Source organism: Crocuta crocuta, unplaced genomic scaffold, assembly GCF_008692635.1.
Source record: "Crocuta crocuta isolate KB4526 unplaced genomic scaffold, BGI_CrCroc_1.0 scaffold646, whole genome shotgun sequence".
Lineage (NCBI taxonomy): Eukaryota > Metazoa > Chordata > Mammalia > Carnivora > Hyaenidae > Crocuta > Crocuta crocuta.
The window spans coordinates 243981-316069 of record NW_027530851.1 but is presented as its reverse complement, the minus strand read 5'-3'; positions in this window follow the sequence as shown (position 1 = coordinate 316069).

Here is a 72089-nt window from a genome sequence, read left to right as displayed (position 1 = left end):
TCTGGAGGCATGAAGACGTTTGAAGAATAAGGGATTGATCAATGGATATCTACTAGAAAATTTCTGAGCAGGGAAGTAAGACTAACAGGAGTTAAGAGAATGTAATACAATGGGGAAGGAGATCTTTCTCCCACTTCCCCAGTGGATATCTTAGTTATTCTATATATTTTTCCTTTATGACACTTAGTTTAGAATTATATATATTTAAGCGAGTAATGCCTATTTTCCAAGTATACTATAAAATCCACAGGGCAGGAGCATTACTTGTTTTCCTCATCTAGAACCCTCGATGTATTGTGCATGATGCACTGGGCCTGTGCAAAGTGAGTGCTCAACACATTTCTGTGAAAGAACAAATGAATGAGTGGAAGAGTAAATGAGTCTCATACACAGGTAGAGGTTTAGACAAGGAAGGAAGTTAAGTCTGAAGATACCACAGTCAGAAGAATTGACCTTGAATAATAGACTGAAGGTTCCGTGCTCTGATGTATAGCCTGTTGGGTAACAGTGGCTTGAATGCCCAGGTGTTGACCATGGCCAGGGAGCATTGTGACACCTGGAAGTGACTCTCTCTTCTCCCTCTGATTGTGATGGTGGCAGCAAAGCTGTTATCTCACCCTGGATTCTGATTACACAATGTGTATACAGTAATTGTTCAATAAGCTAGGTGAGCAGTAAACAAAAGCTGTTTTCACTTCTTAAACTCCCTGTGCAATTCTTTAGTGTAAGAGACGATAAACAATTTTGGCAGACAGTCAAATATTTTAAACATGTGTTCAAGGTGGTCACGAATACATTATTATTGTAATTCCTCAAATTTTGTAGAATTTAATTGTATGTTCAATAGGAACAAATCCATGCTGACCTAACTGGTTGGTTGTATAATAATTAATACACATAATAAAGACATTAAAGGACCATCTTAGCTAATAATAGCAAGTTTATCTTCCTTAAATGGGCTATTTTTTTAAAAACAATTTGCAATATAATTTATTTGGGCTAGTTTGCATTCACCGAATTTCTTTATGTACTGCCTATTGGAAGCAATTTGTCATCTTTTGCTAATAGGCTTATAAATTTGAATTTTAAAGCCAATTAAAGAGAAAATCACCAAATGAACTAAGCCTAATTTACTTAGCTAACTGACTAGCTTTTCGCTGTAAATTTTTTTGAAAAAATATGAATTTTAGGTCTCATTTTGTTTTTAATGACTTTTATCATACTTTAGACGTCAGTACCTCGGATACATAATCTGTAGAATGGGGTTCGTCATTTAAAGGTTATCTCTGATTATGGAGAGGTTATATTATAAGCTAAAGAATATCAGGCATGAAATGTTCAAAATAAAGGTGTGTTAAGAAATTTGTTTACTACCTATTATTTACTAAAACATTTAAAAAAATGTCTACATGGTTTCAGAAAACATTTATGCAAATCCAGGCCAGATATTGGGGATATAGAGATGAAAAATGTAATCTTTGTTCCGAAGAAGCTGTCTAGTAGGGAATATAGATAAGGAAACCAAGCATTTCATTCCAGTGTGATGAGTAATATAATAGAGGAATTCACATGATTTTAAGGATGAGAGCAGAGTTAGAGGCATGTTTTTTTTTTTTACCCTGGAAATAATTTATTTTGTTGTCAAAGAAGATTTTCAAAAGGTGGTTATACTTGATGAGTTTCTTAAAGGAAAAGGAGATAACAGCCAGGAGGAAATGTTGTGTGTCTGTGCATGTGTGTGTGTGTGCGCGTGCACACACACGTGCCTGTACTTTGGCAAATAGAGAAAATAGCATATGCAAAGGCAGTATGGCATCAAATAGCTCTTTATCACTTCTGGCTTTATATAGTGTTTATGTTTAGAAATCATTGATGAGAGATGGGGGGCGGGGAGGAGTAGATAAATAGGAGCCAGATCGTTGAGAACCTTATAAAACATGCTAAACAAAGGACTCTATTCTAGGTTAACATGGACACACTGAAGACTTTTATACAGTATAGTTTCCTTTTACTTTCTTAAAAAAAACATAGACCTCTTTCATTATACATAAACACATGGGCTTCTTTAAAATATTTTTAAGTTCAAAATAAAAATGATTACATCAAACCAAGAAATTATAATCTCCAATATGATTTTCCAAATTATCATAAATATGATTTGTTTAATTAGAGAAGTCTCTGTTTTTTCACCCTTCTTCCCCAACATTTGCATGGGATTATCTGCTTTCCTTCTAGTCACTCCATTAAGAACAACTGCTTTTGATCTGTGTGGAATGTGGATAGAGATGTTTCAGAACAAACTGAGGAGATCTGCTAGGAGACTCCTGGGTATTACAGGTAAGAGGTGATTAAGTGCTTAGTTGAAGGAGCAGTGGTAGGAACTGAGAGGATTGGGTTGATTTTTTTTTTTGAAAGAATTGATTTTTTTAAATGTTTTATTTATTCCTGAGAGAGAGAGAGAGAAGAGAGAGAGACAGAGAGAGCAAGGGAGGGTCAGAAAGAGAGGGAGACACAGAATCCAGAACAGGCTCCAGGATCTGAGCTGGCTGTCAGCACAGAGCCCGACGTGGGGCTCACACCCACAAACCATGAGATCATGACCTGAGCCGAAGTCAGATGCTTAACCAACTGAGCCACACAGGTGCCCCAGGAATGGGTTGATTTAAGAGACCCTAAGAAGGTTAGATCAACAAGACTGGCTGAGAGAGGGAGTGCAGAGTGGAAAGGATAAAATGGTTAAAGTTGATTGCTCGGTTACTGGCTTACCCTAATAGATACTGACCCTTCTCAAAGTGTTTTGAAGGAGTGGGTATGGAAAACAAGAAGGAAAAATGGTGAGTTCAGGTGGGGATCTATTGATTTAAAGATGGACGATGTTTAACAGGCGTATGGATATTTGGGTTGGAGCTCAGAGGAGATATCTGAGGGGCAAATATAGATTTGAGACTCACCGCTGAACAAATGGAAGTTGAAATTACAGGTTTGGCTAAGATGTTTCAGATGTTAACTGGAATCAGAAGAGTCCAAGTAAAGGAACTTTGGGAAAACACACATTTACATGGAAGAGAGGAAGAGGAAACGTAAAAGAGACTGAGAAAGAGTAGCATTGAAGTAGGAATTAAACCAAGACATGCAGAATCTGGAACATGATGGAGGAAAGAATTTCACAGTAGAAGAAATAATCACAGTGTCAAAATTGAGAGGCCAAGTAAGATGAAAACCTATAAGTGTTTCTTCAGTTTGTGAATTAAAAAGTCATTGTTGAAGGGGCACATGGGAGACTCAGTCGGTTAAGCATCTGACTCTTCGTTTTGACTCAGGTCATGATCTCATGAATTCGAACCCTGCTTTGGGTTCTGTACTGGTGGCATGAAGCCTGCTTGGGATTCTCTCTCTCTTCTACTTTCCCTGCCTCTCCCCTGCTTGTGTTTCTTTCTCTCTTTCTTTCTCTCCCACTCTCTCTCAAAATAAACAAACTTAAAAAAAGTGATTGTTGGAAAAGCAGAATCAGACTTTTAAATACAGAGAACAAACTGATGGTTGACAGGGATGGGCCGAGGTGGCAGTGGGAACTGAGGGGGATGGGAAAAGCGGGCCAAGGAAAGTGGTAGATACAGGCTTCCAGTTATGAAATGAGTAAACCGGGAGAATAAAAGGCATAGTGTAAGAAATATGGTCAGTGATATTATAATAGTATTTTATGGTGATAGATGGTAGCTACACTTACGGTGAGCATAGCATAATGTATAGAATTGTTAAATTGCTATGCTGTACACCTGAAATGAATGTAACATTGTGTGTCAACTATGCTAAAAAAAATTAAAGTCATTGTTGGCTAGATTGCCTCATTTGTGAAAATTCAGGTGACATTTTAAGGATATTTAAGGAAAAGGATTGCTCTTGAAAGGATAAAATGAACCAAACCAAACTAAAAACACTCTGATACCATAAAATTATTTCCTTGTACTTATTTTTCTAAATGTTACAAGACACTTCGGTCATTTGGTTAAAGAAAAAAGGGGGAGAAAAATTCTCTTTGCTGCATTGACATCCTTAATCAGTTGTTAATTTTAGTAAATACATATANATCATGACCTAAGTGAAAGTCGGACGCTTAACCGACTAAGCCACCCAGGCGCCCCGCTGCATTGACATCCTTAATCAGTTGTTAATTTTAGTAAATACGTATCATCAAAATATAAAACTGACCTCTATGATTCTATTTCTTTTCATGATATTATTTGTATTTCTTTTCTTAAAAATTTTTTTAATGTTTATTCATTTTTAAGAGAGAAAGAGTGTGAGCAGGTGACAGGCAGAGAAAGAGGGAGACATAGAATCTGAAGTAGGCTCTAGGATCCATGCTGTCAGCACAGAGCCCAATGGGGGGCTCAAACTCACAAACCATAAGATCATGGCCTGAGCTGAAGTCATCGCTTAACTGACTGAGCCACCCAGATGCCCCTTGTATTTCTTTTCTTAATTTAAATAAATCTGAATGTCATTTTCTAGAATAGCATTAATGGTTCTAAATTTATAATGTAGGTATTATGTGATTTTTCCCAGCTTTTTTGAGATATAATTCACATATAGCACTATGTAGGCTTAAGGTGTACAATGTGATAATTTAGTATATAAATATATTGTGAAATAATTACCACAATAAAATTAGTTAGTACATCTATCACCTCATGTAGTTGCATTGTGTGTGTGTGTGTGGTGAGAAATTTTTTTTAGTTTGTTTACTTATTTAATTTGAGAGAGAGCATGACCATGTGTGTGAGTGGGGGAGGGGCAGAGAGAAAGGGAGAGAGAGAAACCCCAGCAGGCTCCTCACTGGCAGTGCAGGGCCCCATGGAGTGTTGGGGTTCTGGGTGCTCTCGAACTCATGAATCATGAGATCATGACTTCAGCGGAAATCAAAAGTCTGATGCTTAACTAACTGACCCACCTAGGTGACCCTGTAGTGAGANCACTTAACCGACTGAGCCACCCAGGCGCCCCGAGACTTTTAAGATATACTCTCTGAGCAACTTTTAAATATATTATACAGTATTCTTCACTATAACCACCATGCTGTATGTTAGATCCCCAGAATTACTCATGTTATAACTAAAAGTTTGTACCCTTTGACAACCTTCACACATTTTCCCTATGCACTCTTCCCTTGCAACCACCAATCTGTTCTTTGTTTCTATGAATTCATTTTTGTTTTTGTTTTTTAGATTCCACATATAAGTGAGATTACACAATATTTTTCTCTGACTCATTTTACTTAACACAATGCTAAGGTCCACTCATATTGTGACAAATGGTAGGATTTCCTTCCTTCTTATGGTTGAATACTATTCCATTGTATATATACAACACTTTCTCTAGCCATTCATTTATTGATAAACACTTTGGTTGTTTCTATATCTTAGCTATTGTAAATAATGCTGCAGTGAACACAAGGAGCAGATATCTTTTTGAAATCGCGATTTCATTTATCAGAGGTGAGATTGCTGGATCACGTGGTAGTTCTATTTTTAACTTTTTGAGGAACCTTCCCACTGTTTTCTATAGTGGTTGTACCAATTTGCATTTCCACCAAAGGTGTAGAAGGGTTCACTTTTCTCCACATCCTTGTCAGCATTTGTTATCTTTTATCTTTTCGATACTAGCCATTCTAACAGATGTGAGATGATATATATAGTGTGAAATTTAACACTAACTTTGGATGAAATTAAGAGAATTTAATTTTTTTAAACCCACAGAAACTCTCAGAAAGAGGGACTTCCCTAAGTTAATCAATAAATGAAACGCATCAATGAAAATTTATGCCCCGAGCTGGATTTTCCTCCAGCTGATGTAAGTTTTTTCAGTTTAACTCTTTAATGTGAAAAACACTGTATATCAAGTTTGAATCTGGTGACAGTGAATACAGGAAAGGGGAAGAAAATATAAAGACTTACCTGTGTTACTTAACCGTATTGTTGTAAACAGCAGGCTAATTTCTATTTCAAGGTAAAATGATTACAAAAGGTCAAAATAGCCATGGGAGGTACAGGAGAGCAGAGAAAGCACTGACCTGGATGCCAAACATGAAATCTCATGAGGAGAACAGGTGAAAACGTGGCAGCAGGAGTAATATTTTGGGCCTAGGAATGGCTAGAATGTCTCCAACAGGCTACTCCCTTCCTGAACCAGGATTGTGTGATTTGCGTTTCCTAGATATATAGCACTTGTAATGTAGATTTTTTTTTGGAGAAGTTAAGTTGATGACTTATTTCCTTCCAGGCCAATGCAAGTATTTCTCAATAAATAGAAGAACAATTCTACAATTGACAGAGGAAAGTTCTAGAAAATGTAGCACTTCCTAAACCAAGGTCTTTTAGGTACATGAGTAGATGTATTCTTACTTCTGTGATCTCTTGTTCACCCAATGGGCAGAGACCAGACTAATGAGGACAGTTTCTATTCTCTCAATAAATCCAGCAGAGATTGTTGAAACTCTTGGCCTTTAGAACATCTTCAGGGCTCTGATGTCCTCTAATCCAACTTGTGAAGGATGGAAGAACTCTTGTCTCTCCAAGATCAGAGAGGCATTCTATGCTTTAGTGATGATTAAATGCACAAATACTTTCCAGAAATTCATTCTCCTACCATATTTGGAAGTACTCATTTCCTTTTTAATTCTAATTGATTTATAAAATGTTCCATGTAGAAACCAATTAGAAGTTTTACCTAAATATTGTAATAATCTAGCACTGTGCATCAGACTTAAGATACCCCTGAAAATCACTATTGATGTCTATATAAGCACATGGATCACATACACATGAACATAAGATTTTCAGGGTGTGACTCAAGGAAATATACAATTATACTCTGTGATAGAACATTTTGGTTCCTGATATTTAAATTTATAGCATAATTTCCTTCTTGCTAGATTTGAGTAGAAAAATTTTACAAGAATTATGTAAAGTTACTTTAGAGAAAACACTTCCTTAGAATGATCATCAACCAAATAACCAAGCATTGGTTATCAACAAGGAACAGATAATTGTTCAACGTTTATTCCATAACATTTCTTACCAGTTTTTTTGTAATTTTTAAAAATACTTATTTATTTTTTGAAAGAGAGGAAGAGACAAAGGGTGAGCAGGCAAGGGGCAGAGAAAGAGGGAGATACAGATTCTGAAGCAGGCTCCAAGCTCTGAGCTGTCAGCACAGGGCCCAACTTGGGGCTCAAACTCATGGACCATGAAATCATGACCTGTGCTGAAGGTGGACACTTAACTGACTGAGTCACCAATTTATTATCAGCTTTCAATATGTGAGGTTTGCTGGAATTAAACAGTCTTAGAGTATAAAAATCTCCACTTGGAAAGAATAAAATTGTGACTGAAACTGTTGAGTCAATTCCTTAGCTCTTATTTGTCAAACCCTGGTTACAGAGGGTGACATCTTTCTGATGTCCAGTACTTACTATTCTTTTTCAGAAATATTCAGTGATTGCATATTTGCTAGCAAATAACCCTTGTGTCAGTTTTACTTGACAAAAATCTTAGTCATTTTAAAGTTCTTTCTGAAATGTCACTTCCTAACGAAGCCTTTTCTGAATCTTTTCAATTGAGTGCAATCTCTCTTTCCTCTGACCTGACTTTGCCAGTTACCTTACTCTTCACTTTGTTACATTTATTTGTTTAATCTGCTCATTTGCCACACTATTTTTGCCAAATTTCCTTCAAGGCATAGAGTTTCTTCTTCAGCTTTGTATTCTTTATCTCCTTAGCTCAATTTCAGATAGATAGATAGATAGATAGATAGATAGATAGATGATAGACGATAGATAGATAGATGATGTTTGAATATTTTATTTTCAATTGAAATCATATAGAGGAGAAGCAGACATAATTTTTAAAAGAGAGAGAAAACACAGTTTATCCAAAAAGATTATCATCAGCATACAAATGGTCTATGAATGGAAGTATTATGCCAATCTATGTGGGAAGTAGGTCATTTTGGTTAACACGTGCTTTTTACTCTTGTCGTAATAGCTTGTTTAATATATTTTGATTCACTTGCCTCATACTCTTGGGCCCTAGAATGGTTATGTCTCAGGCTGGCCAGAGCAGGAAATGTTTAGGAGTTTACTTATGGAGTCCAACTTGTTTTGATTTCAAGATCATCTTATCCCTGAACTTTTAATCAACTATTTAGTTCATTCCAATCTTTGGCCTTTGTATACTTCCAACTCCTGAAAGTAATGTTGCTTCTTGCTTTGGATCCCATTTTAGGACCTTCAGTTCTGTGAGTTTTGGGTCCTAAATCCCTCTTGGCTCTCTCAGTAGCTCATAACCCTGGCATGATCTTTGTAAGGTCCTTCTTAGGTATTTTTATTAAAGAGAAAGGTAGGTAGGAGAATAGTATAAAAGAAAATAAATTTGACTGCCTTTACGTGTTACCTAAATTTACGTGCCTAATTGGGGCACCTGCCTGGCTCAGTAGGTGGAACATGTGACTCTTGATCTTGGGGCTGTGAGTTTGAGCCCCACATTGGGTATAGAGATTACTTAAAAATAAAATCTTAAAAAAATAAATTTATGTGATTATTATGTAACTCTTGCTGCTGTCTTTGCCCTTAATTTTGCGTGATAGCCATTGTTGTGCCAGGTGGTTCTGAAATCTTCTTAGGGCCTCTTCTGCATCTGTAATGATCTCCATCGATTACATGCAATCCAAAGCATTCAAGCCTGGGCTTCTATCTTCTTGATTATTAATTGACTATACCTTGTAATATTCATAAGTAAAAATTTGCAGTCAAGTTATAAGCAATCAATTCAATTTTGAGGACATAAGAATTTCTTTCCATGGAATTTCAAAATTAAAGGAGATAAAATTTCAGAAAGGAGCATTTTGACCCTCAAATCCTCTGATTTTTATATGCTCTTAATGGTATTAGAAAAGGGATATTCTGTGATAATAGCCCTTAGGAAATAAAGACCTGAGTAAAAATAAATTAGTAAGAAGGCAAATTGGATATTTAAAAAGTTAAATATGGATGATAAAAATGATGTCCTTAACATTAATTTATTTGAATAAACAATATAAATTAATTATGAAATAATTCTACTTTTATAACTTCTAAAGCAAATTATAAAATTGTACCCTATGAAGTTAATTTCTTTTTAAGAAATATTTATTTATTTATTTTGCACGCACAAGAAAGATAGACAGACAGGCAGGGGGTTGGGGAAGAGTTGCAGGGAGAGAGAGAATCCCAAGTAGGCTCTGCACTGCTAACACAGAGCCTGATGCAGGGCTCACGCTTACAATCCATGAGATCCTGATCTGAGCCGAAACCAAGAGTCAAACTCTTAATCTACTGAGCTGCCCAGACACCCCAAGTAAATTCTTTACAATAAATCTTTTATTTAAAAGTGGTACTCTTATATCACACAATTGTAAATATTGGAGCTCAGATTTGAAATATAAGTTTATATTCTTTCTACCATCATCAAAGATGGACTACCTAAGTCTAAGGAATAACACTCAAACACTTGTTGATGTGTACTTGTATGTGTCTGTATATGTGTGTGTGAGAGAGAGGGAGGGGTGGGAGAAGGGTGGAGGGAGGAGGAGAGAAACACCAAGAAGCTTGAGCTTATGTTTGGCTGTCCATGTTCTATTATCTTCACACAAATTATTCTTTGTGGAGATCTAAAAGTCCTTCCCAAATTGCACATAAGGAACTTTTTGAGTTCTGTTGGCTGCTACTGCAATGTCTTAAAGATATTTATAATTACTTTCAGAGCATTTAAAAATTTAGAGTTCTAGACAAATTTAGATATAGATTCTCTTGGAAGAGCTGGACCAGCCAGAATTTTTGTGACATTAATATTCAGCTCAAGGGAATTTTACCAAGGTCCAGGTTAGAAAATTCCAAACCAAACAAATGGTACTCAGAGAAGATCCTGGAATAAAGAAAGAAATCCATTTGAGCACAGACTAGGGGTAGTAATTGGGCCTGGAAATCACAGCCTAACAAACAACTAGTAAGGTTGTGTCACAAAGACAAAATCAGCAATAAAAGAAATCAAAGCCAGATGACTAAATCAAGGTCAAGTATGACAGTGCTCATGAGTCAGCATAAATAATTGTACACCAAAGGTGGTTAAGAAACCTGTGAGTGGGAGACTCAAGTAAATTGTTGCATTTTGTGTTTTACTTCAGTCTCCTCTTTCCTTCCTTTTTCTCTTCCTTCTTCCCTTGCTGACTTCCTTTTTCTCTCCCTTTCCCCCTTCCCTCCCTTTTTCTTTAACTTCCTGCCCTCTTTCCCTTCCTTTTAGAAAAATAACCTCTATTATGTGCACCATGCTAAACACTTATAAAGACAAATACAATGTGTTTTCTGCTTAAACAAAGCTCTTAGTTCTTGATTCTAATACTGAACATGTGGTTTGTGCTGTGAAGAATTACATGCTTATGGGCAGAAACCCCACCCCTGACCTTTAAACTGAAATGACTGTTCCAACTGAGGTAATGTGCATAGCTCATTATGTTATACAGTAGGATTCACTTGTAATAGTGGAGCTAAGAGACTTGGATAATGGCCACATGTACACTTAGTGATCAAATGAGAGAAATTCATGATTCTCTTACAGTGTAGCTGAATCCTTGCTACTATAAGAAACATTAGGGTGACGTCTCATAGAATTACACAAAACATGTTGAACTGCCATATAATAGCATGAAGTATGATAATATATCCATACTTGGATAGAATACATGCTTAGGCTTAAAATGCATTGTATTTCAAGTTGAACTTCATGACAGCTGAATAAGGGATATGAGATTGCCTTTTAATGAGCTAATTTCTTCTCAATTTTAAGACTGATGAAAGGTCGGCCCTTTCAGATTACACAGCACATACTTATAAGAAACCCTTATAAATCATCCCCATGTTCAAGAGCAAGGCAACTATAACACAACTCCATGTATTAATCCAAAAGCACCTTTCAAAATAGGGGAGAGAGGAGCAAATGTTCATAGTGACAATATGTTAAGTGCATTATGAAATAGAAATATTTCCTTGGTAGATTCTCAGTGGACAAGGCTTGGATAAAATAGAAAGTTATTCCTTAGGGGATATCAAACCACAGAGAACACTTCCCATTTGGTGTAGATGTCTGTGCCATCTATTGAGTTCTAGGTGTTTAGTCCTTTCCTTTAAACCTAGAGTTCAGAAAATGTATACTATATACAGCATGGCTACAGTGGATCAGGTTTAGAGAGGGGTTGCCTGAACATTTCTGAAACTTGTTTAGAGAGGTTGAAATATACCAAGTGTCACACCTGAAACCAATACAGAATCTGGGAATTGGTGGGTGGCCAGAACTTGGAAGCCACCTCCAAATTTCAAAGGAGATTCAGAGATGCTTTTCTAACAAAACTGTAGTTAGAAGGGGAATGGCAACAAGAATATAAATTGCTACAATATTTTTGAATGAAGAGTTATTATTAAACATCCGCTAGCATTAATTAGTACTTTCTATATGCCAGAAACTATACAAAGTTATTTACATATTTTATTACTATGTGTCAGGAGTCTTAAAGTGTTAATTTTCTTGACCTAGTATTTTTACATCTAGGAATGTTGCTATAGTAATAATCAATGATCCATATAAAGGATTATGCACTAAGATGTTTGCTACAACATTATGTAGCACAGAATCTGAAACAAATATTCAACAATAAAGAATGTTAGGTAAAGTTACATGATGGGATAATTATGTACTCATTGAAATCACGTTTACAAAGAATTCCTGATGAAACTGGAAACTGGTCTCCATGTAGCATTGAGCAAAAATCAAGTTGTATGCAAAATAATATGTATATGTATATATATATATATATAAAGTATCTTCTATGTTATAATAAACATGCATTTTATAAAAAGACTTAATGAGGAATACAGTGTAACATTAGTTATGGTTTTATCTGGGTGATTGGGATTATGAATGACTTTAGTAAGTCTTTTAAAACACATTACTGCAGTTTCCAAAATTACCACAAGTATACCATAAATTTATAATTAGAAAAATAAGCTCAGAAAAGTTTTTGACAATATACTGGCCTCTCTATAGTAAGATTCCCTTCACCTGTTTCCCACCCAACTACCTTGTCAGTGGGACCTCCTGATCATCTCGTAATTCCTTTGAGCTAAATTTTGGATCAGTTAGACCGATTTTATTCTGGACTTTGAGTACCTAGTTTCCTTCCTCTTAAGAAACCACTCCCCATGGTAGATTGTTGATTGTGGCCCCTCCCTTTGATGAAGAGATCCTTCAGGTAAAATATCACATTCTACCTTTAGTTACTCACTGACACCCTGGATAGCTTCAAGCTTTACTGATGATACCTCTGGGGGATGTAGTGAGTGTCTCAATAAGGTACTTGAAATTTGGAGGTATAAACAGGGGAATTCTGGTAGTCCTTCACTCTCAGAGGCTTGATTATACCTCTACACACCTAGAGTCTATTCTGAAGACTTGACTGGCAAAACAGTCTACAGTAATCTTTTCATACAAGTCCCTAGGATTCCTAAGTAAATTAAGGATAAGAGACTTTGAGTAAAAGTCAGTGTCTGTTACAGATCTCGGAGCATTACGGGGACTAAAGAAATAAATGATGAAGGAAGGAACATGGGGAGATAAAGTTACCCTTTACTACAATGAATGTCTTTATTAATGAAAAGCAGATAGGATGTGCAGAAGACATATGAAGGAGGTAGAGAAATCAGTCTAAGGTAGGGAAAGTTTAGGGACAGTGCCCTGTCTTAAGACAAATACTTAGAATTGATAAGGGACAATGTAGGCTGATATATAAATGGATGTAGAGATATTTGATGTCAATTCTTCATTAAGAGAAATTATAAACTGTTTCTTCTAAAGATTCAAAGAAATAATATTATTTATGACCCAGACCTTCTATGGCTGAGTGTAGTCACTGGAAGATATCAAGTCCTAATCCCTGGAATTTGTAAACATTACTTTATTTGAAAAAAAAAGGGGGGGGCCTTTGTAGATGTGACTAAACTAAGGATCTTGAGATGAAGAGATTTCCCTGGATTGTCCAGTGGGCCCTGAATATCATCACAAAAGTCCTTATTACTGTATAAGGTAGAGTCAGGAGGAGAGTTCACACAGACACACTGAAAAGATATACAGAAGGGGAGGTATTACGATCATGGAGGCAGAGATTGGAGTGGTGCCTTCATAATCCAAGAAAATGCTTAGAGCCACCAGATGGTGGAAGAGGCAAGGGAGGATACTCCCCTGAGGGCTTTGGAGGGAAGCTATCCTGGTGACACCATGATTTCAGTCTTGTGGCCTTCAGAACTGTAAGAGAAGATATTCCTGTTGTTTTAGTCCACTAAGTGTATGGTAATTTGTTACTACAGTCTCAGGAACTGAATACATAAAATAACTCTTACTTTGGAGAACAACCTCATTATAATTGGTTGATGAGAAATGTGATTCTAAATGTTGTGCTTGTGATCCTGGGCAAAGTAAAATCAATGTTGAAGAGCAGGTAGGCCATGGTCATCGGTACCTAGGAGCCAAACAGTAACATAAGCTCTTGGAAGAGAAGGTGAGAGTGAAAGGAGGGAAAATAAGAGGGAAAGGGTCTCCTTCTTGAGTGCCTTAGTATCTCTTTTATTTGAAACCTTAAATCTAACCACCTAAGTGAGATGAAATTGTTCTACTCACAATACTGGTAGGAAACTGGAGCCTGATACTCTGTGGGTTATTGACCCAAAGCCTGAATTATTCTTCAAAATTTCATAGCTGGGTAAACAGAATCTATGCTGTCATTTATCAACATGGAAACCAATGNAATTTTTTTTTTTTTTTTTTTTTTTTAAGGAAATGGTTTAAATTACTTGTTTAAAGACAAAAGAAAACAAAAAGAACCGGCTTCAAAACTCGAACATGATCCACTCCAAAGCATTCTTTCCTCAAAACTACCTGGTGGATGCCAGACCTAGTAAATTTACATTTGACAGAGAAATAGACAAGTTCTCCCCACAACACAAAGGCAACATTATAATCTAGCTGTCGGGCCTTCGCTCCACTGATGCAGGGAGATGTGGGGCCGATGCAGATAACTCAGGGAACCCACCTGCAGCGACAGTCTCAGGGAGCCTCCCTCTGTGAGTTGAAATCCCAAACGCTTATCACAAAAGTGAGAGAAATTTGATAACTACCTGGCAGTGGGGACCAGACCTATTCTTGCTAGAACAAGAGAGTGATATTCAGAGATTGACATACCCTTAAACCGATCAAAAGGGAAATGCAAAGGCTTTCTTTTCAGAGGGCCCAGTCACCCTGAGTTTGGTCAGATAGTGTGAGGGGCCCAGTGAAGTCACTTGTTGGAGTATGTAAAATAAGTTGGGAAAGAAGGGAAAAGGTGGAAAAGAATGGGGTATTTATTTCCTGAAAGGACCAATGAAATCAATCCCCTCTGAGTGTAAAAGGAGGACAGGAGGACGCTCTGTTAGGTTCAAATGTGTGGACTCAGGATTATTTCTAGAGGACGCTTAGTGGACGTTTGCCATGGTATGCCCTGGCAATGGAATGGTTATGTCGGTCATCACAAAATAAGAGATTAAAAAAATCAATATTGATGTTAATGAAAGTGATACATATCATTATTTAGAAATAAGACAACAAGAACTGTAATAAAGGCATATAACACAGAAAGTGATAGTCCCACGGAGTTCTCCTTGGAGTCAGCCACAGTTAACAGCTTCATATACAAAATTATAGAAGTTAGAGCTGATAGGTTTGAAAATGTCATCCAGCCTCTCCCCTTGTTTTACAGTGGAGGGAAATGAGGCACAAAGCACCGAGTTGTTGAAGTTTGCACAGCTTATTAGAAAAAGATCTTGGTTGGCTCATATGTCACCTAAAGATACAAACGCTTCTGTTTACTTGGCTTTTCTCTTGAGCTACCAGACACACACACCCTAGATATTCTAAACTTCCTTCTAGGTTGACTCAAGGAAAGCAAAGAAGGAAATAATACCAAAGCATAATGGAGGACAGCTGAAGAGAACCTCAGAAGGTAACCAAATGAAAAGATATTTTGTGATTGAATCATGAGTCTCAATAAATAAGTTCCACTATTTTCTAAGTAGAGGAAAACCATAATAGAGTAAATGCCAATCTCCAGAACTTTCTTTGTTTGATTCATAAGTATATTTTTAGCTTTTTCTCTAGGAAATCGGCCTCCAGTGTCTGCATCATTTTGGCTAGTTTTTACATCCAGCTAATCTATCTTCTGCAGCATCCCCAAAGTTGCTTATTTTATAGCAAATAATATGAGAGAATTCTTGAATTTTCTCTGAGATATCCAAAATTCCACTGAGTGCTGATGCTTTCTTCTCAAAAACAATCCTCATGATATATTTCTATCTTATAAAAAACATATTTAATACTTAACCTTCCCTAGGAAGATTGTTTTCGGTATTGTGAAAATCAATTCCAGAAAATTAAATAAAATCATTTACACATTGACCAACCCTTTCTCTCATAAATGTATATCCATTGTTTACATGATTCTATGATTTTTCACTCTTTCACAAAAGTGAGTAGGATAAGCAGAAATATGGTCAATATAGCTTTTCTCCCTTATAGTGCATATTACAGCTTTCAAAATGCCCGAGAAATTGTATATTAATGATATTCTAAAAATATTTGTATTCATAGTCCGTATACATGTTTATTTCTATATGTATGTAAGCAATGACAAATATGGAACTCATACATTTTTTAGTAGGAAAGAAGCTTGGACTTTGAGACACATAAATTTGGGATCAAATGTTGCCTCTTCCTCTTGCTAGCTGTGTGATCTTGGGCAAGTCACTTAGCTCCTGAAACTCATTTTCCTCATTTAAAACATGAAGATAATAATGACTATCTTGAGGTGTTGTCACCAGAATGAAATATGTTAAAGAAATGCTATGATACAAGGTCAGGCATCTGATAGGTGTTAGCAAATGGAGATTAGCATTATTTTCTCATAAGTCACATTACATTTTCAAGAAATGAAACAATTGCCTGAAAACGTCCAGGGAAAATTTCTGTACCAATGTCTTTCCTTTAGAAAATGCTGCTCCTTTAGAGATCATTTACAGATTATAGCTTATTCAGTCATTCTCAAACTCACCTTTTCTCCTCTACTCCATCTCGAACAAAAATAGCCGCTCTGTTATTATCACTCTCTGGCTCTCCTACTTGTTGATGCATTTTTTCATATGGCTTGTAATATGTTCTAGAGCCATTTGAGGTATTCTGCCCTTTGCCCTTGACTTAGAATCAACTTCTACAACTGGTTGTCACTTGTTACATTTTTATCAGTTGACCAAAATGCTCACTGGAACATAGATTAGATTGTCATGCTCCTGGTGTGTCTGAAGTTCAGAACTTTTTACTGGACACATTCTCTTGTCACTTGATGCTAAGAGGAACATGTCAATAGTGAAACTTATCTGGAAGCTGAATGTGATGTTACGGATAGAATTAGGTGTCACATTATAGAGTAGGCAGTAGCGTTGCCTGATAGAACATTGTTTGACTCTGTGCCAAAATCACATTGGGTTCACTATAACTGTCTAGCTCTTCACATAGCAGTCTGTCATTTGCTAGCACGTTAAAAATGTAGCAAGAGGCCAGGATTATTTGTAGTTGGAAAAGCTTCATTTGCTTCTTATAGGCTAAATAGATCTTTAATGAATAACTTCTGTAATTTAACCTTGTTTTTAACACATGAAAGGGGAATAAATATTCAGTGATTTGAATGATGGGTTCTCTATAACAATGAAATATTTAAATGTTCTTACGAGGAGCATTAATGGACCATAACGTTTCTTTTGACAACAACAAGTATTTTCTATCCAGTGAGAGTAACCTTTTTAAAGCTGAACATAAAATCACAAACATAGCTTCATTTTGAACTTTTTCATACTTAGAAGTGAGCTTTTATTCAGATTGCTCACGGAGGTGTTTTCCTTAACTGTTGCATGCATAAAGATCTCTAAATCAGCATAAGTTTTGTGATTAAATTGGAAACAAAACCCTAAATTTTAGTCACTGGCATGAAATGTTTCTTGTAGCAGAAAACTGGAATTTGTTTTCCTCTAGCAGTAATTCATTCATTATTTAATACTCACTAATATCTGATGTCATATTTTCTTTTTAAAGTTTATTTATTTATTTTGAGAGAGAGAGAGAGAGAGAACGAGAGCGAGCAAGAGCGAGAGTACAAGCAGGCTCTGCACTGCCAGCACAGAGCCCAGAGCAGGGTTTGAACCCATGAACTGCAAGATCATGACCTGAACAAAACCAAGAGTTGAACACTTAACTGACTGAGCCATCCAGGTGCTCCAATGTCATATTTTTAGTAATCTAAAATGACACGTAATTTTAAAAATATTTCAATTCTATTGTTATTAAGTGTAGTAGGCTCCATGTAGTGACATGAACCCACTGGTAATGAATATGCTGAGACAAACTGAAACCTGAGTGAGAGATCTGCCTGTGGAGAGTGTCCTGCTTTGAGAGTAAGAACCAAAATGATGATTTATCCATTTGACTAAAGCGTTGAGTTCAAGCTCATGTAGTGAAATACTTTTTCTCCAATTCCTATATAAATGTATGACCAGAAGACTGTGTTTTTGAATAATTTATTATGGTAACTTGAGATAAGAATAGTCCTTTTTGCCCATATAAGTAGCCCTTTTAGTAGATCATTACTATTACAAAACACTGATCTATGGCTACATCAGAGGGCAGTTTCTGTTGTTTCTTTGTGTTTTAATTTTCTAAAGGTTTATTTCTCAGCCATTTTTTTGGTACATCTCAAATTTGTGGTATTTTCCTGTATTGGTAGGTTTCAGACAGAATATCAGAATTCTCTCTAGATTTTCAAACCGGTAGAAGTTTGATCCAGGAATTATAGGCATAACTGTCATTACAGCTGAAGAGAGAAGGAAAAGGAAGCCAACCTGTTGGTCACTGGGGCCAGTAGACGTATGTACAGAGGATTCTGAAGAGTTTATTTGGATGTTAATAAACATTATTAAGATGTTAATAAACATCTTAAGATTCAGACTTAAGACTCCAAAACATGGCTACTAATGTCTCTGTTGCCTCGGATGCCCAAAGTGGATGATGTGGAAGTCATTACCCACAGAATCTCATGTCTACCTGCTCATGTTTCTTTTATTTTTTAAAATATTTTATTTATTTATTTATTTTTACAAATAGTTTATTGTCAAGTTCCTGCTCATGCTTCTTTAATTGCTACCAGAAAGGAATGTTACCTTCTTCTCTGCTACTTTAATGCTTGCTTGCCATTTGCAGACTCACCTGGAGCCATCCAGTTAAAGGGGGTCTGGGAAATGGAGTTTTAGGTTCTGCTTTAAAGCAGACTGGAATATAAAATATTGTCTTAGTCAGGACTGCTATAACACAAATACCATAGACGTGGTAATTCAAACAACAAACACTGAGTTTTCACAGTTTTTGAGGTTGGGAAGTCCAAGAATAAGGTGTTGGCAGATCCAGTGTTTGGTGAGTGAGATTTTCCTGGTTTACAGATGGCCATTTCCATGCTCTATCCTTATGTGAAAGGGAGGCAGATCTTATGTCTCTGAACCTTTTTATAAGAGCCCCATTTCTATAACCTAATAGAATCCAAAATCTTTACCAAAGGTCCTATCTTTAAATACTATCATATTGCACATTAAGATTTCAACGTGTAAGTTTTGGGTGAAAATAAATGTTCAGTCCATAGCAAATGGGAGCAGGAGTGATTCCAAGTTGAACACAAACCTGGCTTAGTTCACCTTTGCATCCATTTACACCCTTCTACCTATATTTTACCTTCAAAAATAACAACCACTCAACCCCCAGAACATCTCACCCTTACCTCAAAAGAGTAAACAGAAAATTCCATGAATCACTGTATCCTTGGGTGAGGTCTGTTCTTTTTCAAACTTTGTTTGAATTCTCCTTTGACCTCTTACAATTTATAGTCTGAACTATAAGGTTAATCTCTACTACTGCACCTTATATTAGAAGAAGAGGAAGGTTGGAAAACAAATTGGTTGATACATACAAATATATTATGTCATAAAGCAGAAAAGGAAATAGGCTTAGTTTCTACATGCCTTATTTCTGCAAGTGAATAAGAAGCCATAACTGGTGTTTATAATTTCTGTCTTTCACTACCCATTCCATTTGCCCTCAGTAAGCATCTTGGCTGGTCCTGGTTCTTTACCTGATGGGTGGATGCAAAACTTCATTTTCAAAGGGCTGGAGTTATTAGTGGCCCTGTTTATATGGGTTGCTCCATTCTTTTATTAACCTTTTTTACTGGACCCATGAATATTACGATGCAACGCAAAGGATTACTTGAATCCTCTGCCTTCATTTAGAGGAGCAACTCTGTTTAGCCTTGATAATCAGGACAAATCACTCCAGTTAGTACAGCAAACCCTTCTTTGCCTATTGGCTTAGTGGAGTGAAGAGATCAAAGTAACAGAGGATAGTTTAAACTTAAAGTTCAGTGGAATCTGTGTTAGGTTCACTAGAGCTAATAATAGGAAAAGGGAAGAAAAGATTTTGTGATTGGGTCCCTAAAGATAAGAGTGAGAAGAATCACTCCAATGCTCACTTCTTAGTTCTTTGATTTATGTCTTCTAGTTATGAGAAAAATAGAATAATATTGGCTGGTGGTTCAAAACACACAAAATCTTATAGGACAGTGCTTAGCTTGTCAGGGTGTTAGTAGCATGCACCCTAACTGGGTCTTTAACATTGCTCTTATCACTTTAAGTTTCTTTGCTGCTTCAACAGTGGAATACCCTAAGTTCCATGGGTATAAACTTTTTCCCCATTCTTTACTGGTAAATGTGTTCTTTGGTCAGAAGTAAAGTTTTGTAGGTATCATTATAGAGAATCAGAGGTTCCATTAACCTTTGGGTAGTGGTACTGACAAAGCAGCACAAACAGCCAGGGCATGTCCACATCTATCATGTTATTCTTGTGAGACATGTTGCTTCCTCTTCCGTGAAGGACTGGGGTGGTCATCCTAGTTAGCTGATCCCCTTGAGTATGAGGTCACAGAAGGAAGTCACATAAGACTCAACTTATGGCATGCTACGTAGCTAGCAACAATGGTAGCCAAATAGTCTTGTTGAAGGTAAGGACCATGTTTTTAAACCCATGTATAGCCTTCTATCCCTGATGCTTGACTACTTTGTTCCTGAGCCCATTGAGCAGGCTGGAGTGGCAGGGAAGAAGGTGGCTAATACCCACAGAAAGTGTTACCATCTTCACTATTAGTTAAATGAAGAAGAATTGTTGAGAAAACTCTTCACAGTTGTTGCCTTTTTTTGAACACTTACTTGGGATACAAATAATGTCACTCTTACCTATTCCTGGAAGTTTACCACTTTTTATTCTGACCTTGATATCCATTATTATTTTTTTTCTTTTGAAATCTTAAGCAATGGGAAAACTGTTATCCATATCCTATGATATAGATCTGTCACCTCTTTCAAGAAAAAGTAAAAAATTGAATGAATTAATTTATATACACAAATGTACCCATTTTGGGATAATTTGGGATATAATATGATGAATTTTTGCAAATGTGTACATTGTAACCTCCACAAAACCCAAACTATACAATATTTTCTTGATCCAAAAAAACCTAATTTGCTTTCCATTGTATAAATTAGTTTTAACTATTCTAGAATTTCATATCAGTGGAATCTTTAGCATCTGTAGTTTCACTTTGTAGCATTTCTGAAATGCATGCAAGTGGTGCATGTATCTGTAGTTGGTTCTGTTTTACTGCTGAGTAATAATCCATGAATATGCCATAATTTGTTTACCCTTCACCATGACAGGTTTTAGAAACATTTGTTATTCGTTCATTTGGTACTTACAACTGAATTAATGATTCAAATGTCAAGTGCATATTTCTCCTTTTAAGAAACTTGTGGAGACGCCTGGGTGGCTCAGTCGGTTAAGTGGCTGACTTCGGCTCAGGTCATGATCTCGTGGTTTGTTGATTCAAATCCCGTGTCGGGCTCTGTGCTGACAGCCAGCTCAGAGCCTGGAGTCTGTTTCAGATTCTGTGTCTCCCTCGCTCTCTGACCCTTCCTGCTCATTCTCTTTCTCTCTCTCTCTCTCCCTCAGAAATAAATAAAACATTAAAAAAGTTTAAAAAAAGAAACTTGCAAAATATTTTGAAAATGGTTGTAGAATTTTCCATTCCTGCTGGTTTTAAATTGCATTTCCTCTTAATTTATAATTTTTCAAATGCATTGAATATATTGGCATGTGAATATGTAAATATATATATTTATAATATAGTATATATAAATAATTATATATAAATATACATATATTTGTAAAGCACCGATTCAAATATTTTGCCCCTTTATAATTTTGTTATTTTTCTTCTTATTATTGAGTTGTAAGATACCTTTATGTATTCCAGAAGCAAATCCTTTGTCAGATGTGTATTCTGAATGTTTTCTCTTAGTCCATGACTTACCTTTTTATTTTTGTAAAGGTCTCCCAAAGGACAGTCATTTTTAATCTTGATAAAGTACAAATGTCAATTTTTCTATGTTCTAGTTTTTTATGTACTACCTAAAAATAGTACACAGAGTGGTAAAAGTAGTACTGCACATTCACAAAGACTTTCTTTCATTTTATCCTAGAAGTCTTATAGTCTTAACTTTTACACTTTGGCTATTTTATTTCAAGTTAATTTTTATGTATCATTTGAGGTAAAGGTTGAGGATTATTTGTATATTGTAGTCTTTATCTCCAGTTTGGTTTAGTTATTCATATTATTCCTGTCTCTATTTAAAATGCTCAATCTTCCCTGTAATTTCTTGAACATGTGCAACATATTACAACACACAGTTGTAATAACTGTTGTAATGTCCTTGCTTATAAATTCTGTCATCTTCATAATTTGGGGTCGGTTTTGATTGATTGGTTTTTCTCCTCATTATGAGTCTGTTTTTCTGTTCTTTTTATTTTTGGAGAACAGATTTTGTGAATTTTACTGTGTTGAGTGCTGGACATTTTTGTATTACCATAAGTGTTTCTGAGCTTTGTTACTTGGAAACAAGTTATATCTTTTAGGTCTTGAGTTAAATCTTTGGTAGGTGGGATCAGAGAAGCTAATTTTGTCACATGAGAAAGGAAAACCCAGTTTGTGTATTCTACCCAAAGCCCTATTTTCCACCTGGCTTGGGAGAGAAGAACGATTCCCAGCCCTGTGAGAACTTAGCAACTTTTCCTCTCAAATCCATTCTGGTTGTACCATTTCCTCACAGATAAGTACTCACCAATATTCTGTGCAACACTTGAGGGAAGGGAGATCCTCTGAAGATTATTAAATATCTTGCTGGGTGTGACTTTCTCCACTCTGAAACTCTGACCAGCAAAATGTAGCCTTCTCCAAAGAGATCTAAGCAGTTTGTCAAGGATTAGAGTATGCATGTTCCAAAATGATGTACCGCTGGGAAGATGAAATGCTGTTGTGAATATCCAGTCAATCTTAGGGCATCAGTTCTTATGCAAGTGAGAAAGTTCGTGTCAGCTGACTAGGCATCCTCTCCCCCTGGTCACTGCTGGGGACTCCCTGTGACTCTGATCCTCACTCTCCTTTTCCTTTGCTGTGTGCTGACCTACTTTGCTTGATGAATCCTTTTTCTTTAGTAATAATTGCATAGCTCCCTTGTCTTAGTCACATTGCAATCTTGCGGAGTAGTCATCTGACTTGGGGGGTCCAAAACTTTACTTACAAGTACTGATAGTACCATGAGTCATCCCCATGAATGAGCAAATTCAGTAAATATGTGTTGATTTTTACCAGTTTTACTTTAAGAGATCAATTCCATTATAAAAATTATGACTATAATAACTGTGAATTAAGAATCTTGGAATATATTGCCAATTTAAAAAAGTCTTTGCTAGGACCTTTTATTTTATTTATTTATTTTTTACGTAGACTTCACACCCAACATTGGGCCCAAACTCACAACCCCAAGATCAAGACTCACATGCTCTACCAACTGAGCCAGCCAGGTTGCGGTCCTTCTATCTAATTTGTATGAGTTCCTTTATAATCTAGCTTTTTGGGGGGGGGGAGGGGAGAGTACCATTTATTTGTTAATACTTTCTAGTTTGCTCTTGCCCTTTTTGTTCTACTCATATTTCATTGTTTATAAAAGTTGTAGTCTTATATAGTAAAAGTTATTCATCTTTACATATATTGTTTCTTCTCTTACTTCAATGTACATGAATGAATTAATCTCTAATCCAGAAACCGGATAATTATTAAATTCTATTTTCTGCTAGATTGGTGAATATTTATTTCATATTTGCAGATAGTTGTTTAAAAAGTTTATTTATTTTGAGAGAGACAGAGCATGAGCAGAGGAGGGGCAGAGAGAGAGAGAGGGAAAACCCCAAGTGGGCTCCACCCAGTCGGTGTGCAGAGCCCATATATTTGCAGATATTTTAGAGTGCTGTTTCATCTCACATATTTACCTCCTTATAATGAAGCCTGTTCCTTCCTTCCTGACTCTCTCCACCAATTGGTCCATGACAGCCATGTTGGCACAATATGATTCTTTCTTTTTGATGATGGTTTACTGTAACACAGTGGCCATCTGAATCAAGAGGATCAAATTGGCCTTATCTTCCTAGGATTTTAAATCTGGACTCTATACTTCAAGTTGGAAACAAAGAGAAGCACTTGAAGGGATATAATGGATCCTTAGGATGCTGTAGAATGGACATCTTTGTTCACTGTATCTCTGAGACCTTCAGTGGAAAATGAATAGATGAAGTTAATGCTTACTAAGAAACAGAGGGGAGAAGAGAAGAGGGAATTTTCTGATTTTTTGATGTCTTCCACTTTTCTAAATCCAACCTACATTTCTGTCCTTAGGCATTAATGAAATGTAGCTATATCTTTATCAGAAATTATCTCCTTTTCTCTCCCTTGCTTACTCTAGCTAAATTTAGTTTATAGTGCTAACAACACAGGAGTTCCAACTAATAAAGGTATTCAAACTTTTTTCAGTAATAATTTTGGTATAAGCTGTCAGATGTGTTATCCAACATCCACCCTTAGAGTAGAAGCTACATAAATGATATGCCATTTGCTGGGCAGCATATATGGTAGTTTGCAGAAGAAGAAAGCTAAGGTCCAGTCCGAACCTGATTATGAAGAAATCTATCAGAGTCTATTCTTTTTAATTGTTTTTATGTCTTTATTTTATTTTGAGAGACAGAGACAGAGAGCAACTGGAGGAGGGGCAGAAAGAGAGGGAGACACAGGATCTGAAGTAGGTTCCAAGCTCTGAGCTGTCAGCACAGAGTCCATGGGGCTCCAACCCATGGACTGTGAGATCATGACCTGAGCTGAAGTCAGACGCTTAACCGACTGAGCCATCCAGGCGCCCCAGAAACCTAACAGATTCTATAATTTCTTTTTTAAAGTTTATTTATTTATTTTGAGAGACAGACTGAGAGCAAGTATGAATGGAAGAGGGGCAGAGAGAGAGGGAGAGAGAGAATCCTGAGCAGGATCTGTGCTGTCAGTATGGAGCAAAAAATGAGAGAAGACTGTAAGTAGCTTTTAGTAAAATGAGGTAATTCACACAGTATCAATCTAGAATGAATCTCAAGGACAGAGAGTTTAGTTAATTACTTATTGTTTTCACTGAGCAGCTATGAATGCATAAGGCATTGACTGTATAGCAGATACAAGGGCAGATGTTGTCTTTTCCTTCTGGAGCTCATATTCCTGTGGGGATGGAAAAGGAAGATCTTAATAATTAATGAGTCAATATTTACTTCATTGTTATTGGGATGAGTGCTATTCAGGAGGAACATTAAGAGAAGGAACTTGACAAGGTCTGCATGACACACAATGATTTTTTGAGGAACTAAAATGAAATGTTCTTGTACGTATTTTCTGAGCCAGATGCTAAAGTGCCAGACATGTTTCAATGGGCCTGTGGATTAAAAAAAATCACTTTATAATTACTTATAACATAAAAGTGGCAGAAATGTAAATGTGTATGGGCATAAATCTCTGAATTTTTTATGCCTTTGACATTAATTTTCTTCTTGAAATAAGTGTTAGTCTTGTGACTTAAAATGCAGAGAAGAATACACATTATCTAGCTTTGTCAGAAGCAAGTAGTGAATGCAAAGACTTATTCTGCCTTAGAAATCTACCATTTTAAGTGGAAAGGGTTTGACTATCAAATAAATGCAATGCTGGTTATATCTATTTCCTTACACTGTTATAGTTAAGACTGGTTTCTTTCTGCTGCACAACTGACGTTGCTCAGACTTCTCTCCTAAACATCATGCGTTGGAAAGAGAAAAAAAAAAGGTAGGAGAACTAACCAGATTTTAAGCATGAATTATGTGCCATATTGTAGGAGGAGGTGCTTGGCCATTTTTTGGCTGTTTCCTTATCCGTAGAAATCCACTCTTGGGGAGCCTGGGTGGCTCAGTCGGTTAAGCATCCGACTTCGCAGAGCCTGGAGCCTACTTCAGATTCTGTGTCTCCCTCTGTCTCTGACCTTTCCCTGCTCACGCTCTCTCTCTCTCTCTCTCTCAGAAAAAAAAAAAAAAAACATTAAAAAAGAAATCCATTCTTGTTTTCACCAATCTAGTTCTCTTAAATCATATCTAGTCCTATCTACTTCTCCAGCAGAGTAGAACTTTCTTTTGCCAACGCCATGGACATTTAGAGATTGTGTACAGGGTTCAAGGAGTCCTGAGAACTTAGAAATTGTATACATAATTGCAAGTGTATTTTGGGGGTGGGGATTGGGTAAGAAAATTGAGTCCATAATATTTACCAGTTTTAAGAGAAAACAGTGAGTCGATGTTGGTAGGAAACCCTGCCCAAAAATCCTACCCTATCTCTGAAAACTCTATTGCACATTGATCTCATTCTGGAAGCAGTTCTGAAAGACTTCATGAACGTAAACAGGAACTGATGTACATACTATTTACTGGTTTGAGAAATGAATGTCTTCTTTGACAAATCAGAGAGTTCCCAGAGGTGTAGTTCTTTTATTCCTTTTGCATCTCATTTAGCTTCTAGCAGAGGGGTCTAATCTTAAAGGGCGATTAAAAATTCTTATAAGCAAATAACATAAAACCTTGTTCCTTAAAATTATTTTAAAAATAATTATTTTTTAAAAATAATTTTAGGGCGCCTGGGTGGCTTAGTCGGTTAAGCGTCCGACTTTCGCTTGGGTCATGATCTCGCGGTTCGTGGGTTCGGGCCCCGCGTCGGGCTCTGTGCTGACTGCCAGCTCAGACCGTGGAGCTTGTTTCAGTCTGTGACTCCCTCTCTCTCTGACCCTCCCCTGTTCACGCTGTCTCTCTCTCTCTCCTAGAGATGAATAAAACATTTAAAAAAAATAATTTTAAATGAAAATTTATCTATCATCATAAATTTCTACATTTCTATAATTTACAATTGGATTCGGTTATTGTTTACAGGAATTTTTTATTTATAAAAATAGTGATAAAATATGTTTGGTTTAATGAAAAATACACATACAGACAGTTGACTTTGTATTGCCTAAGATCATTGGGTTATTTTGAAAAGGGATCTTAAAAATGTCAATCTTTCTTATTATGACTAACTTTTAAAAAATGGTAGAGTTAGTAGATTAAATAATATTGTTTCTCAGTACATGGTAAGCAGAAAAATACCCCCTTCCCCAGTGAGATTCATTTGCTAATCTTCAAATCAGTGAGTAAATTATGTTGGCACAATTTCATGGCAAAAGGGAAAGAGGTTGCAGACAGAATTAAGCCTACTAATCAACTAACTTTAGAATACAGAAATTATTTGAAATTTTTGAGGTGGGTGCTGTGTAATCACAAAGGTCCTTAAAATGTGGAGGAAGAAGGTAGGAGGTTCAGAGTCAGAGTGATTTGACGTGAGAAATTTGCTAGTTTATCACTGGCTATGAAGATGGAGAGGGGCCACGAGCCAAGGACTCCAGGTGGTCTCTGAAAGTTGGCAAAGGACTTTTGAGAATGGACTCTCCTCTGGAACCTCCAGATGGAATGCAGCCCTACTGACACCTTGATTTTAGCCCAGTGAGACCCATTTCCAACTTCTTACCTCCAGAACTGTAAGATAATAAATGTGTACAGTTTTAAGCATTAAAATTGGTGAAAATTTGTTACAGCAACAACAGCAAACTTAATATACACTATCTGGTAGGAATAACAACACTGGATTCAGTTGTTGTCTTTATATTATAGAGAGGATAATTGGTAAAATACTTTACATATTTTTTTAAGTTCTCACACCACCTTATATATTAGACTTTTATAGCAGAGGGCAAATGTAAGTTCTGAATCAAGCTCTGTGATTGATTCCAGAACTTAAGCACTGTGCTACACAATCTTTTTTTCAATTTTTTTATTATTTTTAAAAAATTTTAAAAATGTTTTATTTATTTTTGAGAGAGAGAGAGAGACAGCGTGAGTAGGAGAGGGTCAGAGTGAGAGGGAGACACAGAATCTGAAGCAGGCTCCAGGCTCTGAGCTAGCTGTCAGCACAGAGCCCGATGCGGGGCTCAAACCCAAGAACCATGAGATCATGACCTGAGCCACCCAGATGCCCCAATCTTTTTTTATTTTATTATAAGTCATTGAATGAATGACTGAGATATTTAACGCCAAGTCATGTGTATATGAAGTGTATATTTGACATGCTCAGAAAATAGTTGAGAATAATTCATATTATAAGTATAAATGAATTTTTCTATTAGAATCCAATTCTTAATCTTTTAAAGAGAAGTACTTTGGTCACTAGAACATTCTGGAGGCTGGAATTACTCTACCTCCCTGGATGGAGGTGTCAGTGGCTGGACCAACTTTGAGCTTGGTGCTTTCTACTTTAGCTGTTCATTCCATCTATCATTTGAGAGATACTCAAAGTTTTGAGAGTTCGTTTCTTATAATTTTGAGAATAAGAACATATATAAATCTCCTAAGCACACCGTGGTGAATCCTCTTAATCTGGGTGTTTCCCTCAAGGTGTTCCAAACAGAGATTTTTTATAGTATGAGAAAGTGAAAGCATATTGAACTTCATGCCAAGTTATAGATTCCCTAAAGGTAAGCCTCATATAAAACAACTGATCCATTTTTTTTCCTACAACTTGTCAAACTTGTTTTTATCCATTTGCTTGAAATGTTTTCTCTCTTGCTCTATAAGTACATTATGTGTAGTGCCTGATTCTCCCTATGGTATTTGCTTTCCATTAACTTCCTATTGATTTCCGGTTATGTGTACACAGCACTGCACGAACATAAACTGTACACACCAGACTTAAAGAAGTTCTGCACTGTAACTGTTTTATCTTGGTGACAGAGCACTACCACATGAATATTGTGTGCGGCCTCTTTTGAAAAATGTATTTAAAGGCAGTTGTGACAAGCAGGGTCAAATCTAACCAAGTGATGGTGTCTATAAATTGTAGTGGAAGAAGTTTGGCACATGGGATGAAGGATGTTCATGTAAAAAGGACAGATCAGATTAGATAAAGATGAGATATTGAAAATATAGCATTACAGAAGGTGAAGGAAAGTATAAATCATGATGAAAAGAAAGGTACAAAAAGATGAGAAAAGTGAGGGGGAGTGGTAAGGAAGAAATATACAGAAAGTGGATATGACACTTAAAGGGAAACATCATTTTTGAGACAAGTGAAATTTTAACAGTATTTTAACTTAAAATGATTCATAATGCTTTTCGCATTTTAAAAGCATTCAAATGTTTGTCGTTTTGCTTGAGAATCTCAAACACATTAGCAATACTTTGAAATCAAGGATATGGAGCTATATGTTGGGCAAAATATTTATTAGTTTCAGTCATATCATCTGTAATATGGCAATAAATATTAACTCAGAGTTATTGAATGGCTTTTCTACTAGTAAAGTGTGAAACTTTCATATTTTTAAAAAAGTAATAGAAATAACCAAGATTCATACTGCTATTGAAGCAGATTGAAGTAAACAATAAATGTAACAGAAAAGACTAGTCATAAATACAATGGACTGAAATAATCAAGCAGAAAAGCCCATGTTTTAATTTAGTTATTTTAAATATTTTTTTAGTATTTATTTATTTTGAGAGACAGAGATTTTAAAGGTGTTTTTTTATGTTTGTTTATTTTGAGAAAGCACACGTGCCTGTGCACTGGGGAGGGGCAGAGAGAGCGAGAGTGAGCGAGAGAGTGAGAGAGAGAAAGAGAGAGAGAGAGAGAGAGAGAGAGAATCCCAGGCAGGCTCCGTGTAAGCGTGTCATGGTACACAATATCACCAAACATAAGATCATGATCTAAGCCAGAATTAAGACTGTAATGCTTCACTAACTGAGCCACCCAGGCACTGGAATTATTTTAAAGGTTTTGACTCAAGTTCATAATTCTGATTAAAGTACATCTCCATTAGTAGACATTAATAGGACAGAAGAAATAAGCTAAGGAGATTGATGGCAGAGATGGGATTTTTAAGCTTCTATGTTGTGGGAACAGTATTCTACATTAAAAGATTATAGTGAGGGGCACCTGGGTGGCTCAGTTGGTTAAGTGTCTGACTTTGGCTCAGGTCATGATCTCATGGTTCCTGGGTCTGAGCCCAGCATCAGGCTCTGTGATGATAGCTAGCTCTCAGATTCTGTGCCTCCCTCTCTCTCTGACCCTCTCGTGCTCATGCTGTCTCTATCTCTCTCTCAAAAATAAATAAAACATTTTAAAATTAAAAAAAATATTATAGTGAGATTCCTATATATTATAATCTCATGTTTCAAGAGTTTGTGAATGTATAATTGCATTAAAATTGAAGATTTTTTTTTCTCTATCAAGCTGATAACAGGCAATTTTCTAGAATTCCAAGATTATCTTCCACTTTTAGGTAGTATTTTTAGAAACAGAGCTTAAGTTATAAAAATAAGAAAAATTTTACCACATTTCTGAAATGTTTACATGAGACCTATATTGCATGAAGAACACTTAAAAATATTCATCTCCATGAACAGGTGAACATGGTATCTCTGAAGCTTCTTTCCCATTAAGCAAGGGAATAAAAATATGTTGTTTTTTGGAGGAAAGATAAGCTGTTTTATCTTTGCTTTTATGCCTTCTTTCTTGCATGGCATTTGTACAAATAAGAATTTCTATTTATCTTTTGTTAATTATTTGAAACACTGTTTTGTGTTTTATCATATTTAGTTTGAAGAGTTTAAGATTCTGAAGCAAAAAGCTTAGTTACTGAATATTTTATATTGAGCTTGGTTTTTTTTTCTTTCCATCAAAAGTTCTTACAAATACTTCAAGTGTAGGAAATAACACTTTGATGTTCTTTTCCTTTGGACTGGTTGAGTTGGACCTGAGTGGGTTACCGGAGTTTAATTGGCAGATGACGTTTTCTTGCAGAATGACTTCTTGGACTGCTAACTAATTTGTAAACACTTAATCAAATGTTCCCTGGCCTGATTGCAAGCTTCAACTCAATTAAACTTTCCTTATACTAATTATTTAAAAAGGAATAAAAGTGCCTACTGAATGCCTACCTATTCATTCTTACTCTTTCTCAGGAATACCGTCCTAGTTGAGACAAACCTTTCCTCTTGATAGGTTATTTTGGTATCTAAAGCTCCTTCTGGATGATGGTTCAGTCTTGCAAGTCACAATATTTCTTGACTGAGTAAGAAGAAGGCTAGCTTTCAACTACTAGTCCAGTTTCAAATAGTAGTCCAGTTATATAATAAGGGCTCAGAACTTTTAAAAGGAATTTCCTCTAATAAGACTTGTCAATGTGGCTGCTCCTGATGACTGATTACCCTTCCCCAGGACTGCTACATCAAAGAAGAGCATAGAGGAATTTAGGTGAGTTTTGTGTGCATTCAAATGGGGGGCATGATTCTTTTTGGCTTATTTCCTCATAATTCAGTCAAAGTGTGTATATGGTGGTATTGTTTTAACTGTTTACCTACTTCTTCTTTGGGAAAAAAGACTAAGAAATCAGAATATTCTGCTGAATTCTATTTACCAAATTTATCTTTGAATCATCCTAATTTAGAAGCAAAACATAGTTACTCTTTGCATAGCAATTTAGTGTATTTTTAGCTTCTCTTTTCTAAGATGAGAAGAACCAAGGAGGAAAATTCCCACTCGTAGCCTAACTCATTTATCAATTGGTACTTCAAATCTCTATCACCTAACCAAAGTTTAAGAAACATTCTCTACACTGACAGAAAATACTTCTGATCTAGATTTTATTTCACATCAGGGCTTTCCTAGGGCATCAGTTCCAGATTAGGAAAGCATATAGGTATAGTCATTGAATTTATTTTTTTTCTAACAAATTCTTGCCTTTCTTGTGACATAAACCTTGGGTCTCTCACGTATTCATAATGTCAGCCCTTTGGTTCAAAATTTAACGTGGGAGTGGGGACATTATAATCCACCCAATTTTTTTTCCAGTGTTTTCTATGGGGTAGCATAGTGACATGTGCAACTAGCACTGAACAGAAGTTTTAATGGGAGGAGAAACTAGTGCAGAAATAGGAACAGAGCAATAAGACACATAGCCAATAGTTCCTTAAGATGTGTCTATATTTGCTTCAGTCAACACTTTCTCTGTTTTAGGCAGACCCCTGATAATTTTAAGGTGTGGGAGAGAAGTAGAGATGATGCAAAAAGGAACGTTGAGAAGCTTGATTGCAGAGTCAATGTGAAATACATATTTGGTATGTTAACAATGCAACCTTCATTACCAGCTTCAAAAATAAGACTACATTTTTAAGGTAAAAGAAAGAAGATGGCCCTGAGACTGGAGCTTGGAGATAGCTGTGCAACAAGCTATTGACCCAGAGGGCAGATTTTCCTTTTGTGCATTCATCACCATTATCACGTCTGTTCTGCAGCCTTTCAGGCATAATTCTAGATCCATCACATATCAGGAGATCAGTCTCAAGGAGTGAACTCACTTGGACCTAACACAGGAAATGCGTATAAAATTAGATTCCTTAAGGCCACATTTTACAGAGTATTCGTTATTCATTATTGAGGACTCTGGAAAGCATGGAATGGATACCCCCTAAATTGCTTTCCCTTCCATCTGAAACTCCAGACATCTGTTGGAAAGTTCCACAATTCTCCAGCTAAAGATGTTCTCTTAGATACCCTGCTCTCAGCTGTCTACCTGAATTCCTCTTCGAACCTGTTTTCTCTCATCTGGTTCTACACTTTCCATCCTATGCCTCTTTCTAATTCCCCCTTTCTTGTGAATCACTTTTTATTGACGCTTGGGTCAGATGTCTGGACATTCTTATCGACTTTTCCCTTGGATGTTGCCTCTCAAGTGACTAATTTTGTTTTCAAACACTGCAGTTCAATTCCTGTACCCAGCTTGGGCTCTCTGGATATCATATCCTAGTGTACAACCAGAGACTCAGGAACCTACTTGACTGACTGGAGAGTTAGTTATGTAATGTGATGTTTAATGGCATCTGGCAAAAAGACCCTGATATACCCATCTGCACAATATGGATATACCTGTTACTAGAATTGGATAGGTCACATCTTTGGACCATAAATCCCATCCTAAACAATACCTAGATAAGCACTTCTAGGATTTATCTCTGAGGCATTTATTTTTCTAGGATTAGAGTCCTAACAATCCTCATATCTGATGGACTTTTTTTTTTTTTTTTGGTATACGTAGTAATACCTTCAATAAAGTGACTGTCAAAACTGGTCAACTTTGGAGTTATTGTCTTCGGTTAACTTTCATCACTTTGCTTAAATCAATTATGTGTTGGTTTATAGTTATTCTCAGGTGGTAATCTTTTCCTTTTATTTCTAACATTCTTGATGTGGTACATCATTCCTATTCCTATATGTTATCCACAAAATATTATATACTAGTAACTGAATGTGGGTTCCATATATAGAAAACACCATTCTATATCCATTTGCTAAACAAATTATTGAGGTTCTATTTTATGCCAAGCACTAAAACCATTTGTCAGTGCACTAATTTATTCCTTTAAAGCATACTGCATTTATTGAGCATGTACTACTATATATTGGGAATTATGTTAAAAGTTTAGTATTCTACAGTGTAGAAGTTGGACACACTGTTCACCTTCAAAGTATTTACAGAAGAGTTGGGAAATCAAGTGAGGAAAAATCACAACACTGCTGGCAAAAGATAAAACAGAGGAAGTAATAGGGTGGCATGGGAGCAATGATGCATAAATATCATAGTTTTTTCACTGTGAAACTTAGGGACAATGTAATTTGAACAAAACTTACAAAGTGACCTAAATCGATGAAGTAGGAAATTAAAATATTAGCTAATAGTAAAAGAATTAAATACTTTAAATCCTCTAATGACATTTTCTGGACTGGAAAATTTGCCACATCTTTTTGAATGTAAGAGGAAAAATACCCTTAATTTAGATTTTGTTCTCTAAGAAAAAGGAAACCAAATCTAACAACAATCTGAGAAACAGAAAATCAGTCAAGAATAAGGCTACAAATTACCTTATAATATTGACAAGTAAAAGTGGAAATGTGGAAATCAACAGAAGTTTGGCAGAAAGACAAAAATAAAAACTAACCTTTAAGAGAAAAATGAAAAACCTAAATCTTCATGAAACTAAGCCTTAAAGGGGAAAAGTTAATGTTAGAAAACCACACAAAAGCCCAAAAGCTTAAAATGTTCCAATCTCTAAAGAAATAAGGACACCATCATACAGATTTTATGGGACATTTTATTTTCACAATAGTTAGTACTGAGTGTTATTTTTTTCCCCCAAAAGAGTCTACCATATAACACTAGTAAAACAGCAAGAACAACAGGTAAAATTGGATAAAAGACTCTATCTTCCAGCAGTCCAGGACTTTACCCTGTAATTTGTCTTTAAGTTTCTTCCTTAGTCTGTTCCTGAGTGTCTCACGTAACAATTGGTTTGTAGATTATCCCATCATTGAGTAGTTTGACTGTTTCTGAATCATAGGCTGGAAGGCTTATACAGTCTATTTTCCTGATTCCAGGCCCAGTAGCATTCTAACCTAAAAACATTACTCTTGGTTTTTAAAAATGTTTTATGAAAGGGAGACCAGAGTCTTCCCTTTATAGGCTCTGTGGAAAGCGTCTCATTGGTAGGCTATTTTTAGATACACTTTCAAAGATTATGCTTTTTCCAAGGCTCTTTATAATATGGTACTAGAGCAGGATGCCAATAGCCCATGCTAGTGTCATGTCATTCTAGCCCTTTAAGGAATAGACCCTTGGGGGGAGAAAAATGAATTTATCCCTTTGAAATGATATATAGATTTCCTTTCTTAGTTTTATCTAGAATGTAAACTATATACCTAGATAGTGTCTTTTGTATTCTACACAGCACTCTTTTTGGCTTTAGACAAAGTTTTGAATGAAAAAAGTAATGAGTAAGGTATTTAAAATTATAGTAGAATGAAAGTTGAATAAGAGATTTGGGGGTGAGTTGAGGGTCTCGAATAGGTAGTTGCTCAAATAAGAAGGAAGGATGGGACTTTGTCTTCAGAAGAAGCCCCTTAGAGGGGCAGACTAGTGTCTTTGTCACAGAATATTCTGGACCAGGATGATATTGGTCCAGATATTCCAATATTGATGAACCAGGAACATCAGTTTCAACTGGTACAGGACTTTAAGCATAGGTGTGATTACCTAATTTGTAAATTGGCATACCTGTGGTTTTTCCACTGTCCTAGGAAGTTGACACTGTATTTTAAAATACTTGTCTGAATATATTTGCTACTGGATATCTGCTACTTTTGCTTACCTAGAACCCATTACCATTTTTCTCTTGCATTTTTTTTTACCCCTTCCTCCCTTTTAAAAAAGTATCCTTTTCCCCCTTTTAGGGCTTATATATTGAAAGGGATGACCACTAACCTAGATCCAGACAGGGCTGTGATCCAAGCATAGACAGTGAGTTTATTCAGTTCTCGTGCCTACAGAACATGGATGGTAGGGACAGAATAGGGAAGGGGGGGATTCACACTTTTTGGAATTATTCAACTATCCAAAGAAGGAGCTCTTTCCACTGCAGTGGTTGAAGGTAGAAAACGGGCTCGAACTGCTAGCATCCACCTTGCTACTCCCTAAGACTGTTTTGACTGCATAAAGCCATAGAGAGAAAAGCAAACCTGACATAAGAAAAGATATCATTTTTATTGATATAATTTGAGCCACTGGCTTTCTGTTACTCATTAACTACAACAGTCCTAGGTCATAAAATCTGTTTTGTTTTTACTCCCATAAAGCAGCTTGAGTGTGTCTATATTTCAAATGCTGAGAATACTATACAGAATCTGCTTTCCTTCTGTCTTGCTTTACCATTTGGAAAGAGGACAGTGAAGGCAGTATGAGTCGTCAGCCAGCCAGGCACTATTCCACAAATGGCTGCCATGGGTCATTTCTCTTATGCTCATGGCATGATAATAAATATTTCCCTCCCTTGTTGTGAATAAGCTAGATTTATCTTCAACTAGAATTTTTTTCTGTAGAAAATAGTAGTGAAAGCTGATAATTTTAAAGAGAGATTACTATCAACACACTTTGGTAGAGCTCAGGAAGCTGCAAGGAGATATGAATGACACTTCTATTCTCTAGGCTGCTCAGTTAGAATCCTACTGTTGAGATTGGTGCCTTATAACCTTCTTCCAACCCAGCAAGGCTAGTGTTTCAGGGGATCATGGACGCTAATCACTTGTTCTTGCTAACTTTCAAGGAGGTGGATGAGTGAATGAAATAGTCCCACTAAAATGGTCTATAATATCTGCAGCTGAATCCTTACTTTGAAGAAGAGTGTTAGATGCTGAAATATTATAATTCTATTCTGGTAGTTTAAAAAGATAGATTCACAACACTATATATTTATTATATTAGGTGATATACTTCATTTATAATATGAGAATAGAGAAATGCCTTATTTTCCTTATTTTTTAAAATGTTAATTCTTGAGAGAGAAGGAGACAGAGCACAAGTGGGAGAGGGTCAGAGAGAGGGAGACACAGAATCTGAAGCGGGCTCTAGGCTCCAAGCTGTCAGCACAGAGCCCAACATGGGGCTCGAACTCACAAACTGTGAGATCTCGACCTGAGCTGAAGTCCAACCCTCAACTGGCTGAGCCACCAAGGCACCCTGCCTTATTTTCTTTATTAATTTTCACATTGTTGAATCATTTTTTTCTTTTCTTCTCAGGACTAAAGGCCATATCTATATTGCAGATAAAATGACAAGTTAAGAAGGCTCTAAGTCATGTGACAAGAGGGAAAACGTTGACTTTTTAACTTAGCACCAGATTTTATCTTATTTTTAGAAAAAATATGTAAAATTGTAGAAATGATAAGTGGAAAGCCTGATGAATTTGAACAAAGTGAATATGCCAGTGTAACAAACAAGCACCAAGAAATGTAGCACCCTCCAACTTTCTATTCACTTATTGTCTACCCGCTTCTCTACTAAGACTAAGTGTCATCCTGACTTCTAACACTGTAGACTAGTTTTCGGCAGAGATCTGAAAAGGCAGAAAGTCCTACTGAAATGTGAAAAGAGTTCCATTGATGGTTTAAACCTAAAACTGTACGAACCCTTTTCACAATGGAACCTATTTTCCTCAAACCCACTCCACAGCGCCTCTAGAGCATATTTTATATCAGGTTTTAAATCTTTCAGTTGGATGATGTAAGAGGCTTTGTCATAAAGAGCCATATAACATTGAATAAGGTTGCCATGGGACTGTCTGCATTAAGTAAGCACCTGTAATAGTTGTTGGGAGAAAGCGCCAAGAAGAAGGCAGCCCTGTCCTTTCTTCCTTCCTCTTGCCCTGTTCCATAACTATCATGAGTTACACTTTAAATAAAAGAAAAAGGAAAAGAAATTCAAGTGTCATTTAAAGAGTTTCAGTTTAAATATTTTGCTTCCTTCCTACATCTCTCCAGATTTCTACTTTAAAAAACACAGATCTCTTGGCTTACTCTACTTTCCTTCTAAGGCACCAGAATTGAACACAAGCTAACAGGTTGAGAAATAGTCCAAGCTGCTGGCCAGTGTGTGCCCTCTAAGGCTGGGGTTAAGTGAAGTGAGAAGGTGACTTGCTTTGGAAGAATAGTGGTCATCCCAAAATCCTGCTGGCTGTTCTGGGTTTCAAAGTGTGGCATTCTGTATCGAGCTAAACTAATCCCTTGACCATTTGAAACTGAGAAGAGCGAATGTTGCATAGAAACATGATTTGGTTTAAAACTAGAGACACTGGATTACACAGTTACTCATAGCATTAAGCAAATTCAGAATTTAAAAAATGCTCCTTAAATGATATTTTATTCTTTCCATTGAACAATAATCTCAGTAACACAGACAGTGAGAATCTATGGATTTAGCAATTTTCAGAGCAGTTATTTTAATTAGATTTAAAAGGGATATTATACAGTATAAAACCCTCAAATATTTTTATGGGCTAATGCCATAGTTTATTACATAGAGCTCATTAAAAGACACACATGCAACATATTACATTAACTTCCTATAATCCTGTGTATTATTCATTTTCTTGCAACGAGTAGTTATTGAGAAATAATGAGAACCGTTGAGAGGATGATTTTAAGAGTTTAACAAAGACAGTCTCTACTCTTAGAAGTGTGTACACTCCTTGAAAATGAGGATTCTGAATCTGTGCTTTGGCTCAGCGTCATTCCTGCCTGAAATAGTATGTGGAAGACAATAACAATAGGAATGAATAGAGTGTATTGAAGGAGGAGTCGACAAGTCAGCCCATTTGAATGTGTGTGTGTGTTTATGAACCAAGTATAAAATAAAGTTGGAGTCACAAAATTGGACATGTTTATATCCTTGCATAGTGGCAGACACAATTGTACTTAGTAAGTGTTGAATGGATGGATGAAGAAGGGTCTTCAATACCTAATAGAGGATTTGAGTCTTCATCCTGTAGATATCAGGGAGATATCATGACTATAAAGTGTTTCCCTCTTTGTGACCAGAAACGTTAGAATTCTTTTGATAGACCAAGCCAAGTTACAAGGAAGATGGATGGGAACTAAAACAATTTTTCAGCTATAACGAGAAAATCCTTCCCAACATTGTACATATTTAAATTTATGTGAAGTTATGCCCACAGGCATTGGAAGGAGTTAGTCACATAAATGATAAAGAAACTTCAAAACATCTTATACTCGGATATAAATTTGGTAGCTCAGTATCCTATGAACTATAACCAATCCTTCTTTCTCAGGCCTAGTAGCACCTTTTTTTCCTGTGATATTAAAAGCCTTTAAATTATACCAGCAAGTGTTGTGACAATATCAAGTGCTGCTAGAATGATAAAACCAATACACTAACATATATATACACTGCCACATATGTACTAACATATATAAAATTGACATGTTAATGTTATATATACTTCATAAACCTGTTAATCAGGTTTTTAAAAATTCCAGGAGACAAAATTTTGAAAGTTTTCAAAAATATTAATTCATTAGGGTTTCTGATCGAAATACAAATTTTCTAAGTATTTCCTTGAAGTTAAATCTATGACTTTTAAAATATAAACTGACTTAGGAGCACCTGGGTATCTCAGTCGGTTAAGCATACAATGTCAGCTCAGGTCATATTCTCGGGGTTCACCCATTTGAGTCCGACATCATGTTCTGTGCTGACAGCTGAGATCCTGGAGCCTGTTTCAGATTCTGTGTCTCCCTCTCTCTCTGCCCCTCCCCACTCTCAAAAATGAACAAACATTAAAAAATGTTTAAATAGAAATGGATTGATTTTATTTTGCTTGCTTTGATTTTATTATGATTTTATTTTTTAGTAATAAGTTCTAAGAAAGTGATCCACTTGGTGTGGTCATACAAAGGTGATGTCAGCATATTATTAGCCAGATATAGGTGACATATCTCTGTCTCCAGTTCGATCTCCATCAACATTGTTACTAAACATGAGATGGGCAACATGAGCCACTTATTTTCTGGCCATTATTGTCTACAATAATACAATCTTTTTAAGTAGCGTTGGGTTCTGAAAACTAGTGTGGCAAATGGCATATGGGGAAACATTCTCCCGTCTTAGGCAAGAATATGACAGATACTAGTATGAGAAGACTTGGAAGTTTCTGAGATCAGCACGAGATTTTGCTCACAAGTTTCCAACATAACAGTGCTGAAAATAGGAACGCAAAATAAAACTTCTTTCAGAGTGTTTTTAGCCTTTGCGAGGGGAAGGGAGACAAATGAAAGAGTCTGGTCATCATTGCATTTGGCATCTTTGGATTATTTTAATGGATTGAGTCCCAGATGGGTATTAGCATATTGGTAGGGCATGGTCAAAATTTTTAAAAAAGCAACTGATATTGGATTGGCTTGAATGGCTTCCTTAAAATGGCAGATTAGTTTTACTAGTCGTGTTTTTAATACAGCTTCACAGCAAAGCAGATTTGTGTAATTTGGCCACCTGCTATAAACATCAATTTTAATCAATCATATATATCTTTGCCAATATAGTTTATCAGTGGTAAAATGTCTGAAGATTTTGAAATAAATTTCATGGTAAAATTAAGCAGCCATCTGGAATTATAATGCAGTTTTTTTTTTCCAAAATGATTTGCAAGGCATATATTTGAAATGTTGCATATAGAGAATGTACACATAGAAGGGTACTTCTGTTTTGTCCCTGTTTATAATGCTGCCTATGAGATTTTATTGAGAATAATATAGGAAATTTACCTACTTAACAGGAGCCTGTTAACAGCCACCGGCAGAAAGATACTTAGGTTCTGCTGGTCTAGCTTGTGTGCTTAAGTAACCAATCCATCTGCTCCATGAGGGTCTCAGTGATTATGACCCAATATCTGTAGCTCTTCAGTCCGTGTAAAATTATTGCAAAACACAAAATCTGCTTTGTGGTATTTATTTTGAGTGATGTTGCTTTATTAATGTGGCCCCAATCCAAATATAATTTATAGGAAAAATACTGTATTTGTCCTGCACATGCAAGTTAGATTTGCACTCCCAACTCCCTCTCTCTATACTAGAAACTTCCGAAATTGTTCAGGAAAGACACATTCAAAGAATTTGCATAAAGATTATTTCACAATCTGGATCTGTGAAACCAAAGATATCGAATATTTAAATTAGTAGTAATGTCTGCATGTAACCCCTCAATCCACTTATTTCAAGGACATGGTTTATTTTAGATAGTCTTATCTTAGGGTTATTTTGGGTTTAGTGATTTATTCATCACTAGGTGGAGGAGAAGGTGGGGATTGGTTTTCATATCCTCTGTTTCATCCCTCTTTTTATACTCTTTTTATTACTCATTTAAACATGCCACCTGTGGGGGGTTCTCCTTAAAATAACTAGGATTCCTTCAGCTATAAACATATTTTATTAGCTTTATAGCTTATCCTGCCTTTTATTCAAAATCATAGGCCTTGAAAAAGATGAGAGAGAAAATTAAAAATGTAAAATCTGAACAAAAGTATGTTTAAAAAAGTCTCGGGATTGCCAATGAAAACTCATGATTAGCACTGAAATAATAAACGATTTTAAACTTATTAGGGATGACATGGTTTACTTTTAATTCGTGGCATTATAGTCAATATATGGGACATAGAGTCTCTACCTTGAAGAGATTAACTTTCATCATGTAAATAAACCAAGCCTCATGTGACCACCTGTGAGCATTCTTTATTTCCACTCTATGTAAAATAATTTTTAAAAATATTTGAAGTATCTTGTTAGATTATCACCTCAAACATAGAAGTGAAAGTTTTTTAATCATTTACACATTTAACAAAACACATATAATGGGTTGGGTACTTAACCTACATCATCTGGTGTGAAAATCCTGGGGACTAACTGAGGCTGACTGTACATGGTTGGCTGTTGTCAATGTCCCATAGGACCTCGCGTGTAAACAATCATTCATGACCCAACTTACATTGTATAATACTTAGGAATAAATGTCTGTTTTGAAAACAGAGGAAGCAAATCACTCTTCTTTGAACAGTAGGTAATGATTTCACAAAGGAGGTAACATTTATATTGGGCCTTGTGAGATGCATAAATGTTTACCAGGCAAAGAAGAACATTCCAACAACAACAACAACAACAACAACAACAAAAGTAGGAAAGAGTCTAATGATTTAAGAGAAGGCTGGGAAGTTGAAGTCCATTGGATTGGATAAGGGAACAAGACAGTGCAGAAGTAGAATAAAGGGCTTAGAATTCATCTAAAGTCAAATTATGAAAGATATTATTGCCATGATGAATTATTTTGTTGGCATGGAGGGCTAGCTAATATTTTAAAGCAGAGGACTGACATAAATTGATAAATGTTCATAAATAGATTATAAAATGATAGTGTGGAGTTTGTACTAAACAGGAACAGACTGGTAGAAGAGCCAGTTATTCAGAAATGGTAGTGAGATGAGAATATTTTCCAGCAGGAAAGAAAACCATGTTTTTTCCTAGGAAGAATCAGAAGAAAGTTGCTACTTCTCTCAAATGTGTTATATACAAACACTGATTTTACTGCTAGATTATAAGAAAATATATGAAGATTAAAGATTACTGTGTACACTTAATTTTTTTAAGTTTATCATCCTATGAGGAATTTTTGTTCATCTTCACACTTTTTATTCAAGAATTAGAAATGTTTTTGTATATCAAAGTTCCTACTAAACATGTTGTGAAAGAGGTCTATCAGGTTGATGCATTAATTCCATTATAACGCCAAAAAACTAGTTTTAAAGTAAATATGTGTTTCATTTACCAATATTTTGCAGATATTTAAGAGCACGACCAATTGGTTTGTGTTTTGTCTCTTTTACTTGACTGTTCTGCGAAAGCAGACATGATGGAAATTATTAGATAAATATCCAATAAACAGCTGGCTGTAGAGAAAAGGAAAAGAAAGTATGTGAATAAGGAACGTGTCAAAAGATAATTTAATACTTGTATAACTGAAAGTTGAAAAGACAAGATGTTGTGGGACTTGGAAAGCCCCACAAGTTATAATTATTATTATCGCTACATACAATGTCTTTATCTCTTAGTCTACTCTTATTTACACTGTTCAAAATCCCCATTGTAATGGGTTATGAAACAGGATTCACATGCCTGAGATTGTTTGTCTATGTCAAATATTTGATGGTTTTGACTTGATTTGACAGGTCAGATCAATCAAAACAATGAAACAAGCCTCTACACTATATCTAGTCTAATTATACTGTCAACACATAGATGTTTTGTAATAGTAAAGCATATTAATTGTTTGCTGCAAGAAGTTTCGGATCCTTAGCTGCCCTGCAGCATGTAAAATGTAAAATGTTGTTCACTTTAGCAAATATGTAAAGGAATAGTTGGATTAAATTTTCAGCAAAGCAATTTATTTCCTTACTTAATGTGAGACTAGTACTAATGATTCTTGTAACAATTGTCATAAAGATGATTCATATTTTTCTATGTGGCTTTATAAATGCACCATCTAGCATAAGATAGAAGATTCTAGTTTAATTGCTAACATTTATCTTTTTGGGTCTCATTTTCCCCCTGGAGTAACATTTCTAGAAATGATAAAAAATAAATCATTACTTAAGAGATTGGGCTTCAAAATGGAATTCAAAGTTATTACTTAAAAGTTTTTATGGGTGGTAGTGGTAGTGCATGTATTATCCTAGTTTATATTAGGATTTTTGTCTGTTATGCCATAGATATAATTAAAGAGTTAATTGTCATAATTGTCTTGGGGGGGTCAAAATTTACATTAAAAATGTAAGCGCCGTAATTTCCTGTAAGATTATCCTGTTAAATAATACCCTAAATGGGTGGTTCTTTCTACGTCTTTTTTCTTCTCTTCCTCTCAGCATCTTTTCACTTCTGTCACTTACTTCTTCCTTCTTTTCCATCTCACATATTTATTGAGAGCTTATGAACTATAAAATGTATTAAAGTAATGACAAATATATTGCCATGCAAACAAATGCAAAGATTTCTTAGATTAAAAGTACTGTTAAGGGGCATCTGGGTGTCTCAGTCGGTTAAGCGTCCAACTTTGGCTCAGGTCATGATCTCGTGGTTCATGAGTTTGAGCCCCACATTGGGCTCTGTGCTGACAGCTTGGAGCCTGGAGCCTGCTAAGGATTCTGTGTCTCCCTCTCTCTTTCTCTGTCACTCCCCAACTTGTATTCTGTTTCTTTCTCTCTCAAAAATAAATGAACATTAAAAAAAATTTTTTTAAGTACTGTTAAAATTAGTCATGAGCAATATTTGAAGAAGGAAAGAGCCATATTTTTGGAGGGACAGTATCATGAGTGGGCAGTGACTAACTCAGTACAAAATTGACCACTTAGGGTCAAGTTCAAAAGTTCAGTTCGATAAAAGGAGTCCTGCAGGCACTGTAGGGCCAGGCAAGAAGTCATGTTCCAGCTCGCAGAGGGAAGAGCTATAGGACAATGAGTCAGGTAAGGAAATGACAAATTACAGTTTCACATGGCCTTTTAGCAAACCCTTATGACAGACAGTGCATGGTCCAGAAAAAGAGCATGGAGGGTCAAAAGAAGGAAGTACAAGTAGTGACTTGGGTCTCCAAACACAAATTCATTGTAAGAAACCAAAATCCCTTTATCTTCATTAGTGAGCATTAGCTGGACCATAGTGGCATTGGCCAAATAGGGTGGGCCCTTGTCAAGAATGTTAAGTTGATTGACTAGCTGCGATGCACTTTCGAGTCAGACTGACTGGATTCAAACCTCAGCTTTACTGTTTACAATTTATGTGACTTTAGGCAACTTTTTAAATGGTGGTGTGTCCCAGTATTCTTATCTTTAATATAAAGAAAATAATAATATACACTTCATAGAATGGTAATAAGGATCAGTTGAAATAATAATTGTAAAGTGCTTAGAATAATGCCTGACCAATAGTAAACAGTTGTTAAATATATTTTTAAATTATTAAGTTATTAATAATTTAATTTAAAAAATAAATATACTTTAAAGGTTATTAAATTATTATTTGCAAAAATAGCTCATCACAGAAACACTATGAACTACTGTTATATAAAAAAGCAAATGTTAGGTGATTGGGGTTTGGATTAGAAGTGTGACTTGTGGTATATAAGGGAAGGAGCGGATCTAGGATTTATTTCCTCTAGTTTTATGAGGCCAATCCAGTTCTTGCTCAGGCATGACAAATGACCCTGGATTTATGATAAGCCCAGTCATATAAGTATTGAAAGAATCAAGATTTCAAATTATTATTTGAAGGCACAAGAACTGTTGCGACCCCCAACCGATTCTTGAGTTAGCAAAATTTGGATCAAACTTCTGTGTTCAGGAGACTTAATAATCCTCATGTGTAGAAGCCATGGGGCTTCTGATAAAAATACCATGCCACACAATCCACATGGCTCCACAGACTAGACAAATAGGCCAAACACAACACCTAAGCGGATTTTAAAGCTGTTTCGGTGGCTGATACATGTGTGCGGCTCATTAATAAATAGCTGACTCTTGTGATTTGTATGGTTTTTGTGGGTAGCACCTGAGATTTTTTGACATTTGACAGTCTCATCTTATCTTTGAGTCCATGATGTATCCATTTGGAGAGGCCTTAAAACGTGAAGATATTTTGTAGAAGCTGGGGAATGATGTAGATTAAGAAATGATTAATCATCCTGTTGAAACGTTAGTTCATATATTCTGTTAGTCTTGAGGGAGAGTTCTATTGGATGACAAAAATGTGCATGTCTCTCTATGTCACTTTGTTCAGTCTATGGAGAGCAAAGGATTATTTTTTACAGTAGGTTTTCAAATAATTTGTCCAAACTAATTTTGTATTCGGAGTCACATATTGCTCTCGGGTTTTTCTCCCCACATTTCCCCCTAGTGGATTATTTATACTTTTAACAAAATGATGAATGGGTCTTTGTATATTCTAAATGTGTTTATTTCCTCTGGAGACTCTGACTGAAATAAGAATATTCTTGCAGAAGGAACCTAATATGGTTACCTATTCCTTTGAAATTTGCTTTATCTTTGATTCTATGAGTTCTCTACAAATTCAATGCTGTAAATTAAAAAGCTACAATATTTCATATTTTTAGTAGCAAAGACAAGATTGTGAGAACAAATTATAATAGAGAAAGGATTTTAGTTTATTTTAGAGAAGAGTATTTCATAATACAAACTAAATCCATTTAGGGATTTAAAAGTATATATTTTTTACATGTTACTGTGAAACTCTTAAAGACATGAAATTATTTTTCTCCTTCTTCGAGATCCTTTCTCTCTCTCTGATTCCTTTCTCTAGACCTCATCACATTTTTGTACTCTGGCACTTAAGCGTTTGACTGCAATTTTAATTTCAGAGATGTATCCATTTGTTTTCATACTGAGCACGTGCACACGTACATGCACAGACACAGACACACACATATGGCTAATCGTGGAGAAGAAAGACTAAGGCCAAGTGAAGAAATGGGACAATTTAAGGCACAGAATTCTCCAGAGGATTGCTTCATTTTTTTTTTTCCTTCCTATCTCATCAAAGTGTTACCAAAAAATATATTTAAGTCTTTAGACCTTCCCAAATTGGAATGAGATTAAATATCATTTAGAGATTATTTAAACTATATTTGTGAGGGGCTCCTGGATGGCTCAGTCGGTTGAGTGTCAACTTCGGTTCAGGTCATGATCTCACAGTTCATGAGTTTGAGCCCCACATTGGGCTCTGTGCTGACAGCTCAGAGCCTGGAGCCTGCTTCAAATTCTGTGTCTCCCTCTCTCTCTGCTCCTGCCCCACTCATGCTCTGTCTCTCTCTCTCTCTCTCTCAAAAAGAAATAAACTTAAAAAAAAGTATATTTGTGAATACATATATAAGTCATTGTGCAGTAGATAGCAGGAGTAGAAAATATGTACAAGCCTAATTATTGAAAATCATTTATAAGAAGAACAACAAGCTACAGATTTTAAGCTCTAATCAAGACATTATGGCACTTATACGGAAATGTACACATATTTACAACATGGGCCACATGCTCCAAGGATTTATAATTTAGTTACAGAGAAAAAAGTTGACATCATGAAGATGTAAGCTGGTTCATGAGTGGCACAGAAGACTAAAGGCATTTTTGACTCATTGGGATATTGGGCAGATGTGTCTATGCACAGTTCTCTGTAGAAATGATTCAAACATTCTTTTATTTTGTCCTTGGCTTTAAAACCATAATTGCTCTCATTGCTTGGGGAACTGTTGGAATAATCAGGGATAGTCTCCTAGAGGAAGTAAGACAAATGTGGGACCTAAACATTGTGTAAGATGCCCATGGGCCAATGGGTGAGGACATATACAGAGGAAAGGGTGAGCATTCTGTGGCAGGTCAAGAGTATGAATGGATGATATAAGGCAGGGACATGTAAAGTAAATTTGTTTACAAATGATGAGTAGGCAGTCAAGTTGAATTAGAGCTGAATTAAATTGGGCCAAATTATAGAAGGCTTTGGTTTCCAGTTAAGATATACTGTTAGAATGGGAACTTTAAATATTTTTGAAAGTAGAAATTGTGGTATATAAAACAGATTGGGAAGTGAAAAGAGATGAAGTAGATTTTTTTTTAACACAGCATATATAAGTGCATGAAAAATTTAATATGAAGAAGAAAAAGAAGAAACAAGGATGAGAAAAAAATGATAAGAAAAAGATTGCAAGGTCGTTTCATGTAGATGTGCATGGATATAGAAGCTATAAATACATTCATTTACCCAAACAAAGAAAATGAGAGAGTGCTTGTGTTATGAGCCAGGCACTATTCTAGGGACTTGAAATACATCAGTGGACATAGCAAGGTTACTGCTCCTGAGGTGTTTACATTCTAGGGAATGATAAGAAATCTTTCGTGAATAGAATAGTTGTGGTGGCACAAAATACTAGCTGTGAAAGGTGAAACTGTTAAAAATAGTGGAGCAATTTCAAATTTTTTTGCCAAGACAGTAGGCAAGAAATTTGTTCATTGGAATTGGAAAGACCTATATTATTTGCATTAATATTCCATTTGAATTAAATAAAGTAACTCAAGAGTATTTATATTAAACATATCAGAATATCAAGGTAAGTCCCAAAGGTAGGCCAGGTAGGAAAGGGCATTTCAGGTAGAGGAAATTGTACAGGCAAATGAATAAAAGATCTATAAAGTAGAGAATGCTAAGGAAATTGAAAACTAAATGGCAGAGTGCTGGCAGAATCGTCAAAAGCTATGACATGACCGCAGAGTGTGGCAAAGGCTGGCTTGTGAAAGACCTTCTGCACCAGCACATGTTAGAGAACATTCTGAAGTGGAGTCCTTTGAACCCTGTGATTTTAGAAGAAATAAGGCTATCGTTATAATCTCCAAGCATAATATTTCAAGCAATGACAGCAATCTGCAAGGTGTTGTGAAATAGGATAGTATAGTCTAATGTACAGCTAGCGGTCATATTTTCAGGATGACTCTAGATTCTCTGGGGAGAGTCCAACCATAAATAGATATAGGATGTTTCATGAGCTTCCACAGGGCAATCTTCATCTAGTCAGAGCATAAAAGAGAACGACAAAAAGAATAACACTAATTTATTAATTTCTCAAACAATTATTTATTAACTGCCTATAAACGTATCACTATTTTGCTCTTGAGGAGTTTGTAAGGTACCACACACATCCAGATCTTGAGTCTGAAGAACTAAATAGAATTGGCTGAGTGAGTGATGTTGTGGCTACTTCCTGCCCCCCGGGTATCTTGAGTGAATTATGTTGCTGATCTTCAAAGATTAGGAAGGTTAATGGACAATTGCATTTCTTAATGTGCTTGTAAGTGCTTCTTTTGTGAACTGAATGTTAGCCTATTTATAAGATGTGCCACAAAGTGGTCTAGTGGGAACTCTTGAAGCTGGTGCTGCAAACTCGGGGCTGTGAAAAATAAGTAAGTATTTTAAGTCTATAATGAAAGTAAGAGAGAAAAGAATGCATGAGCAGAACAAAAAAGGGAGTATTAGACACCATGACAGACAGCGCTGGTTGGTGGTCTACATGCAGACATTCACTGGTTTTGTTCATGCTCTGTCCGGGAGGTTGAGATTCAGGAGAATTTGGCTTCCTACCCAGCTCCAGGGGTGAAGCTTGACTAGTCCAAGCCAATTATGGTAATTTCATACCCCTGCCAAGTGATTCATTCTGGCACGGGCATGTGACAGAATTTTGGCAAGTGAGATGTGAAAGGAAATCAGTTGGATAGCTTCCGGGACAGTTTTAACCCTACTTATTTAAGGATATAAGGATTATGAGAATATGTCCTCTCTTCATTCTGTCTTTTTGGATATTGTTGTGTGAGGATATAATGTCTGAAGCTACCACAGACATCTCGCTATTCTAAAAGGACAAGCCTAAGGACATGTGTCTACATTCTGGCGATGACAGTATGGGAGAGACCGAAAGAACCCAAGTTCTTCATGGTATAATGGACTCTTGAATTAATCAACTAACCATTGCCCTTCCATAGCTATGAGTTCTCATATGACATATATTTCTTTACTGAAGTGGATTTTGTTTCCGTGCTTGTCTCTTTCTTGCAAGCTGAGAAAGCATGGCTGGGATGGAAAAAGTTTTCCTCTACCCTTTTAGGATCAGACTTTGAGGGACCTGTGAAATGACAACAGATTAACAGGAGAAAAGGCATATGTCTCTTTCTTGATATTAATATTTTCTGTGTATATGGCCCCACAAAAAAGTAGTGAAAACACAAAGAGACAGTTAGATCCAGGCCACATATACCATTTTAACAAAGAGTGATAAATTGCAGAGAAGTGACTAGACAAAGGAAAAGGGATTTGGGACTACCAGGGGCAGTAAACTGGGAAGGATCCTAGGAAATGTATGGTTAGATAAACGTTGTTGAGTATGGTTTGATTTGCAGATAAGAGTTGTTTTCCTCTTCCTGGAAAGGGGAACACATCTCCAAGTAGGAATTTATGACCCCTTTATAAAAGGAAATTTATGCTCTGCTTTTAGGCAGAAAGGGAGAGAGCAGAATGTTCTTTCTATATCTGCTACTTCTCAGTTGCCTTTAGCTCAAAATAACCCTTATGCCAAGTAACATATTTGGGGTGGCATATTCTGATCCCTTTTAATGTCCTCCCTGATATAGCAATTATTTTATGTTATGACTGAATGTTGCATGCCCCTAAATTTCATATGTTGAAACCCCACCCCCCAAAGTGATGTATTAGGGGGTGGGGACTTTGGAAAGTGATTGAGATTAGGAGAGGTCATGGAAGTGGAACCCTTATAAGTGAGATTAGTGACCTTAAAATAGTCGAAAGAGAGCCCAGTTTCTTCTCTACTTTGTACCTTGTGAGGATACAGCAATAAGTCCGCAACCCAGGAGAGGCTCTTACCAGAGGCCAACCATGTTGGCAGCCTCTTCTTGGACTTCTGGTGTCCAAAACTGTAAGGAATAGACTGCTGTCATTTATCAGTCACCTAGCTTGTGTGGTATTCTGTTGTAACACCCTGAACTACGGCACCCACTCTTGTGTTCCCAAAGCTTGAACCTCTTATTTATGCTGGGGAGAGGAGGGTGTACATTTTGTACTTCCTTAGGAGTTAAAGCAGATTAGACAGGGTGTGGTTAGCTTTTATCTTAGACATATTTATAATAATTTTTATGTCTATAATAAAACACATTTTAATTATCAGAGTGAAGCTGGAGGTGATAAGTGAGAAATAAAAAACAAAATTACAATGACTTACAGACAGGTTTTAAACCATGTCTTTAATAGTTTACTATGAAAGCACTTTTTTTATATTTGTGACTACTAAGAGTAAAAACATCAAAAGCAAGTGATCAAAAACTAGCAAAAGATGGGGCATACAGCTATTTTTCAGGTATAAAAATAAATGCAATCTGTAGAGAAATTAAAGGAAGTGGGTGACTTCCAACTGTCTCTTAAAACAGACATATTGATAACAATTTAAAGGTCCCTTAAAACAGACATATACATGAGACAAAATTTAACTCTTAATAAATAAAGCCTGGGTATGAGGAAATTCCGATTTGAATCATATGATCAATGAAAAGTCTCTTTTTATGTCACTATTGATACATTTCTGTGGGGTTTTGAATGACATTTAAGAACTTCTTGGTTAGGTGAAATTGAATCTCAGTGAAACTAGGCTGTTATTTTGTGAAGTATCTGACTTAGCATTTTTTTCTTTAGGAAGATATCATTTTAATTAGTGTATTCAAAGGTTGAGTGGATAGTTTTATCCTTTCAAAGTAGTGACTTTCTTCACCGACTTCAGATCTATGTCATATATTACTGACCTTTAAAATGTCTCTGAATTACTGCTGTTTTCCCTTCTTAAATTGAGAGAACTTTATTCCTGATTGAGAAGCAAAAACTGAAAATGTCAGTTCTCCCTTTGAGGTGTGAGGTGGGGAGAATATCTTTTTGAAATGTTCACTTTTCTAGTTTCACCAAGTGCAACTTATACTTGTATGGAACATTAAGTCTAACTTTTGTATTTATTGGCATTTTTCATATTCAAGTATAAAGACTTGATGGGCATGTAAAAACAAGAAGTAGAACTCACACACACTCAGATGTCCACCTGATTGAGGGAATTCAATACCTAAATGAAAGCAATTAGAGGCAATATTGACATATTGGCAAGAATGTCAGAGTTCAAATGGACGTTCTCAGTGTTCACTTTTTACTTTACTTGCTTTGTGATTCTGGCTTAAGAAAAGACCCTTTTTAAGGAAAATTGTGATCTTGCATAGATTGATAGACAGCAGTCATGGCTCCTATAATATCTATCACAGCTCCCGACTAAGAGAACATTATTCACTTGCTCAAAAAATGTCGTGAGTGTAGGATTTGATGTCCTGAAATTCATCAAATGCTTACAGTGTGATTGGCCTGTCTAATAAATGATCATAGCACTTTAAAAATTTTTCTAGTACCTTCCTAGACTACATAGAGAAAAATTTCACTTTCTCAACAATTCATTGGATACCACTGCAGGGCAGAGTCTTATACTAGGTTCTTGACTGCTGTAGATATTAGGAATATATACACTTAAAGAAAAAAAATAGGGGTGCCTGGGTGGCTCAGTCAGTTAAGCATCCGACTTTGGCTCAGGTCATGATCTGATGGTTCGTGGGTTTGAGCCCTGCGTTGGGCTCTGTGCTGTGACAGCTCAGAGCCTGTTTGTATTCTGTGTCTCCCTCTCTCTCTGCCCCTCCCCTGCTCACACACTCTCTCTTTCTCTCTCAAAAATAAACAAACATTTAAAAATGTAAAAGAGATAGATATGGACATGCAGTCTTATCTAAACTTAACAAGGAACTGCAAGTGATATATTTGAAGTACAAATAGATGAAGGGACAAAGATTAGATACCATTTGTTGAAAGGAAAATCATCCATCCATTCATGCAACAAGTATCTATTGAGTATCTCTGATATGCCAGGGACTATGCTTTGTGGAGAGTGAAGATGTAAACAAAATAGATGTGGAGATGTTTCTTAGATGGCAAGAGATTAATGAAAACACCTCGCAAATGTTTAATTACAAACTAGGCTGAGAATTGTAGCTAAAATGTACTGTTGGGTGGAGACTGGGGCATAAACAGGGCAGAGAATTTACCTTCTATATTGTTTAATGAGCTGGGAACCATGGGATGTGTTCTAAGATTTAACCTTGTGACCCTTTGGATCTACATGTTCTTTGACTTCTTCAAAACCAGGAGAAGTTATATTTATCTTGTCTCGCAGAGCACGTGGAACACAAATGAAGTAGCTTTGAGAAATTAAAAACCTTACAGAGACGTAGGTTGCAGACTGTTACAGAATAATAGTGCTAAGGTCAAGAACATTTTTTCACAGAACAAGATTGTTATACAAAATTAATTACAGTAAGGTTGATAGACATTTCTTTTGTTGTTGATGCAAGTACTTCACAAGAACATTTTACAGTAGGTAGTTGATTTTGGGGAACAGAGTCAATAGAACACTAGATATTGAAACAGATTGTAGTGGTTTCAGGAAAAATTCCTGGGGAAGAGATTCCAAGTGGGGTTGGAAGTGAAAGTTCTGACTCAACTTGTTTTGTAGAGGCAGAAGTCAGTGGAAATAGCCCTCTCTTAAGTTTTGATCTGTTTCCTTGGGGAGAAATTCTTCCCTCTCAACTCTCTTCCCCAAGTTCCTCCTGCTTTGGGCCAGTGCTGTCATGTCTCCAGGGGGGAATTAGAACTTTTTCGGGGGCTAAATCAGTGGAGGAGCCTCAAAGGACCTCTTTCTGGGGTCCTTGTAGCTTTAGGTTTTATTCCTTCTTCCTTTCTTTTTTAAACAGAGTACTCTAGATTGATATCATTTCCTTCATGTTTTTCTTCATATTTTCCTGATTTATATTATCCTCACATTGTTCTTTTACAGATGAATTTTTAAAGATTAAATACTGTAGATCTTGTGCTTCCTTTAACCTGACTGCACGACACCTTTAACCAGATTTGAGATTGCATGTTTCTGACATCTTCTGGTAGTCATTACAAGTACCTGATATCAAAAGCATAACAAATCAGTAGAAGAGGTAGCCTATGGCTTTTTGTCATTCTCAAGCCACTCAAAATTGTAATCTATTTCAGGAAGGAAAAAAAAAATTCATAAAACTCCCTGTTATCTTCCTTTATGTCAGATAAGCAAGTACTCTGACATTCTAGGTTTCTAAGGAATATATCACATAGAATTGATAGGTTTTTTTTAATAGTATTCCCAGCTGTGATTCTTATTTCATGCCTATACCTCATTCTCAGCAGGTCAAAAATGATTGTATTGTGAACATCTAATTTGATTCTTTAATATATTTATATCAGCAGCAACACATCTCCTGAAAAGCAACACTCAGATTCTACGTAAACAAGGGTGATTTGGCACCGACATCTTATCATTTGATTAATCACTAAGGAAGATTTGGCTGAATTGATTTGTTTTGCTGATTATCCCTTTTCTCCTCTACTGTTCCATTTCTATTCTTCACCAGGTTAAAATCTTGGACAGTTTAAAGATACTTCCTCAGAAAAGGAAGGATTTTCATCAGTTATGAAAGTGAATTACATAAATGTAACATCAGTGCATTGCAGTTTCCAAATATAAAACATCATTGGGCATGAGGAAAGCTTCTCATATCCCTTTATGAAACAGCACCTCAAACTCATGAACATTTAGAGACAGTTTACGTTATGCCCAGTACTCTCTGTAAGGTGGCCCCTCAGGCTGGAGACTGGGGGAAGGACGTGAACGAGAACACAGGTGCAGACACACATAGACAGCAGACTGGGGCCTTTTAAATTCTGGATCAGTTGGCTGTATTTCTGTTGAACTGCAAAGAATTCCTTTTTCAAATCTTTTTTTTTTTTTGTGGGGTGTGGTCTGTCACCAAGTAACGTGGGTTATTGTCTCCTTTGTGCTTGGAACAATCTTCTTCCTTAGTTGATATTGTCCCTGTGCTTCGGATGTTTGCTTCCCAGCAGCTTCACACCTGGGATAACCCTGTCTCTTTTCTGGGTTCATGACTGTTTTTTCTTTTCAGGGAAAATTAGAAGGAAGTAGGAGAGAATAAATCTGTCTTATTTTGTGCTATATCTCATAATTATTTTGGTCTCTTTTCTGCACTGAAAAAAAAATACGAAAAATTCTTTGTCCGTTTTTCCTTCTCTTATGAATACCTTTTTACCCCTTTTCTTTCTTCTCCTTTGTCTTTCTTGTCTTGGTGAACTGCATACGTCTTCTGAAGTTTTCTAAAACTATTTTTCAAAGAAGTCTTAATATGTTTGTGTAAAATCTCTCCTCATTCCCCCATCATCTCATCTTCTATGTGACTTTAATGTACTCTCTGCCCAAACAACTAGAATAAATATCACTATTATTTCCCCACACATGCATAGCATGAAGAAAACTCTGTCCTGTATTCCCCATCTGAAAACACTTCTACATATCGCAGTTCATCTTTAAGTGCCTAAAAAGTGTACATAGAGCCTTATCTCAGCTGTATCACTTATTAATTCTAATTCTTCTTTATTTGAGTAGGGAATCCTTCTAGTGACTTCTTTCAGGGCACAGAAACATTAAAAGACTAATTATCCATGTGTCAGTTGGAAAAATATGAGGAAGGAAGTGCTGACATTTGGATTTCTGGAGAAGACACTATTTTTATGGCAAGATGATGGTGCCAAGTATGATTTTGTACATTGTTGATTCATTTCACAAATACAAATTTAGAGGAAAGCCCAAAATGAAAGTTTTTGAAAAAGTGATCAGATGATAAAACATGGTATCTATATAAGAGGTAAGGCAGCCAAGAAGGAGGAGGAAGAGGAGGAGAGAAGGAGGAAGAGGAGGAGGAGGGGGGGGAGGAGGAGGAGGGGGAGGAGAAAGAAAGCTGAAGTCAGCACTATAAATTCTGCATTTGGGATGGGAAAAAGTGAATGAAGAAGAAATAACTGTATTCCAACGCTGAGCTCCTTATTTGAAAGTGGTATTGATTATATATTTACTAATCTTGATAAATGACACCAATGTACTCTTTACCCTAACTCTCTCAACACTATCGTCATCGTCTTCATCAACATTATTATCATTATCACAGAGCACCCACTTCATACAAAGTAAGATGCTCTTTGTGCTGTGACCAGAGATTAGGTAATAGTTCTGTTCACAAGGATGATATGATCCAGGAGTAGAGACAGAGGATATACATAGCAATGAAGGAATGCTAATCAAAATCATTAGATACTGGAAGAATGCTGAGAATTTGCCCTAATTGTGATTTTCTCCTTCATACTATTATATATAATTCCTCTTGCTTTCATAATTTGATTGACATTGGATGTTATTCTGGTTCATATAAAAAAAAGTTGTAAATCCAGACATGAATTGTTCTCTTTACAAAACTAATCTAATATGAACTACATTTGACTCATCAGAGAATATAGGGATTCCTAAAATTATTGATATCTGTTTGTATTAATGAACATAATTAATGCTTATTATTGGAACAAATAACCGTACAAATCTCATACTCTTTTTTTTTTTTAATCTTTTTAAGAAGTAGGCTCCATGCCTAACGTGGGGCTTGAAATCACAACCCTAAGATCAAGAGTTGTATAGTCTACCAACTGAGCCAGCCAAGCACCCTGCAAATCTCATACTTTGAACATTAGGTCTGATGGGGATTTGGGTAGAGGTCTTTCCTGGACTATACGTCTAAGCAATGGCCTAGGGATGTAGCCTCTTTCAACTGTGTAGCTCTGCCATCATAGAGCATATTATTTCTTACCTCAGATAAGAAGAAAGAGACTTTCTCAGATGAGGTTTCTTAAGAATACATCACTTCTGCCAGTGTTCCATTGGTCTGAATTTAGTAAAGTGGCTTCAACTTAATAATAAGGGGGGCTAAGAAGTGTGATCTTGTTGTGGGGCCTCCAAAAAAGAGAACAGGTTTGGTGAATCTCTAGCATTGTCTCTGGCACCCTGCAGAATATCTGATTAAATGACAATAGCCATTTGGAAATTAGGAACTTAAGAGACAGGACAGAATGATAAATACAGTTTTGGAAGACAGTAACAATGATACTGGATGGAATAGTTTGATGTTGGATAATGAAAGCAATTTCCCAAAGATCAATTTATCAGGTAATTAAAAAAGGACTTAAAGAGGGGCGCCTGGGTGGCTTAGTCGNAAAAAAAAAAAGGACTTAAAGGGCACCTGGATGGCTTACTCGGTAGAGCATACAACTCTTGATATCAGGATTGTAGGTTTGAGACCCAAGGTGGGTGAGAAGCCTACTTAAAAAAAAAAAAAAGAATTTAAAGAATGTACTTTTTTTTAAAGTTTTTGAGAGAGAGAGAATATGCATGCAGGGGAGTGACAGAGAGAAAGGAAGAGAGAAAATCCTAAACAGACTCTACACTGTCAGTAGAGTTTGACTGTGAGTCTGGAACCCACGAGCCATGTGATCATGACCTGAGCTGAAACCAAGAGCTGGACACTTAACTGACTGAACCACCCAGACACCCCTATATAATGCGTTTAAAAATGAAGGATGGAACTCTCATGTGGCATGGACTTTTAATCATGACTCTTTTTATCTATTTGTTCCTCTTTTGTAACCAAACTGATTTACTGCCCAGGTAAATGATTATTTTGTACCTTTCCTTGTAGTTGGGTATGACCAAGTGACTGATTCATTCCCATTGATATGTTACATGAGATTTCTGCAAAGTGTCCTTTACAAAGGAAGTATGCTCTTTGTTTTTCTTTGTTTCTTTTCTTTTTGAACCATGAGCTGACTTTTGGGATGGGAAGCATACATGGGATGGTGGAATAAGAAAAAAGAAGTCTGGGTTTCTGAAAGCTCTAACTGCCTTCTTCCAGAATTCTTTTACATGAGAGAAAATAATACTGTTATTTTATTCAAGCCACTATTAATTTTTGTTTTCTGTCTCATGCAGCTGGTCCAAATCATACATAGGACATCAAGGAATACCAACATGTAATACAAATAACTCGATGACATACTGAAACTAGATTTGATGCTTCATATTTCTGATTTTTCCAGGTAAGCATCAAAGTTCCATGATAGCCAAAGCACCCACACAAAGAAGATGTAACCTCTGTCTGTTTGTCATTCTCGACTCAAAATTATAATCTATTTTAGAAAGAAAATAAAAAACATTGAGAGCTTCCTATTATCTTTCTTTCTGTAAGAGAAACAACCTCTCTGACTTTCTAGGTGTTTAAGAAGCCAATATCTTTGGAAAATCATCATTCAAGAAAACAGAAAAAGGTTCTATTTTTAGGTTTTTATTTCATATAGAGATTTTTATGAAAAGTGAAATAAAAAGAGTATGTGATCATAAAAAAAACTTAATTTATTTTGGTTAACCTGTTCTTCCTCTAGGCTAGAAGAACATCTTGGAAAATTTAGGGGGAAATGGAACCAATGAACAGTAAATAACATGGCCCTTTTAAAGGATAAATCATGTTAAAATTGATAGTTCATATAGAATTACAAACTTTGAGAATAGAGGAAAGACAGTGGATGCAATATGTAGTTCCAGGAATTTAATAAACCATGAGAAGTATCTGAAGAAATATTTAAAAAATTAATTGGAATTGCCAGTGTCATTTTGGCTGAGAAATGAGTGGCACTGAATGAATTGAAAACTGTCTTATGGGTGATAAATGCATAGGAAGATTAGTGGCATTGCACTGAGTTTTGACAAAGCTGTCTAGAAACAAGTCATTGCCATAAGATTCTCTCTCTCTCCTCTCTGTCTCTATCTCTCCTTCTTTCTCAGTGTATTTTTATTAGGCTTCTGAAAGGATAGTATACTAACCAATTAATCTACATTGAATATTGGACTGTTGTGCTGACCAAGAATTTGCATAATTATTATTAACTGATTAGTTGATCATAAATTGGTCGTTTTGTTTTATTGTAATGTCTGCTTTCCATGAAGCTGTATTTTATAAAAAGTGGTTGCAAGTTTCTTTTTACAGATTCCTGATCTGTTTTTCTTTATTTTTAAAAGTTTTTGAAGAGGACACAACTTAAAGAATTTGGGCTTTCTTGTCCTTTTTTCTTGAAAGTCTTTTCCACCTACCCCATTGTTTATCCTTTGCTACTTTTTTCTTTGGCTCCAATGCTATCACTAGAGATATTTGAGTCTTAAATGTTTGCTAGTATGAATGAGTGATAACAGATTAGGATTGTGAAGTATAGAAAGGTTGGTTTTCTAGATTCGAGGTCTACATCTTTAAACCAGATCTGGTTTAAAATTACTCATATTAATTGGATACTCTTGCTCAGTTTATCTAACAGCTTCAAGCATTTTTTATTTATAAAAGCTGGTATGTAAATACATTTGTTACAGGCATGCTTTGAGAGTGGAATGATTTGACACCTATAAAAATAGTTAGTGGAAACAGGTGAAGGTACAAACTTTCAGTTTTAAAATAAACTGACATGGGGATGTGAAGTATAGCATAGAGAATATAGTTGGTAAAATTGTAATAACTTTGTATGATGACTGATGGTAACTACATTTACTGTGGTTAGCCTTTTGTAATGTATACAATTGTTGAATTACCATGTTTACACCTGAAACTAATATTAATATGTATGTCAACTATACTTTAATTAAAATTTTAAAAATGCAAAAATAAAACAAAAAAATGTTCATGGGTGCATCTTATGGAGTCTATAAGGTTTTTCTTTCTTTCCTTTTTTCTTATGTCTATCTGTCCTCCGAGCCTCCTTCCTTCTTCCTTTAAAATAACATATTTGTACTTTAACGGACAACAGTATCCTAATCTAAGATTTACCTTAAGGACACCTCTTAATTCACACTTCGCCAAATTGTTACTCAAATCTCTGGAGACTCAGATGACTTCTATAAGAAAACAAAGGAGCAGAAAAAATATTTCTGACTATGGGTATTTTTATACTGGCACGTTCAGTGTGAACTTAGGGAAAATGTTAGCATTTGCTCTTTCTGTATCATCTCTGGAGTATTTTCTCATTCTACTCTTGATTTCACTCGCCTACACATCCTGATTAACGTTACAGTGGTGGCAAGCATGTAGATGCCTAAAAATGTATAAATAGTAAGAAAAAGGCTGTTTCAAGGCAGCCTTCTGAAGTGGCTCTTTTTGTGGGAGTTAACTATATCTCTCTCCTGACAGAGTTCAAGACTTCCGTGATAGGTCACAGTCATGAGCCATCCCACTAGTGAAGAAATAACATTGTTGATAATGATTCCCGCTAAAAACTCTCCTCCCTGTGACTGTAGAAACTCCCAGGTATTCCCCACGACGTCTCTTCCTCTCCCTCACCCTTCTTGACTCTGAGTGGACAACCTTTGTTTGCAATGTTAAGCACTGACCCAGTTTTCCTGTCACCAATCTCTGTTTTCTTCCTTTCTGAAGAAGAATATTTTAACACAAAACTATTATGTAACCGATAGATGCCGTTTTTAACACATATTTTATAAAGTAAACTCTGCACCTAATGTAGGGCTTGAACTCACAACCTCAAACTCAAGAGTCATGTTCTCTACCAACTGAGCCACGAGGCACCCCCCTGAGGTATACAATTTTAAAACTGATGAATTAGTTCATATTTTCTTAAGAATTGAAACTGTTACAAATTGACCTGTTATGTAGAAGTAAATACGTTACACAAAAGAAGGCAAATTATGGTTGTAGAAATTGGGTGATTGGTAACAAGTTGCTACTTAATTGACCACTTTGGAAAAGAGGCCCAGTCCTTGCTGACAATCCCAAGGAAATGCAGATCCATTTATATGTAGTGTGTGTGGTGGCAGACATCATTCTGAGTATCTGTATTTTGAGTAAGTGGTGCGAATACAAAGACATCCACATTCTGTATGGGATTAAGAGGACAAGCAATCTGTTTTCCTAAATCTATGAAGAGACCCTATAACTCATCAGAAACAGCAAATTTACAAACACAAATTTGACAGAAATGTGTAAAACTTTTCCAACAGTTCAGTTCTGAATATATTATAAAATATGACGGAATGTCATAAATTTCATGTCATTTTATTTACTAAGGGAAGCGCTAGGTTTGTAAGTCCTAGAATATCATCACACTGTATTTTGAACTTCAATTCTTTTTGAGCTAGAGTTTTAAAAGATTACACATTTTCTTGAAGAAAATATTCATCGAGTTACTAATAATGATGCTGAAGGAATGGAAATGTAATTTTTAGAAATCGCTTACCACTTTTTAAAGTTTTATAGTTCATGAATTGGGATACTGAAGATTGAAGTTTGATTTAATACTTAGTGGAAAGAGGAGAGTTTATTATTTATATCTCTGATAATAGATATTATTTGAGGTTTCTGTTACCAAACTTCATAAAATATGTTTCATAAAAATGATCCCTAAATCAGGTTTTAGAGTGAGGGAAAAAGATTTGCTGAAAAGAGAATTAGATCTTTAATACTGTAGCTGACCTAAACAAGTTGGAGAAAGTTCCTAAACCATTTTGTTTCATTTTCCCATCAATAAAGAGTGCAATAATAATACTTAATTATTTACTGCAGAGGAGTCTTGCAATAATTAATGAATGTTTTAAAGTACTTTGAAGATGAAAACAATTTTTATAGGCCTCATTATTAAAGGTAAATTTTTATGGTAAGTATTAACCAACCAAAGTCATGCATTTGGTCTCCTCAGTTTATTTTTTTAATGCTTCAGGTGGATCTTTATGTTAATTAGGAGCTTACAAAACAACACTGAAGGAAATCTTGCTTTGAATCTTGATATTTAGACTATGAAATCATGGGTAACTTGTTCTTATGAATTTTGTTTTTCTCATGAGACACAAGCCTGTCTCATATCCCAGCAAGTAAGCAAGTATTATTCTTAGTTCCTGATCACAGTAAAAGATTGGTCATGTTAAAGCTGCAAAGATTCATTTTTCTCTAAAGCCCTTCACTTGACACAAGGAAAAAGTGATTATATGATGACAGTTCTGCATATGAAGAAACCAAGATTATTCATTTAGAGATATTTATTGAGCATATATTATAACCTACAAAAGATACATCAACAGGTACATTGAAATAATAGAGGTGTTTTCATTCTCATGGCATTTTCATCTACTGGAAGAATTCAAGTAATTAAATTTGAGGTGGAAAGTGATAGGTGCTCTGTAGAAGATTAAAAGTCAGTATTATAATGGCTAAGAAAAGGCAAGACATCACATATGGTTTCAGGAAACACACAATTTCTGTAACGGTAACATCTTACAGGTACCTTTATACTTAATAGAAAGAGGAGTAGAATTTTAGAATAGTGGTTCTTAATGGGGAACCTGTCCCCCCTTCCCTTCCCCATTTCTCCTTGGACATTTAGCAGTGTTTGAAGACATTTTCATTTGCCACAGCTGGGGAAGTGAGGCTTATATGTAGTGGGATGCTGTTAAACATCCTACAATGCACAGGGCAGCCTTCTACAACAAAGAATAATTTGACCTTAATGTCAAAAAAGCCAGACCTGGGAAATTCTGTTCATGGTAGAGAACACAAAAGCATCAAAGGTACCAGATAGAGAAAGTATAGGATATGTATCAGGAATGGTTTATCAGGAGTGGAGAAATAGAGATAAGTAGTATTGAAAATGAAAATTACTAGATTAGACTAGAGAGTTAGTTTATTCTTTTCACTCCTGCTCTCAAGCTTACAGCATAGATGGAGAGAGTCAGGTAAACAAGCCATTGCATGTTCGGTGAATCTTTGCCTCATGATTTCTGTGAAACATCAATTCTACTAAGTGTGTTTTAAAAGAGTTCCATTAAAAATAAAATGTTGAAGGGCACCTGGGTGGCTCAGTTGGCTAAGCATCCAACTTTGGCTTAGGTCCTGATCTGACAGTTCATAAATTATAGTACCCCATGGAGCCCCATATCAGACTGTTCATCAGCTGTGCACCTGGCAGTGTGGAGCTTGCTTGGGATTCTCTCTCTCTGCCCCTCCCCTGTACCTGCACATGTTCTCCCTCTCTCTCCCTCTCTCTCCCTCTCTCTCCCTCTCTCTCCCTCTCTCTCTCTCTCTAATAAATAAGTAAATAAATAATTTTAAAAAAATAAAGCTTTGAAAAGACTGCATACCAAATCTTTCCTCATGCCTTGGGAAAAATGCATAAAACATGCATATATTTCTATCTCTCAGTCTCTGTCTCTATATCCATTTGGCTTTATTTTAGCCAGTAGTTATTTTTACCAATGTACCTGTTCTTTATTTTTCTATGACAACTCTTAGCAACCAATGATGTGCTGAACAGCTTCCATCATTGGCTCTTCCAGATTCATTCTCCACTCTTCTCCACACTGTTCAGTGCCTGGGATGTTGGCCTTTATGGATTTCATGCTCGAGTGCACCTGTGTTTGACTCAAGTGGGAGAGTTTTGCAACCTTAAGAGAAGCAGGGTGAGAGGACCAAGCAGTTAGGATGTGTCTTCCTCAGCTTCCTCTTCCAAGAAACCAGGTCACCACACATTTGCTGCATCCCTTAACTCCTTTCAGATGAACTTTCTCATTGAGCCACCCTCTCTGGGTCCTTGTAACTGCTCCCTCTCCCTACCCCTTCAGACCTAGACCTGACACTGTGCCTCACCTATTATAAGCCTTATGATTCTACACTATCCTGCTTTATGAATCTGTCTACATATTTATAAAAAGTTCTTTATTAAGCTCTCCTCAAATTACACACCCAGGACCTCATTGTTATGTATGGAACACCTGACTTGGAAATGCTCATGTGGTAGCTGCTTATAAAAGATCTGCATAGCAAGGAGTCCAGTAAAGTTTAAATTTCATATTATGACCCATGAGAATCTATTGAGGAGTTTATCTGTTAGTTATTTGTTGGTTTACTTTTAAGTGTATGGCACAGCTCAGAGGTTTGGCTTGTACACAGAACCATTTTGATACTTTCTATGTAATTCTACTTTTGATATATTTGATTTTAGAGCAAATTTAAGGTTTTGCAAAGTGAGGTGGCTCCAAAAAGCTGTTCTTAATTCTCGTGGATGGATTGTAAAGGAAGGAAGGAGGTAATGAGGCCAGAGAAAAACTAAGATGCATAGTCAATACTGAATAATTAAGATTTTACTTCTCAGGTTTTCCTTTCCTTTTTTAATTCTCAAGATATACAGTACTTTTAATTTAATTTAATTTAACTTAATTATTTTCCTTTTTAGAGAGAGATTGCATGCAAGCTGGGGAGGGGCTCAAGGAGAGAGAGAAAGAGAGAGAGAGAGAGAGAGAGAGAATCCCAAGCAGGCTCCATGCCCAGCACAGAGTCCAACATGGGGCTCTATCTCACAACTGTGAGATCATGACTTAAGCCAACATCAAGAATCAGACATTTAACTGACTGAGCCACCTAGGTAACCCAAGACACTACTTTAAAAAGTCAAGACAAAGACTCAAAGTTAGCCATTGACAGGGAAAGCAAGAATGGGGAAGTAGGTATGCTAGCATAGTTTACAATGCCTGGAAGCTTATTGGATAGGAGAGTGTAGAATGCTGATGTGGATGTAGGAAAGGTGGTAATGAAAATGTAAAATACGAGGCAAAGAAATTCTTTCCCCCCAGTGCATATATAGCTATCGGTTGTATCTATCTCATATGAATATTGAATTAGAATTTTATTGAGATGAGGTTAGAATGCTGGGGTCTCAATAATAATGCTTTATGTAAATAGACTCAATTAATGGGGACAGTATTCCTGGTGTTAATTAACTGGAGGAAAAGTGATTCTTTTTACAGGGAACTGTAACTTCAAAGGCAGACCCTAAATGGACTGGAGCAGGGACTCTGTATCCTTTGATCTGTAAAGTTATCTCTACATCAAGGACCTAGAGAGGTTTGCATGTACCACATGGAGAGGAACCACAAAGAGATTTAGGGAAAATATCATCATAGTCCTAGGGTCCCACTTGGATGAAGTAAGTCTGTACTCCCCAGGGGTGGGGCAAATGCATTTATTGCAAAGCAGTTTAGCTGAAGCAAAGGTACCCTCTGTGTTTCCTTTGTGTTCAGCTAAGTTAGTTTATACTCACTGGACAACATACTTACAAATCACTGTCATCCATTCTAGGGATTCACAAGTGAATAAGAATATGGTCTCTGGCTTCAAGGCACAATGGGAGGGTGCACACAGCTAACATAAGAGACACCCTTGAAGCACCTGGTTCTGGTGAATAGGAGACATATAGGACATATAGAACACCACAGGACCTCTTCCTCATGAGGTCACTACTTTCAAGATCAGGAGATGTAATGGACATTCCTAATACATAGAAACAAGCACAGAACATTAGACAAAATGAGAAGACAGAAAAATATGTCCCAAATGAAAGAATTCAAAGTAAAGATGATAAAGACACTCATGCACTTGAGAAAAGAGTGGACGATCTCAGGGAGACCTTCAACAAAGAGATAGAAAATACAAAGAAGAACCAATCAAAATGAAGTACTCAATAACTGAAATTAAAAATACATTAGAAAGAATCAATAGAAAACTGGAGGAAGTAGAAGAACTGATCAACAAACTAGAAGACAGAGTAATGGAAAGCAACCAAGCTGAACAGCAAAAAAGCAGAAAAGAATAATAAAAAATGAGAATAGGTTAAGGGAACTCAACAACATTACAAGAGTGATAACACTGGCTACAGGGATCCCAGAAAGAGGAGAGGATAAGGGACAGAAAATTTATTTGAAGAAATCATAGTTTCAAACTTTCCTAATCCAGAGAAGGAAACAGACATCCAGACCCAGGAGGCACAGAAAGTCTCCAGCAAAATCAACCTAAGGAGGTCTACACTAAGACAAATAATAATTAAACTGGCAAAAAGTAGTCATAAAGAGAGATTTTTTAAAGCCAAAAGAGAAAAGAAAACAGTTACATATATGAGGAATCCCACTGGACTATCAGCTGATTTTTTAGCAGAAACTTTGCAGGCCAGAAGAAAGTGGCATGATATATGCAAAGTGGTGAAGGGGAAAAACCTGAAACCAAGAACTCCTAGCAAGGCTATCATTCAGAAAAGAAGGAGAGGTAGAGTTTCCCAGCAAAACAAAAATTAATAGAGTTCATCACTGCTAAACCCACCTTACAAGAAACATTAAAGGGAATTATTTAAGTGGAAATAAATTTTCAGGACTATGAAAATTAGGGAAAGAAAAAATTCATGAGTAAATACAAACATTAAAAAAATAATAGACTAATCTCTTATAAAACCAGTATGGAGATTAAAGCAAAAAAAGCAGTAAAATCAATTATATTTCTAAAAATCAGTTAAGGAATCACAAAGAATGTAAAATGTGGATGGGTAGGAAAAATTGTAATGCTTTTAGAATGGGTTCAAACTTAAGTGACCATCAATTTAATATAGACTACTATATACATAAGATATTATGTACATGCCTAATGATAACCATAAATGAAAAATCAGTAATAGATATGCAAAAAATAAAGAGAAAGGAATGTAAGTATATCACTAAAGAAAGCAAACCACAAGGGAAGAGAGCAAAAGAAAGGAATAGAGAACTACAAAAACAACCATAATACAAATAACAAAATGGCAATAAATATCAACAATTATTTTAAACATAAATGGTTTCAATGTTCTAATCAAAAGACATAGGGTGAAGGGTGCCTGGTGCCTTGGTGGCTCAGTCAGTTAAGTGTCTGATTTTGGCTCAGGTCATGATCTCATGGTTCATGGGTGCAAGTCCCACTTTCGGCTCTGTGCTGACAGCTCAGAGCCTGGAGCCTGCTTTGGATTCTGTGTCTCCCTCTCTCTGTCCTTTGCCCACCCACACTCTCTCTTTCTCTCTCTGTCTCTCAAAAAGTAAACATTAAAAATTAAAAAGACATAGGGTGACTGAATGGATATAGAAGCAAGACCAATCTATATTCTGTCTATAAGAGACTCACTTCAGACCTAAAGACACATGCAGATTGAAGGTGAAGGGATGAAAAAGCATTTACCATGTAAATGGAAGTGAAGAAAGTTGGGGTAGCAATACTTACATTGGACAAAACAGACTTTAAAACAAAGCCTATGGCATGAGACAAAGAGCACTACATAATGATAAAGGGAAAAACCCAGAAAGAGGATGTAACAATTGTAGATATTTATACATCCAACACAGAATACATAAGCAAATCTTAACACACATAAAGGGAGAAATTAATAGTAATAAAATGATAGTAACACTACACTTACATCAATGGATAGATCATCCAGACAGAAAATCAGCAAGGAAACAATGGTTTGAAATGACACATTGGACTAGGTTGAGCTTCCATATATTTAGAGCATTCCATCCCCAAACAGTGGAATACGCATTCTTTTCAAGTGCACATGCAACATTCTTCAAAACAGATCATATGTTAGGCCACAAAACAAGTTTCAATAAATTCAATAACATTAAAATCATATCCTAAGTCTTCTCTGACCATCATAGTATGAAACTATAAATCAATCAAGAAAAATTCTGGATAGTGATGAGTACTGGAAGCCAAATGATGTGCTACTAAACAATCAATGAGTCAACTAAGAAATCAAAGAGGAACTCAAAAAAATATATGGAGACAAATGAAAATGATAACACAATGGTGCAAAATCTTTGTAATGTAGCAAAATCTGTTCTAAGAGGGAAGATTATAACAAACAGGCCTACATCAAGAAGCAAGAAACTTCTTTTTAAAATTTTTTTTATGTTTTATATATTTCTGAGAGAGAGAGCATGAACAGGGAAGGGTCAGAGAAAGAGGGAGACACAGAATCTGAAACAGGCTCCAGGCTCTGAGCTAGCTGTCAGCACAGAGCCCGACACGAGGCTCGAAACCACGATCTGTGAGATCATGACCAGAGCCGAAGTCAGACGCTTAACCGACAAAGCCACCCAGATGTCCCAAGAAGCAAGAAACTTCTTAAACAACAATAAAAGATCTAGAAAAAGAACAAATTTCAAAGCCAGTAGAAGGGAGCAAATAATAAAGATTAGAAGAGAAATAAATGGAATAGTGACTAAAAGATCAATGAAACTAGGTGCTGTTTCTTTAAAAGGTAAACAAAATTGATAAACATTTAACCAGACGTGTAAAAAAATAGAGGACTCAAGTAAATCAGAAGTATAGAAGGAGAAATAACAATTTATACCACAGAAATACAAAGGATTACAAGAGAATATTATGAAAAACTATATGCCAAAAATTGGACAACCTAAAAGAAATGGATAAATTCCTAGAAACATATAACCTTCCAAAATGAAACAGGAAGGAACAGAAAATTTGAACAGACTGATTATTAGCAATAAAATTGAATCAGTAGTCAAAACTTAACCAAGGAGGTAAACGATCTTTATTCCAAAAACTATAAAACACTGATGAAAGAAATTGAAGATGACACCAAAAATAGAAAAATATTCTGTGCTCATAACTGGAAGGGCCAATATTGTTAAAATGTTTATATTATCCAAAGAAATCTACAGATTTACTGCAATTCCCATCAAAATACCAACATTTTTTTACAAAACTAGAACAAAGAATCTTAAAATTCATATAAAATCACAAAGACCCCAAAGAGCCAAATAATTCTTAAAAAAAGAAGGACAAGGTGCAGGTATTGCAATTTCAGATTTTGAGATACACTACAAAGCCACAGTAATCAAAACAGTATAGTACTGGCACAAAAATAGACACATCAGTGGAACAGAATAGAATCCAGAAATAAACCCACCTTTTTATGGTCAATCTATGGCAAAGGAGGCAGTAATATACAATAGGGAAAAAGACCATCTCTTCAACAAAAGGTGCTGGGAAAACTGGATACCTACGTACCAAAGGATAAAACTACACTTCTTTGTTACACCATATAAATTCATAATGAATTAAAGACTTCAGTGTAAGACCTGAAACCATAAAAATCCCAGAAGAAAACATAGGAATTATTTGGTCTCTTTGGGTTTCTTTTCTTTTTTAATTTTTTTTTCTTAGAGAGAGAGAGGGAAGGAGGGAGAGGGAGAGAGGTAAAGAGAGAAAGAGAAAGAATTCCAAGTAGGCTTACACTGGATGTGGAGCATGATGCAGGGCTTGATCCCATAACCCTGGGATCATGACCCAAGCAGAAGTGAAGAGTCTGCCACTCAACTGACCGAGTCACTGAGCCACCCCCTCTTTTTGGGTTTCCGAAAGTTGAATCCTACTCTATATCCCTTTTAGCATCTTGATTTTCTCACTCAACATTACCTTATGGAAGCTCTTCCACTGGTTCAAATTTATTATTTTTAATGACTGCTTACTGTTCCAGGGTATGCATTCCTCTGTTGATGAGTATTCAACTTGTTTACTTTTTTCTCCACAGTAGGTTTATTTTTTCATTCTACAACAGTCAGTGAAGCAACAACCACCTATATATCTATATCTGTGTATCTATATAGACTATATAGATATTCTAATTCTAAGAAGTGGTGCCTTTATTTCTATAGCTGGGAACCCAGGAGTTAGAAATTTGGCTCAAAGACTGTAGGCATTTATTTTGTTAGATATTGCTATATTGATTTCTGAAATAGGTATGATAACTCACTTTACACCAAGTGTGTGAGCATTCTTTCTCCCTTATTCACACAAGTCAACAAAATGTCCATTTAAAAATATTTGCCAGTGAGAAAGGTAAAATATGATGGGACATTTGAATTTCTATGATAACCAGCAAATTTGGGCATTTTTCAAGTTTGCTGCTTGACTGGATTTGCTCATCTATTAACTTCCATTTAAACCTTCGTATATATTTCCATTGGTTGTTTTCCCTTTACAATTTCAGATTATAAGTGTATTTAGATATCATAAATACTGTCTGTCTTTTACCATTTGAGTTATAATTATCTCTTCTAGTCATATTGTTTGACTGTTGGTTTTGCTTTTGGTGTTCCTTACTGTAAGGATTTTCAAAAATTTACAGCTTTTGGTATTGGTTAAGAAAATCTTCATCATCTCCAGACTCATGTAGTTTCTTGAAATGCTTCTATTGTTTTTTAAATATATTTTTAAATCCATTTCTAATGTTTTATTTTTTTTAATGTTTTTTATTTATTTCTAGGAGAGACAGAGAGAGAGCGTGAGCTGAGGAGGGTCAGAGAGAGAGGGAGTCACATACTGAAACAGGCTCCAGGCTCTGAGCTGGCAGTCAGCACAGAGCCCGATGCGGGGCTCCATCCCATGAACCACGAGATCATGACCTAAGCAAAACTCGGACCCTTAACCGACTAAGCCACGCAGGCGCCCCCATTTCTAATATTTTAAAGTGGGTACTAAGTTTCTTTATTTGTGTGTTTTTCCTTTAATAATACAGTCATGCTGTGGAAGTGGTGACATCTGACTAGCAGATGCCTAGAGCACAGATCTTGGTTTCTGAATACCACTGACTTCTAAAAGGAACCAAGGATCCTTGGAGAAATGGCTGATTTTAGACTATGGCCAGGAAAATATAATGAAGTCCTGATTTTTTGTGATGCATGAACATGAGAAGTTCTGAGACTAATGCACTTGTATCAAAAGATAAATCACATTGAAGACCACTAGTTTAGTTTGAAAAAATTTGAACATTAAAAAATAGAGAAGAAATAACAATGATGGTAAATGCTTATAACACATTTGAATACCAAAAAAATTCCATGAGTCAATAGACATATTCCAAAAAAGAAATGAGGAGGGAGAGACAGAGAACCTAATAAATGTAGCCAAAAAAGGTAGATTTAAAAAGTCACTTATAGCACCAATACAATATTTGATTTAGGCAGGAACATCAATGGAAGCTAAAATCTATGGCCCATAGATTGATTTTTGGGGAGGACAGTGATAAAGTATCATTCCATAGGTTTCCCACTATTTGCAAAGGGGAGAATATACTTTTACTATGGAAATATCTGGCTATCACTACCCTGTCCAAATAGACAATCTAAGCATTTGCTAATAATAGGACCACCTGACAGTTTGGATCTCCTCTGCTCTGCAATATAAAGCATATAAATTATTACCAATTATATAGTCTTTTTTAAAAGAAATATAGTTTTAAGTTTATTTCTTTATTTTGAGGGACAGAGAGAGCACGTGAAGGGCAGGGGAGGAGAGAGAGTGAGAGAGAATCTCAAGCAAGCAACACACTGTCAGCACAGAACCCAATGCCAGGCTCGAAAACAAGAATGATGAGAGCATGACCTGAGCTGAGATCAAGAGTCAAACGCTCAACTGAAAGGACCACCCAGGCTCCCCACCAATAACGTGGTCTTAATTAATTTTTTAAATGTTTATTTATTTTTGAGAGAGAGAGAGACAGTGACAGAGCATGAGCAGAGATGAGTAGAGAGAGAGGGAGACACAGAATTTGAAGCAGGCTCCAGGCTCTGAGCTATCAGCACAGAGCCCGATGTGGGGCTTGAATTCATGAGCTGTAAAATCATGTCCTGAGGCAAAGTCGATGCTTAACCTACTGAGCCACCCAGGTGCCTCCAATAATGTAGTCTTAACAAAAATATTTATTCTTAATAAAGCATGTAATTAACTTGTAGTTTACAGAAGTATTGGAGTTAGGGAAACAAGTTAAATCACATCATTATGAAATAATCAGGCAAATCCATAATGTGAAACAATCTCAAAGCCAACTGGTCTGGACTTTTTACGAAAGTCGAAGTCAAGAGAAAAGAGAAAATGCTCTCTAAAAGAGTCAGAGGTAACTGGATTAAAAGTGATTTCAGGGACGTAAGAATCTTCCTTGCAATATGTGACTTTTTAAATGAATACTAGAGTTTAGAAAACCTATACAATACATTCTGAGTGTAATTGGAGGACTCTGAATAACAATTGAATGAGATGACATTGAAATTATTAGTTTTATTAGTTGTGATTGTGGTATTATATGTGTATTGAAGCATATCCTTATTAGGACATGTGAACGGAAATGTTTCATTTTACATTTCAATGTTTTAAATATAGGTTTTACAAAATCTACAAAAATGTGCATTTTAATTGTTGCAAAACTCTTCATACGGAGTGAAAATCTTTTAAGTGCTACCTGCTAGTCCTCATTCTACCACTTGGTGCTCAACAACAACAAAAAAATACTGTCTTTTTTATTAATGAAATAATTAAATTGTATACATATAAAAGAGAATTATAAAAATTGTGTATCCTGATACTCATATTAATTATATGCTATTGTGGCACAGAACCTTTCAAATTCACGATTCTTTCTAACAGATATGTCTAGGTAGAAATCAAGTACATCATCCGTTTCCTACCACTTAGATGTCACTAGGTTGCAATCAATCAAAGATTTGTATAGTAGTAGTCTGCAAAAATAATTTGTTTTAAAATGTTTTGTGGGGCACCTGGGTGGCTCAGTTGGTTAAGTGTCCAACTTTAGCTGAGGTCGTGATCTAATGGTTCGTGGGTTAGAGCTGTGCTGACAACACAGAGCCTGGAGCCTGCTTCAGATTCTGTGTGTGTCTCTCTCTCTCCCCCTTACCAGCTCATTCTCTGTCTCTCTCTGTTTCAAAAATAAATAAATGTTAAAAATTTTTTTAAAATGTTTCTTGAAGAGTGTGTGTGTGTGTGTGTGTGTGTGTGTAGAGAGAGAGAGAGTCACAAGCATATGTATTTCTGTGTGTGACTTTTTTCCCCCAAAGAATATATTTTATACAATAAGTATTGTATATATTATGTAATATATTATCACATTATTATAAAAGAATACAGTCTAAAAATGTACTTGAACTTGTTAAAATATTCTTTGCCATTTTGTACTTGATATGCATTGCAAGAATTTCAAGAACATACAAAAATAATGTATATTATCTTGAGTAACTCTCATTAGCTCTTACTCTATCCTCCCTTTGACAAAAAGAGTGGTCTGAAGGTGAGCGGTGACTGTGTAACACCACTGGTCCATGGTGTTGGGTGTTAAAAGTCATTCACCCATGTGGACTCTATCTTTGCAACCCACTAAATGTTTGAAGGATTCTGCTTCCAGTTATTTGGGTAAGATGATCGGTCTCTACCCAGAGACTTAAACTATCCTTTGGAGGGGAGCCTCAAAGTTTGCACTTAAGTGGGAGTACCAGGAAGCCTATACTTATAAGTTAAATTTTTTAAACATTTATTCATTTTTGAGGGACAGAAAGGGACAGAATGTAAGCAGAGGAAAGGTAGAGAGAGAGGGAGACACAGAAC